Source organism: Cupressus sempervirens, chromosome 1, assembly GCF_028749045.1.
Source record: "Cupressus sempervirens isolate cs-2001-9-10 chromosome 1, ASM2874904v1, whole genome shotgun sequence".
Lineage (NCBI taxonomy): Eukaryota > Viridiplantae > Streptophyta > Pinopsida > Cupressales > Cupressaceae > Cupressus > Cupressus sempervirens.
Genome location: NC_143118.1, coordinates 103,331,724 through 103,403,812, shown reverse-complemented (window position 1 = coordinate 103,403,812; position 72,089 = coordinate 103,331,724). Strand labels below are relative to the sequence as shown.

General features: G+C 35.3%; 2 protein-coding genes and 1 long non-coding RNA gene across 4 annotated transcripts; 2 read left to right on the top strand and 1 right to left on the bottom strand.

Moving 5' to 3' along the window:
• The first annotated feature begins 396 nt into the window (after positions 1 to 396).
• Positions 397 to 2,663, top strand: LOC149576432 (uncharacterized). Of its 2 annotated transcripts, XM_089817277.1 has the most exons (3): positions 574 to 841; positions 990 to 1,177; positions 2,323 to 2,663. In XM_089817277.1, exons 2-3 carry the CDS (start codon positions 1,019 to 1,021, stop codon positions 2,431 to 2,433), a joined length of 270 nt encoding a protein of 89 aa, XP_089673403.1. In that variant the 5' UTR covers positions 574 to 841; positions 990 to 1,018; the 3' UTR covers positions 2,434 to 2,663. The 2 variants fall into 2 exon arrangements, with proteins under 2 accessions (XP_089673396.1, XP_089673403.1); XM_089817270.1 differs by having other exon boundaries at positions 397 to 1,177.
• Positions 2,664 to 25,446: 22,783 nt separating this feature from the next.
• Positions 25,447 to 58,944, top strand: LOC149576430 (serine carboxypeptidase-like 51). The gene is made up of 14 exons (XM_089817262.1): positions 25,447 to 26,003; positions 26,155 to 26,240; positions 26,365 to 26,472; positions 26,653 to 26,671; positions 26,789 to 27,010; positions 53,440 to 53,483; positions 53,594 to 53,655; positions 53,839 to 53,944; positions 54,519 to 54,721; positions 57,292 to 57,361; positions 57,896 to 57,946; positions 58,043 to 58,095; positions 58,317 to 58,446; positions 58,659 to 58,944. Exons 1-14 carry the CDS (start codon positions 25,865 to 25,867, stop codon positions 58,725 to 58,727), a joined length of 1,362 nt encoding a protein of 453 aa, XP_089673388.1. The 5' UTR covers positions 25,447 to 25,864; the 3' UTR covers positions 58,728 to 58,944.
• LOC149576431 (uncharacterized) lies at positions 43,232 to 58,799 on the bottom strand. Its single transcript, XR_016361515.1, has 2 exons — positions 58,663 to 58,799; positions 43,232 to 44,146 (listed from the first exon to the last, which is right to left on the bottom strand). It is a non-coding gene; the product is annotated as an uncharacterized LOC149576431 (long non-coding RNA).
• Positions 58,945 to 72,089: the final 13,145 nt, after the last annotated feature.

Sequence of the window (72,089 nt, the reverse complement as noted above, 5' to 3'; positions counted from 1 at the left end):
AGATTATTAATAATTTTTAATTTAAATAACATAACATTTACTCAAATCTTTTAAATAGATTATAAATATTATTTATTTAAATTCAATTTATCAAATATGAAAAATATAATCATTTTAAAAAATCCTATCAAAAAATCTATTATGAAAAATTAATAAGAAAAATATTAAAAAAAATAAAAAAAGAAAAAATAACATCTCTAACAAATATATATTATATTAACTAAATAAATTATAGAAACTGAAAAAATAATTAATGAAAAAGTTTAACTGAAGCATTTCTTTTAAAAATTTAAATTTTAAAAACAAATTTCCCACAAATAACCTATCAACTAAATAATTAACTTTATATCTATCACACATATATATACACACTAAAGTTTCTTCCCATAAATTGCCAAATCTCTACCTAAGCGTACATTGCACAATCGCTAACCCACCCTGCCCACAAGTTTCAAGAACTCTAATTTTTCTTTCTTATTATTGACAATGTAGGTTTGAACTAATGAACTTCCCAGAGGAAGTCATGCCAGGGTCAAAAAATAATAAATCCCATAAACCAACCATAAAACGAAAGTGGGATCTGATTAATTACATATCATCTAGATAGATTTCCAGTCTTGCAGGCTTGTGTGTATTCAGCAAGATATGGATTACCGAGTAATTTTCAAAGCCTGACAAGGAGAAAAATATTATCATTGTCATAAACTCCGCGTGGTATATAATCAGACTACAAAAATTAGAGAAAAGTTCAATGGATGAGGGCAACATTTGGGAATTTTCTGAACTGAATTTTTCAAATTTGCGCGTTGACTGTGAAAGGCAATCGCAAGCTATCTGATTGGTATATAATGCACCTGCATATCATCATCATCACACCCACTCCACTTGCTTGCCATCCACACTACTTTCTCTTTCACTTTCTGCCAAAAGAAACACACCAACCGCAACCCGAATTCGTAAACCTAATCCCAGATTTTTTTTTGGCTTAGGAGGAGGTTTTCTTGAGGGTATCGTGAAAATGTGCCCTCTGCGGATCATTCTGATATTTCTGTCGGCCAGTTTGGCCGGATTTCTGGCATGGAGGAGCTTCTCGTCAAAGGAGGAAGAGATTGATGATGTTGGCACTTACAATGACGAGAACGGTGATGCTTCACACAAATCAAGGCCTCTTGCACAGGTAGGTTCCTGGTCTCAAGTCTTTCCTAGGTTTTTATTTTTTGGGTCTTTTTGATTGCTGTATTCGATTAGAAACCAGCTTAACTAACGTAGTTAGACGGGGAGAAATTTGCATCCTTTTGAAGAATTGAATGAATTCCCAATTGATTGATTAGCTGAATGCAACATTGAGATATGAAATTGGGTGTCTGTGATTTATTCTGGCGGACATATTTTGGTTAAGGTTATTAGCGGCCTTCCCAAGATTTAACCACAGTTTTGATATTCGTTAACATGGGTATATATTCTAATGTTGTGAAATAATGAATTTGGGTTTTGGGGAATGGAGTGGATTTGTGGCCATGCTCAATTGTAATGGAAAATGAATTTGGTTTTTAGGGGAATGGAGTGGATGTTAGGAAAAAACTAATCATGGGTTCCGTTCAAATATAAATGGAGGAGTGGAGTTGGGTGTTTGGATTCTTTGGAACGGTAGTAGATCGTTTTCTTTTTAACCCGTAATGCATCATTGCGCAAATGAACCAACACAAATGGATTTGGGGGCTTGGGAAAGGAATTGGGTTGTATTGTTTAAACTTTATTTTAATTAGAATTTTGGATTGGATTACGCTTTGTTCATGACAGTATAAAGACGTGGCAACCACATTTTAAATATTTATATATATGCTTTGAGCAGGAATGTTCTCAACACAGGCCCCCGAACCTTAAAACTTACAATTAGTCTGTCAGATCAGTTTCAGATTAGACAGTAAACACCAATTCGGTTTTTTGTAACATCCAGAGCTTTAAAGAAATGGTTGTTTTCCCTTGTATATGTTGTATTGTTTAAACTTTAATGTAATGAATGCCGAGTTTGGATAGATCTGATTCGTTGCCAATCCACATACAGAAGGATTACACAATATGCCCCATAATTGATACTCCACAATATAAGTACTCTTTCATATTGTACACCATGTAGCCTGCATTATTTATGTCTAGTGGAGTTATTGGTTAGTTTATTGCCGAAGTGGGATTTGAACATCACGCCCTTACAAGTGTGTCCCTTGTTTTCACAACTTCATCTGTCAGGTTCAATTTAGTAGATTTGATTTCAATTGGATTTTTAATTTGTGTTGTGTTTTAATAAGGATATATATCTTGCAGGCTTGCAATAAAGTCTCATTTGGTTTCTGGACGCTTGTGGACATGGCTAATGGACAGTATCTTTGGCGCAATCTAGTGGGCAACAAAAATAAGGATGTCAAGGCCAGTTGAGGCATAGGATGTACTGCCACTGATTCTTTCATGATTGTATATGGGTACTTTAAAATAAGGTTAATATACAGTGATCCAGAGCTATCTACAGATGGGGTTTTAGGATCCCTTTTTCCAGCAGTGTGAGATAGTTGTTCAGGAATCAACAGAACGTTGGCTTTTATAATCAGATTGTAACTCGCTGTACTATTGTTATTTGTGCTTGAATAGAGTAGTCATTCTGTGTAAAATGCTTGCACACATTTCATCATATCAGAAACTTTGTTGCATCTTTATGCTGCCTTTGAAAAATTGCTAGTAGTAACATTGCATTTGCTGCCTTTATAGTGTAACCGTAGTAGCTTTCTATTTACAATGCATGGACCTGGTAAGACGGTAGTATAAATAATTTAATTACTTAGGTTTCTAAGGGAAAAAGTATGAGCAAAACCCAGTGAATAAAAGACCCTAAAAAGTTCATGAAAAATTGGGAGAAACTGCTATTGCTATTTTATGCCAAATGTCGTACATAGGAATAGAAACAAACATAAGATACAAACAAAAAATTTATTTATTGTTCATTATTGCTTTTAAATTCAAGGTAATGTCAATCTAGTAAGTTTTAAGAGTACAAAACAAAACCTGATTATAATTTGCCTCTATGGCTTCTCGATTATATAGGCCCCTGTATCCCTGTTCTCGTCCATACAACTGTAGTCACAATCATCAGAGTCCTCATTCAAGATGGCCAAATCCTCTAATTGACTGAGATCCTTTCTGAAAACCAGTGGAAAAGCCCGAATGGAATATAAAAAGGTTGGAGACCAGCGATGCCGGAGGCATACCCTAATTTGTGAATCACCTAGTCAGTGTTCATGTTTCACATTTGATCTGACTGAGTGCAAAAATTCGTTTCTGGAGAAAGAAGTTGAAAATTTTGAAAATGAGAAACAAGAATTTTTAAGGATGAAAACAGATATTTTTCAAAAACTGCTAAAAACTATGTTTTATTTGCAGCTTATTGAATAATCTGTCATTATTTTGGAAGTTTAACCCGGCCGATTGGGAACCCTGGCCAGCTAGGTCAAAGTTGAACAGTCCAAGCCTTGGATGTGGTTAACCGGGCAATTTTCCTGATTTTTGCTTCTACCTGGGTAGCTTTGAAGCAATTATTTGATCCAATCCTGTCTGAAGCAAAGTGAGCTCCAGCTTTTTAAAGTTACGGGTTTCAAATAGCAGCATAACATGTCATCTGAATGATATATTTGCAAATTTGAATTTCTTCAATTTAAAGATTACATTTCTTTGACAAAATGAGATGACCTCATAAAGATTATAAGGAATGCTAGATTTTATCAAAAGAGATAAACAGGGTGATGTATTTGCATAACTGTCATATTCTTTCAATCATATTTGGAGACAAACGTTGATGGGGCAGTGATCTTTTTCATGTGTGTGTTTACAAACAATATAGCTTTTGTTGCAAAGATTTGACCGGCTTGTTTTAGTTAATATGTAGTTAACCTTTTTGCTGTTATGGTAGCACAGCAGCAAGTCCTCAGTTCTTCAGGTGGGCCTCCATTAACTTATGTAGAAACAGAGCAACGAGGCAAGGGACTCTGTTTGCAATCTGAAATTTATGGAGTTGGGCTATAATGTGAAAGTTTTCTAGGATATAGCTAGTAACGAGGATATAAATCATATACAGAAGAACTTAGAAAGGCCAAAGTGAAACATTTAGTTGGCTACATGGAGAAGAAAGCTACATGGAGTTGGCAGGATAACAAATCCATGATGATGTTTAGGACTAGTTGAAATGTGTAGAGAACATATAAGCTTTTTCTTCAAGGGATTAAAACTTCATTAGTGGGCAGTTAAGATTTAAAAAAGTACTGTCATCTTTCTCCACTTTTATTTGGAGACAAAAATCTGATGCGCTAGTTTTCATGTGTCTGTTCAACCTTACAAAGGCTCGACAGACTTATTTAAGGTAATGTGCTGCTAACCTTTCTGCTGTCATGGTAGCATGCATTCATCAGAAAATCCTTGGTGAGCCTCCACTAACGTGTGTAGGAGCAGAGGAATGGAGTGAGAGCCTGATTTTTAGGGAATTGAGATTATAATGTGAATGATTTCCAGGATATAGTTAGCGATGAGCATGCAAATCATATACCGTACAACTTAGACAAGCCATACAGAAACGTTTAGTGAAGAAACTTGTTTAGGTTTTGCATGCTAACAAATCTATGATGATGTGTAGGGTTGGTTGCAATGAAGGAAGTAATCTTAAATAGATATAAATGTTATTAGTAATCCTGTTAACGCCAACAAATTGGTCTTTGTAAGCATAGGTTTACTTAGTTTATCACAAATGTAAGAGATTACAGAGAAATGATTCGATCGCTGGCATTGACATCATAACATGCATACAGCATCTTAAACTAGAATTGTCATTCATCTCAATGGAGAATCGGCACATAACCTACAGAAACAAATCAAAGAGGTTTAATATTTTTGGTGTATAAAGAGAACATTGTTTAGGCCAACTGCTATGGTCAAATCATCTCTGACTCTGTCCATAATGTTTGATAAGTAGAAAGAACTAAAAGCTAAAACTATCAAAAGGAAAATAAAGAGTCCACTGTAACAATAAAACTATGATCAGAATCAAATACAGGTAACGTTTTGAAAATCAAATTCGGTGAACAATGGTATAGAAATTTGTGGCTTTCGTAGAATATTTTTGTAACAAATAATTGACCATGTGAGCAAAAGTTTCCGAAAGGAGCCCAGATGCGGTGCAGCGAGGGTAAGGCAAAGCCAAGCAAAAAAGTAATATGCCAGCTTGATGAGAAGAGTTTATACGGTACTCATCTATTGTCAGACACTTGTTTGCCTGTAGTGTCCGCTATTTGTTTGTTCATTTATAAGCTACTTATCATCAGACCACCTCATAATTGTACTCAATCGTAAATGTTAGGAGTTGCAATGAAAATCAAAGATTTATTGTTGTTTTTAAAGCATAACATTTCAGGGAAAACTAAAAGAGAGAACACGTCCATACAACAGTGGCTACCACTTGAATTCTTTCATTTCTATTACCATGCAGAACGTATAGATAAGCCACAGTTAGCTGCAAAATGCTTGCAGATCCATGAAACTCATCTGATCTCAGAGATAACTAGGTGCTCTGCTTATACCCTTTGTTAAGCATTATAGCCTTGAATGTCTTGACGGCTTGGACTCGGCAAGGGTAACTCAACTCGTGACCTGGCTTGGACTCACCAGTGACTCGGCAATGACTCGGCAAGCTGACAAAACCCTTGGAATTTTCATATTTTTTAGGATTTAAAGAACATTCCATGCACCCATTATTGAATAGAGCTTAAAGACACAATGACAGCATGAAATAGAAGGTAATTTGATCACATATAAAAACATGCATCGATTACATTAGTACAAAGGTAAATTGCTAAATACTAAGTAGTAGCTGAAGGAAATAGAAATCATAGACATATAAAATCCATGAAACCCATCAAAATGTATATCAAATCCATGAAATCCATCACTTTTAAAAATATTTTTAAAAAACCATTTTTTAATTGTTCGTCTTAGCCAGAACTTGACTGCCGTGGCTGGGTCACAACAGTCATGACCCCACAAGGTGAGTCAGGCGAGTCACCTTACCTGACCCACCGAGCCCGAGCCACGGGTCATTTTGACTTGGCAAGCCTTGCTTGACTCACCGACTCGGGAGACTCATCCGACTCGTGGTGAGTATAGTTACTCTGCTCTTGAGTGATCTCTAATAGCATTATAACCAAATGATCTGTGGAATCGAAGCGAGCATCCAAATATTTCTGTAAGTGTTAGCAGATTTTCATATTCATATCAGTATTTCTGTTTTTCTGGTGACTCAACATTTGGGTTCACACTCCATATCCATCATCAGAATAAATGAGTTTTAAGGAGTTGTAAAATCATGGAGTGTGATTGGAAAGGCAGATTAAAACGAAATTCTTACATGGTCAGAATTAGTAATACAGAGCTCACACTTTTCTGTCAGGGAAGACCAGTTTAAACGGGTTACGTTTGTGCACATGCTTCCAATGGATATTTTCTCTCCTGAACCTTCCCTCCATGATGAATATCAAGTCAATTCTTAGGATTCTTCCTAGCTTCTATACTACCCACTTAAGAATCAGTTCTCTCCTTATTGCCTTAAATGGTAGAGTCAATTATGTAAGCAGCACACAATATACCCTTTGACCACATGAAATGCAAGAATCCTAGGAAAGTCATAAATATACACAATATACCCTTTGACCACATGAAATGCAAGAATCCTAGGAAAGTCATAAATATGATAATGCTGAGTTAAATTGTCTTAATATTCTTGATTTGTCTCATGTCTGCTAGCTCAGCGGGCAAGTAAAACTGTGAAACCAAGGAAAGGCAACAATCAATATCAAGTTGTGAATGTCGGAAGACCATAAATAGGCAAAGGCGGAGACACATTTTTCTTGACCATGCTGCCAACTATCAGTAGAATTGGCTCAAGCGCTATAAATTTTTTCTTTCCTTCCACCACTTGTTGAGCTGTTGAAGAGGACAGACCCTGCCTAAGAAATATGATGGATTATTAAATTTTGCTATTTCGTTCATTTTGTCTTTTTGAGCTATGGTCCATCTCACTCTGTAAAGGAGGTTTGATACATTCCGCTGACTTACTATTTCCTGCAATAGGTAGGTAACTATTGGATTCAATTTCCAACATCAAAGGCACCAAGCCCATTCAAGATACGTGCCACATTATTATTATTATTCATTCAATCAAATTTTAGAATTACATTACTTGTTTTTTATATTCTATATTCTGATTATTTTCATATATTAAAAATAATTGAAAAATACAATTTATTTAGAATTCTATTGGCCTTTACAGAAAATAGCGATGGGAAAAATATTTTTCTACAATTTTAATCAGGAAATAATTATGGTCACTTCAGAGCATTTAATTAGAATGTCAAATACATTTATTTCATTAAATGATAAAACAACTTTGTCCCCATAATATCATTATTATAAATATCTTTCAAACAGATTTACATGGCACCATTCACACTATTGTACTTCATGGAGGAACATAAATTGTTTAATTGTCAAATCAAATTGTAGTAATTTAAAAGGTTCTTCTAATTATTTAAATAAATTAAAAATATTTATTATTATTATTTTTTTTTTTAAATTTAAATTATTTTTCTTTATCTTATATTTATATTTTATATAATTTTACATTTTCAATTTTCAATTTTATTTTTTAAAACTATTTTAATGATAATGTATCATTATATTTCATATTTTATTTTCATAATTTCTAAGTGTAAATTTGATAATGATTAAACATTTTAACCTTAATATATCTTCATATTAATTTCTAATTAAAATAAAATATACATGTAAAATACTTATATACAAAAATATATATTTTTATTTTACACTTAATAATTAAAAGAAGGAAAAAATAACTCTCAAAAATAATTTTTTTTTACAATTAATTACTTTTGAAAAAAATAAAAATAAAATTAATAATACTCATATAACATACAATTTTTTTTTTTAAAGAAATTAATTCAAAATATGTAAATGCAATTTCAATTTATTAGTTTCTTAATTTGCCCTCGTAATATATTCTTTTCTAAGATTTGCATATCACTACTACAATGGCAAATTATTTTGAATGACAACTTGTTATTATTATTTATTTAGGGTTTAGGGTCAATAGGTATGGAAAATGGATTGCACTTCTGAAGGGCCTATATGTATTCTATCAATAGCGATTATTTTTTAAAACAAAATAAAAAATTTAACTTAGACATTTTTTGTTTAACTATATTCTTATTTTTCCCTTTTCAATTCATTTTATCTACTACTTTTGGAGATCAAGGTTTTTGTCAGTAAAGTAAACATCTATTTTGATTGACTCGGTTTCCATTTGATTTAATTCTCTTTTGTAACTTCATTCATGTTGTAGTTGTTGATCTGTTGTTTTGGAAGTTTCTAGTGTTTTAGGTTAGCATTGCCACTTGCAATTTAATAAGTTGGCATTGCCCCAGCCTTGGGGATGATGAGGAGATAACAAGAATAAATTCTAAAATAGCTTCCCTATGAGATGGAGAGAAGAAACTGGAGAATACTATAGGAAAAACAACAAATACGAACAACACCTTATAGATCACATCTATTCATTCACGACAAGCACATAGGGATGTTGCCTTACCAAACACATGTTTCTTCAAATTGTAGCCCCTTCTTGCAAATGACCATGGAGAAAGTACTGTACATTCCTCCTACTCGCTCTCCACCACACTTAGGCCACTTCACATGGTGTTCATGCGAGCAAGAGGCATTTTTGCCCAAATTAACTCCCAGAGATTCTTGTGTGAGTCTGGCTTCCTGCAGTAATAACTTCTACACAAAAAATAATGCCACTACTATTTTATTCAGAAACCAATAAATATGATATGCATCTCTAATCAATTTGTAGTGTGAACAAAATATAAACTAAGTAACAGGAAACCACCACAATGTTATTTATTTCATCTATTCAGGGCATAGTACAAATAATTTTCAGAATATCTCGGCCTTCTTCCCACAGAAAAAATAAAATCAAAATCCTCTCCCCAGAGATCGATTTTGGAGAAAATATATAAACAATGACAAACAGTTAAAAACTGTTTTTGGCAAGCACCAGACCCGTAAAGGTTTTGTTCAATCATTTACTAAGTGATAACAAAACATCAAAATATGCCCTCAAACATTAAAATATACCCTAAAACAACAATCATTTACTAAGTGATAACAAAATATTAAAATATGTCCTAAAACATCAAAGTAACCCCCATAAACAATACAAAAATATTATTCCTATAACTGCTCTTGCAACATACTCCTAGGGGTAAATTTTGTCTCGAGTCCTCTTGGAGACCAACTGTTGTAGATCCCCACCTTGCCTCAGAATTTCTGTTTCTAGTGACCAAGTGGCTTCAAAATTTGGAAGGCCCTTCCACTTGATCAAGTGCTCTATGTGCACTTTGTGTCTTGTCCTCATGGCCTCTTTGCTATTGATGATGTGCTCCATCCGCGGCTTCTCTTTAGAAGGCAATTCTTGAATCCATTCATTTGATTCATGTGTTGTTGCTTTTGTACCAACTTCTTCGTTTGAACCTTTATACAATGTGAGATCCGAGACATTAAATATAAGTGAAATAACTAATTCTAGAGGCAATGCCACTTTGTAAGCATTTTCTCCATACTTTTCTAGAATTTCACATGGTCCAATCTTCTTCATCATCAACTTTGTATGGCTGCCCCAAGGTAATCGATCTTTGTTCAGGTGTACCACAACCAAATTTCTGACTTGGAACTACACATTCCTTCTCTTCAAGTTTGCCTTAGCCTTTATCTAATGTAGAGCCCTCTATATTTACCTTCAAGGAACCCTAGTCTAGCTCAAAGGCTTCACAATAGGCTAGAGCACCCTCAAGAAACTAAGTACATCTCAAAGACTTCAATAGAGAACCCTTACATTTAGGTGAGTAAATCAATATCCCCATCCACACAATCTGATTTCTATATCCAAATAAATTACTCATAAATTTCAAATCTAAGATTTTATTTCAAAACTCTTTGGAGAAATTTTCTACAATTACTATTTCTCAAACATATCCCAAGATGAGTCAAATCCAATAAACAAATTAGAAGTTATGGTGTCTCTACCAAAACCCAAATTTTTTTGTCAAAAATCAGAAGTAAAACTAGTAACCCTACCTAGGGCATCAAATAACCTTTTCAAGACAAGTCCAAATTATACCAAACCAATTTCCACTCAATCTTGTATGAGTCTAGTTTCCTAAAATATAATCCATCATTTTTTTTTAATCCATAAATCATTCTATAATAATATATCTTTGATTGTAACTCCCACAGAGATCTGTAAAAACCAGTTTTCACTCAATTACGCATAACTTTTACAAATATAAATTAAAAAGACCCAAACCAATTGGAAATGAAACCTAATTCATATATCTTTCCAATGAATATAGATTTAGTTCCTAATTCATCATAATCTTCCCATACCAAACATTTCGATCTGACTATAGTCAAGCATCCTTAAATATGAAAATAACAAATTTTGCCAAAACTTGCATAACTTTTTCAGAACTTACTAAAATTAATTCAAACCAAAGGAATGAGAAAGAGGATTCATTAATCTATCTATTAACTACTAATTTATAGAGTTTTAAGGCTATACATGGCTGTACAGGGCCTAGAAATGGAGACTAAATGCAAGAAACCAATCAAAATAACAAGTTTTGAATACTCAAATTTTCCAAATTGATATTCTCTCTCTCTCTCTCTCTCTCTCTCTCTCTCTCTCTCTGCCTTTGAATGACCATTACAATGTTTTTATAATGGCTTTGGTAGTTCACAACTTCCCAACCACTTTTTAAACCAACTTATTACATTATTTTAGCCCTTTACAACATTATGCATTTGTTTTCACAACCTTTTGTGTACTTTATGCATTTTTTCTATTACAATTTTTGTATAAGCCCAAACTAGATCACACCTATGACTCAAATGACTTTATATGGATACATATAGTTCCATTCCCATATTAAATGGCCATTTTGACATTATTGATCATTATTGATCATATTATTGATCATATTGATTCCCATATTTATATGGATAAATCCTGATATTCATATCACAATTATTGATCATATTAAGACCTCCATGGACAACTTTGACACTTTATTACAAATGGCTTTTCTAGCCTTTACATCTTGACTCAAAGGACTCAAATGAATTCAAATACCTCATATTAGAAATATTAACCTCCTCATTTCTTGTGTAGTAGGTGCTTCTACACCATACTCCCCAACTTGAAAATTTTTCAAGTCCCTTGGAAATGTATTTTAGGTGATCTGCAACAAACTTTGATTCCATGCTTTTGTTGCACACTCTAATCTGAAAAAGAATCTCATTAATGAAGTTGATATGGCTGCTTCTAAGGTAATTGACAATCTCAAGTTCACTCCTTCATGCTGCTCCACAACCAACAACTTTTTGCCTCACTTGGGAGTCCCTTCACACCTCTTTCCCCAAGACTTTTGACAAATAACTCGACCTCCTTCTTAGGCTCTGGATCATCTCCTATGATCCTTAAGGTAGACCTTCATGTCCACCTCCTTGCAACGAGTGAACATACACCTGCAACCAAAAACTTACATAACAAGAATCAAAATAAACCCAACCACTACTTGGTGTAGATTTCCTTCAATCTACACACTCAGAATCTTCTGAGCTCTGATACCAATATGATGAGGAGATAACAAGAATAAATTCTAAAATAGCTTCCCTATGAGATGGAGAGAAGAAACTGGAGAAGACTACAGGAAAAACAAAAAATACAAACAACACCTTACATATCGCATCTATTCATTCATGGCAAGCACATAGGGATGCTACCTTACCAAACACATGTTTCTTCAAATTGTAGCTCGTTCCTGCAAATGACCATGGAGAAAGTACTGTACATTCCTCCTACTTGCTTTCCACCACACTTAGGCCACTTCACATGGTGTTCATGTGAGCAAGAGGCATTTCTGCCCAAATTAACTCCTAGAGATTCATGTGTGAGTTTGGCTTCCTGCAGTAATAACTTCTACACAAAAAATAATGCCACTACTATTTCATTCAGAAACCAATAAATATGATATGCATCTCTAATCAATTTGTAGTGTGAACAAAATATAAACTAAGTAATAGGAAACCACCACAATGTTATTTATTTCATCTATTCAAGGCAAAGTACAAATAATTTTTACAATATCTCAACCTTCTTCCCACAGAAAAGAAAAAATCAAAATCCTCTCCCCAACGATCAATTTTGGAGAGAATATATAAACAATGACAAACAGTTAAAAACTATTTTTGGCAACTACCAGACCTGTAAAGGTTTTGTTCAATCCTTTACTAAGTGATAAAAAAAATCAAAATATGCCCTAAAACATTAAAATATGCCCTAAAATATGAATCATTTACTAAGTGATAACAAAATATTAAAATATGCCCTAAAACATCAAAGTAGCCCTATAAACAATACGAAAATATTATTCCTATAACTCCTCATGCAACAATGGACAACACAAAGCTCATGACTGTTTGGTCTCTTAAATCAATAAAAGTTTTCGGGCATTTTGAAACTATCTTTAAGTGGACCAGGTTCAATTTTATACTTAATTATGATCTTAAACTTAATCACTAAGTAGTCAAAATAAGAATGAGATGAGTATTCTATTGTCACATAATTTTTCTTGTGGTTACATTCCATCGTTGGTTAGTTCAAATTATTGAACTATGAATAAATTAGCCATAAATTTTAAGTTATTATTGCTTTCTCATTATTGAGACTTCTTCACTAATGATAACACTAGATTCAAGAAATATTTAGTTATGAAGTAAAGTAGTTTATTGCCAACAAAGGATTTTTTTTGCATATCATATTTACCTCTCCCTATGCAATTTATCTCATATTGCTTCTCATTTGCAAATCATGTCAACTAATATGAACCAATATTAATTTGATGTCTGATTGTAAAGATAACCTTTTATGACACACTTATACATAATAATCATAAAAATTATATTTGATGCTTGTTTCCATGCTTTACTTTTTCTAGGCATAGTTACATCTTTACTGTAATGATAGCCTTTATGATACAATTATACATAATAATCATAAAAAATATATTTAATGCTTGTTTCCATGCTTTACTTTTAAATAATGTAATAATATATATTTATAAAATGTGCAATTAAAAAATTGGACTAAAACAATAATTTGGTTGATGTAACAGATCTTAGAAAGGGTTGATTGTGGGCTTTTTAAATTTTAAAAATATTTGAATTTGTAAAAATGTCAATAGATCTTTGGTGTATTGGTGAGTTTGAATGGATTCTAAATAAGTCTATTAAGGATTATGTCTTGCTTAATGTAAGGTCCTACACTATAATGGATGAGCTTAGGATGTGCCTTTATCAACTTTGATAGAATAGATGCCTCTTGATCCCTAGTCTAATCTAAAAGATTTTAGCAAAAGTTTTAAGGTCTTATATTAGGTAGCAAAACAATATTGTAGATAATCCAAATCCCCTATCAGAAAGGAAATATAGAAACCATATTACTTATTTCTTAGTATATTAATTGAAATTAGACTTTAACACATTATAAATCCAAAAATAACTATCTAATTTGTGTAAGATAAAAGAGGCATCCAAAATAAATAGTTTTATCATTTGTTTGTTTTCATGCTTTGATGTTGTGGGTTGTTCTCTCTTGTGAGTACTTGAAAAAATAGAAGGACGTTGAACACCTTTGTTTGATGTTCTAGGTTGTTCTATCTCCCAAGTACTTAATTAATTATGGAAGGGGGTATGAACACCTTTTGCTGGCTCTACAAATGGGCTGGTAGAGGTGGTTGGTTTTATAAACAATCTTGATTATTTGTGACATTTTGTAAAATAAAAAATAAAATTTCCCATCATTGCTAAATGTATTGTGCTCACCAATGACAAAAATGATGGAGTTAGAGGCAATGATAGAGGACAAAGTAAGTAGCAATTTGCACCCTAATAAGTGCCCATTTTTCCTAATGTGGCGAAGATATATCAATCTAAATCAAAGAAATAGATTGAAAAATATGTTGTCTTCTTAGTGGCCATGGATGCCATGAAACTCCTTATTAGAAAGTGTTTAGATTTATGGTTATTGAATATTTGGTCCAAAAACTTGGAATTCAAAATGTAGGAAAATATAGTGCAAAGGCATTATTAAAATATTTGAAATTATGATTCGGGGCCCTAGTGATATTCAAATGCTTAATATTCAAATCTTAGCTTATTATCTATGATTAACCTTACTTAATTTAGCTACATGTAGATAAAATAAATAACATGAAGACAAGTGACACCAAGATTTAACATGGAAAACCAATTTGGAAAAAACCCACCAATTGCAACTAGTTACCGATTTTCACTCTTCTGAAGTGAATCCTATTAGGAGGCAACCTTGTTAAAGGTTACAAAACACATTGTTAGGTGTGACCCTCTTAGAGCATTTAATCACCCCCTATTAGGAGTGGCCTTCTTAGAGGTCTTTAGACACTTAAATCTAGAAATGCCACCTTGTTAGAGGATTTACAAATAGTTGTTAAGAGAACTCTGTTAAGAGATTTAAATCATTACTACAATGGTTGGAGTAAAAATGAGATGACCTAATTTTAGATGCAACTAAATCACTAATTATAGATCCCAATTCTGGCTTCTATACTTGATCATTTCTGATTGAATGTATCTTTACAACTCCACAAGGATATTTTGCTTATTCTTCTAATTCACTTCCTCTTAGCATCTTTTATTTTTCCATTTACTTACACACATTAAATCCTCAACTTGACCTTAAATTTATACCTTATGAATTGTCAAGTTGGCTTGAATACAACTTAGAATAATTAATATTCATTTCTTCAGTCATCTAGAACCAACAAGCAAATTCATTGAACTTAATATGACAAAACAAGAAAATCCTTCGTTAGCTGACCTTTCTCGGTAGACACTAACTTAGAAATGATTTTCCTATGTTAAACAAGTAAGCTTGGTTAATATTGCATCTTCAAAAACTTCCTTTGGTAACTAAGTGAGCTCGGTTAACACTAGTTCCATCCAACTTTTCCTTCATTAACCGAGTGAGCTTGGTTAACACTTCATGAACTTCTCTTTGTCACCCAAGTGAACTTAGTAGACACTTTCTTCTAAACTTAGTAGACACAGGAATGCTTAGTAGACACAGGAAACTATCTTCATCACCTGAGTGAGCTCAACAAAAACTGACTAGCAAAGATATGACATTTTGTGTAACATCAAAGACAGTACATAATTAACCAACTATTTTCAACAATCTCCTTCTTTGGAATTGATGGAAAAACATGTCATAATACAATGAAATTTTTATTTAAAGAAAAATAATTAATTCTCATCTATTAGAACTCCCTCTGTCATCATGAACTCCCTCTACCTTTAGTTTCTCCCTTTGTCAACAAACTTTGCTTCTTTGATATTAGACCAAGTTCTTCTTCTATGAAATCTCTATAAATTCTCCCTCATCATAGAACTCTCCCTTTATTATTTTTTTGTGAATGTTATAGTAAACTCTCCCTCTCAAACATCTTAAGCCAAAGACATTATTCAATGAGTATCAATGTACCTCATGTACTAATACATATGCATTCTGATCTTTACAATACTGCATCAACTAATTGATCTTCAACATGCTCTGGTTGATGCATCACTAAAATTCATTTTAGTGAGCTTCAGAAAGGGGAATAACCCCTAACTTACCTCTTAGATACAAAAATGCATACTTAGGTAAAGGCTTATTGAGTATGTCTATAATTTGTTCTTTAGTATTCACACATTCCAATCTTATCTTTTAATCTTGTACCAATTGCCTCAACTAAATGATATATTATAGCAATGTGCTTAGTTTTGGTATGCATCATTGGATTCTTTGATATATTAATTTTACTAGTGTTATCACAGAAGATAACCACTCGATCCTTGATCTCTATCTCCGTATTTGCTAACAATTTGTTGAACTAGATAACATTGGAATAATTAACTGTTGCAACAATATATTTTGCCTCTAATGTAGACTAAGAAATACAATTTTTCTTCTTTCTTGTCCAAGATACTCATCTTTTACCAAGAAAGAATGCTCTGCCACTGGTGCTCTTCCTGTCATCAACACCTCCTACTTAATTAGCAACTATGAAGGCTTTCAAATCTATATTACCTCCTTTCTTGTACCTATTGGAAATATTATGACAAGCTAAGTTACTAAGAGGGGAGGGTTGAATCAGTAACCAATAAAACTTTTACCTTAATTAGCAATTAATCCTTTATGTGAATTATGATCTAACTATATGCATGAGAAACTGAAAACATGAAAGCATACACAACACTTTAACACAAGATTTAGTGACCTAGAGACCTTCCAAATAGAAAGTAAAACTAGGGTGTGAGTGATACCCACAAGCTTTAGTACTACATTATAAAGTTGGCTTGTTAAGGCTTATGATGATCACTTTTGATGATCTGCCCTGTTAGGAGCAATAAGGACTATTAGGTCCACCTTGCAAAAGGACTTACAAACATACAATGAAGTATGCACTTGGTAAAGAGATTTACATAAGACTATTAGGTCTAACTTATTAAAGGATTTGACCGATCCACCTATTAGGATGAAGTAGTAGCTGATCTCTGATCTGCAACTTGGTTTGCTAAATGAGATTCCTTTGAGTGTACAAAATCACCTTTCTGTGATAGATAAATCTTTGTTTCTCCTTATACTATTGTAGCCTTTGTAATTCACTTTTCTACTCTTTTCTTATAATTACATTAATTCTCTATGATGATTTGGATGTGATACAATATATTACATATATATCAATCCAATTACATAATTACAAAGTTGACAATAATACAAGTTTACACAAATATTACAAAGTTGGCCAAAGTGTAGAAACTTGGGTTCTAAAGACTAACTCGGTGAGGTTCTGATACTCAGCATCCACTGTCAATGCTTGGCATCATCATGCACTCAGTAGACATAGAAGCTCGGTCCATACTGATCACTTCCAAGTAGGCTTGAACTTGGTCTGCATTGGTCACTTGGCAAATACTATGAAGCCTGACATATAAACTGAATCACTTGATTAACACTGCATAGCTCAGTCAATGCTATCACCTTGAGCTCGATATAAACTAAGTCACTTGGTTAACATTGAGTAGCTCGGTTAATACTACACTTGCATCACATTAATTATGAACTTGGTAAGCACTGCACAACTCAAATTTCACTAGTAAACTCGGCATACACTGAGATGCTCGATTTACACTGTTGATCAACACCTTAGTGGTAACTGCTTGGTGCAAACTAAAATCTATCCATAGGAATCAGTAGCAACTGTAGAACTTGTTAACAACTGAAATGCTTGGTTAAGACTATTGACTATACAATATGCTTGGTATAAGCTTACAATCTGAATAAGTGTATGTCACTAATAACAAACATGACTAGAATCTCAATAATCTCCCCCTTTGACATTAGTCACAAAAACACTTATCAGTCAAAATTGAATTATCCAACACTTTATGTCTCCAACTCAATAGAGTATACTATTTTTGAGATTTTTCAAAATTGGTTTTGTAAAGGATACATTTCTATACATGAAAATGCTCCCCCATACATAATATACAGTTGGTAAAAGTACAACGATGTGTCACCTTTTAGGCTGACGTATCAAAATGACTAAATTTGAGTATTTCTATCTAAAAATCAATTTTGTTAAATTCATTCTAGCTAATTTATATATGGTCTTACACTTCTCCAATTGGAAATTGTCTATTGAATGCATGTCTTGGTTAACATTGAGTAGCTCAGTTAACATTGTACTTGCATCACATCAACTGTGAACTTAGTAAGCACTATACAACTCAAATTTCACTAGTAAACTCAACATACACTGAGATGCTCAAAACACCTTAGTGGTAACTTTTCGGTGCAAACTGAAATATATCCATAGGAATCAGTAGCAACTATAGAACTCGGTAGAAACTGAAATGCTTGGTTAAGACTGTTGACTATACAATATGCTTGGTATAAGCTTACAATCTGAATAAGTGTATGTCACTAATAACAAACATGACTAGAATCTCAATAATCTCCCCCTTTGGCATTAGTGACAAAAACACTTATCAGTCAAAACTGAATTATCCAACACTTTATGTCTCCAACTCGATAGAGTATACTATTTTTGAGATTTTTCAAAATTGGTTTTGTAAATGATACATTTTTGTACATGGAAATGCTCCCCCATACATAATATATAGTTGGTAAAAGTACAACGTTGTGTTACCTTTTAGGCTGACGTATCAGAATGACTAAATTTGAGTATTTCTATATAAAAATCAATTTTGTTCAAACATATGATCTAGATAAATTCATTCTAGCTAATTTATATATGGTCTTACACTTTTCCAATTGAAAATTGTCCATTGAATGCATGTTTTATACTAGTTTACATCCAATTACTAAAGAAATAAAATTATTTCAGAAAAGTGGTGTTTCAATAACTCTTACTATGTTTTAAGATAGTCTTTTAATAACATATAAACACCATTTTATAGAGCTTAGATTCAACAATATTCTCATGCAGATTTTACAGTGTTTTACTTAGATAAAGTATATTGTAATTAAAAAATTCTACAAGCACATATTTTAACACTCAAAAAATCAAGTTTGAGAAAGAAAAAAATATTAAATAATATTAAAAAAATTTTAAAAATTATATGATGTTCTAGAGGAGAGATTCCTCTTCTAGAATGTATAATTTTTCTCCAATTTACAATAGATTTGTTTCAAAATATGTGGTGGGAGATGAAAACTATCAATTTTAGGTGAATTGAAATTTGAATTATTATAAAAGAGAAAATATAGGTCTAAAGCTAATTTTTATTTTTTATTGTTCTATCTATATATGTTATCTATAATATAGTCTGAGATCAAAGGGAAATAAATTTATTTCCATATAGTTTTGTGGTGGGAAGTAGACCCCTAATTTTCATCATTTTTCAGCAGCTAAAAATTTATCTATTAAAATTAGGAACATATATCAATTATTATTCCAAATAATTATTAAAATTTGTAATCCTTAACTTCATCTATTTCTACACATTTAATTAGTTTACTTCATTTTGAAATTTAAAATAATAATACCAATTTTATGTCATTGAAGGTAAACAAATATACTTTTGTTAACCTTTTCCTTGACAAAAGGGTGACATGGGTTTGTGCTTTTACCCCAGTATACTATACATATAATATACATTTTGTCTACAATTTTCTTTGTTTTTACATCTTATCCAATCTTTTCACATTTTCTCCCCCATTTATCTCCTTATAACATCTCCCCTTTTTGACATTGATGCCAAAGATTTATGTTATATCTATTACATAGTAATGCCAAAATGAGACAAGAAATCTGAGTGTACCTTTATGATAAGCACCAAAGTCTTGTCCCAATTCTCTTGCAAGACCCTATATGTGTGCAATGCAACCTGCACTTCTGCTAACAATTCAATCATGTGGTCTACAATAGAGAAATTATTATCATGGATGAACATTTTTGAATGTGCAATATGCTTTTGCAATGCATCCATATTAAAGAAAATCATATTCTGAATATCTATCAAAGTTGATCTGATTCTTGCTTCTTTTCTAAGTAGTTCGCCTATATATCTGTCATAAATCTAAATTTATTGAAGTGAGCAGAGCTAGAACTCAGATCAAGTTGTAATTGTTGTGTACTTTCCTTCAGATCTTCATCAATTTTAGATATTTTGTCTCTTATTTCTTTTGTGAAAATTGATGTATCACATAATTTACCAAAAAGTAATGATACATTAATGCAAGAAGTTTCTAAAGAGCCCAAAATAGTAGATATCTCTACCTGATGAATGACAATCTATTGAGCAATACATTCTAAAACTTTATTCTAAAACTTTTTCTTGGCCTTCTACAGTAATTTATCCTATCCATCCAAATCTTCATTATATTTATGGACTACCTCTGCCAACTGATACAAAATTCCAGGTTGAGAAGTGTCAACCTCTATAATTAGGGCCTTTGCTAGAATGTTCTTAGCATCCTTATTGATCTTGAACTCCTTGTTTCTTTCTTCTCTTAGCTTTTGTTGCTTGGCTTTCTTTTGATGGAGTTCACCAAAAATTTGCATTTGATTTGGAGTTAGATTTGAGATTTCCCATTTTGGAATGACAATCTCCTCATCAAGATCTATATCCTCCTCCTTTTCTTTGCCTTTATGCAAAAATTTTGTGTTCGATTGAGGTTTGGTATCAACTTTCCTTGTACTTATTGCATGTGTACTAGGAATGGAAACAATTGTTGAAATAGTAGGACTTGCTGCAAAAATGGATACTACACTCATTGAAGTATTGGTGGTAGGAATACATATTGTAGCCAAAATTGATGTAGAGGGTAGAACTTGTAGCTCGGTAGATGAAGTGTTAGGCACTATTATTAGTGGAGTGTTGAGCTGGACTACTGCGAAGGTTGATTGAATGTTTGTGCTTGTAGTACTTGTCATAGTCAATCCTGTTGAGGCTATCTCTCGGCTTGATGTTATCAATGTTTTTCTTGGAGAATGAGGAAGTGAGGCTATCACTGCTACAACAATCTTAACTAGGTCAGTTTCCTCAACATCTTGTGTATCTTCCTCGGTAGCCTCTTGCTCCTGTTTCTCTTCATTATCAACATTAATAAAATGAGTTACTTCTTTATCATCTTTCTCTTCCTAATCACCATCATCTTTATCACTTACAAAAAAAATTCTTAGTTTGTGAAGAAGATAGACATTCTTCCATGTATTTGTGGCATTCTTCACAACATGCTCTATATCTTTCAACAAAATAGGACAAGTATTGAATCTTAAAGCTAAATTTTCTTCAATTTTCATTAAAGATTCTTTCACCTCCTTGTCATTCAAATTTGGCATAAGCTACCTCAAGGTTTGCTCATGTATATCTTTTTCAATTTGCATGGCATGCTCCTATCTTGGCTTGATTTTGTCCATTAAAGCATTGGGAGTCTACTAAGTAAGCTAATCAGGTGAGTACTTCCACTTACCCATCTTGGATATCAGTATATCTTAAATCTGCTTCTGCTCATCAGCAGTTTTGGTCTCATATTTTAGTGCTTTGAAGTTGGTAATTCTAGAACCTGATTCCAATTCTTTCATTCTTTCTTCAAATGTGGGTGGAGACCTCTTCAAAATTATGTCTGTCATGCCCAAACTTTCAAGGGAAAACACAACTAGCAATTTTTATTTATATATATATATTTATTTATTTATTTATATGGTAAGCTTAGGGAATTGCATATAGACATTTACATGATGCAAACTAAGCTATCAGTTAGATACATGTTCAAGATACATCTACTCATAGTCTAGAAGTAACAATTATGTTCATTAGAGTGTGGTTGGTGGAATATATATGCTCCTAGTTTCGTGATAGGGTCACATGGTTATTCAATGCTCTTGTCTCTCAACCAAAATTGGAGAAATGAAAAAAAACACCATTCTCGTATTACACTATACACTAAGATCGTAACTCTCACATGTATGTTTATGTTTTTATTATATGTCACCCTTATCGTAAGGTGCTTGGATGGATATCACACACACATTTGTCCCTTCTTTGCTTTGCATAACTTTTTTTTTACCTATGTAACTTTCCATCTAACGCTCATTATAATAGTTGAATTTACGTCTTTACTATCAATATATCATTGATGATAGAAGAGTATAACAATTGATCATCCAACCTTATTGTAACAATTAAATAAACCCTTAGTCTACAAAACTCTAACTAATTAATCTTAATTATATTTTTTTCTAATGTAGACATATCACTAACAACTTTGTTATAGTACGTCTAAGATCCACTCTTACTATTATACCCATCATACCAATCCACTAATTATCTTATCTTACTTTTACTTAGTGACCAATATTTTTATTTTATTTTTCAACTATTTATAACTTATTCCTTATACACTTATCCACATTTACCCAATGAGCTTACACCATGCAACTATATAAATATTATTCTATCTAACAACTAAATCATTCCATGTCACTTACTACCACTAACCATGTATTACTATTTATAATACTAAATAACTAAAAATCAACTAGTGACATACACCCTAACATTCACCATAATTTAATTCCAAAATACAATTAAACTTCCCATTCACTATACACTAACCATCTATATTAAGTGATAACTAAAACCAACTAACTACTAACTCAAATATAAACCAACCATTATACCATCTAGTGAGTATACAATATTTTACCACCTACATCTAAACTAATCCTAATACTAATTAACCTACAGACATCCACAAATTTTTAATCTAATATCTCACAGCCCACTCAAGTTGAGTTCTTGTAACTCACACCTCTTGCTCCTCACTCAACATGGCCTGAGAACCCCGTACTACCATGGAGGTGGCAATGTATTGGTCGTACAGCCCCTAGAGACATGTGTCTGGGTGTAGGAAGGCGCAGTTTGGAAGCCCGTGGCTATACAACCACGAAAATGCACTTCCTTTGCACTTCCTTTACATTGCTTTTTCTAATTTTTTAAAAAATTGACTAAGTCCTCTCCTTCGTATGAAAGTGCATTTTCGTGGCTATATAGACGTTGCCCAGTTTGGAATAGGCACTTGGGAGGGTGGGGTCTACTCGTCACTTGCAGGACATCTTTGGTATGGGTGCCCTCGTACTTTATTATGGCACTCGCTACGGTGCAACATATTTGCACCGGCCGGATGTCATTCCTCCTATACCCATAGTCATGCATCCCTATGTTCCATATCTATCCCATCACATTTGTACTGTGCATTTGATGAATTGTATGGCAAAATTAAATAGCGCATTTGATGAGTTGTGTCCATACTTTAACTTCTATTTATTTTAGATAGTTTTAAATTTAAAAGATTAAGATTTTTTATTATTATATTTGTCATATTAATTAAAGTGATTATAATTATTTTAAGTTTTTTATTGTTTTATTCATGTTGATCATTGAATTAGAGTTGGACTTAAGTATGATATAAGTTATTTTCAAAAGATAATTTGATAATAAATAATAATATGATCAACATAAATAAAATAAATGATTATAAAGGAAATACAATTTTAAAATTTTAAAATTATGTAAAATATAAATATAAAGTAAAAACAAAAACTTTAAATAAATTCATTTTAAAAAGTATAAGTTTATTTAAATAATTAAAAGAACATACTAAATTACTATATTTAGTTTTAATAATTTCATAAAAAAATTTGTATTGTTATACAAATTATTGAGTTTAATATTAATCTTGAAAAATTAAAATCTAAGTTTAAATGGCAAATTATCTTTAAAATGATTTAATTGTTAATGATCAACTCTAACAAAATAATAATTAATTAATTGTATTAATAGATTCAATGATTAATATGTTGCTTAAATGGTATATTATATTGTAAATCTCAATTAAATTAAATTTCTAAATTAAATAATTTATAAAATAAAATAAATATATGTAAGTTAGTTTTTACATGAGGATTTTTATACAATAATACATATTTATGTTTTCATTTAATGTGACTTTTTATTTTCTAGTTTTCTTTAAAGGTTGCCTCAATCTTTGTGATATCTTAATATCAACTTTTGTGATATATTAATATGTTCTTTTGTAATATTTGAGACCACTTGTTATTTAGTAATTATAAATTGTAGATTTATAAACATACTTTTAAATACTTATAAATATTTTTATTTAATTTTGAAATTAATAAAATAAGACATAAGTCTTTTATGTATTAAAAAACAAATCAATATAAAATATATCTATATCAATATTTGTTTTAATAATGATGTCAACATTATATGCATAAATAAAATTTAATTTAAACTTCTTTAAAAATATAATAAAAATTCTTTAAAAATTAATTAATTAAATATAGAAAAATAAAATATTACTACTAAATAAATAATATAAAATTAATTCAAATAACCTTTCACTTCAAACACACAAATAATATAAAATATCATTGAACAGAATTGTTTTGCAAGTTTTTTAAATAAATTTGATAGGTTAATCGTAAGTTTTTATGGGGAAGGGATAAGTGAATAAGTCCGCACATTTAATTGAGAGTAAAAACAGATAAAAAACAGAGCAGCATAACCGAATTCATGCCAGGTCGTACATTGAACCATGCATGAGATCGGCATGTAAATTGCCAATGAGCCCGGTGCAAATATGTTGCACCGTAGCCAGTGCCGTCACGAACTGGCTGTAGACTATCATTACTGGCTGTAGACTATCATTAGAAAAGCTCTAATCTGTTAGGTGCTAGCACACTGATTTGTATGTACAAATTAATCACACGTGTACAGAATTATGCATCCATTTTAGAGAGCGATCACCGTACATGTCACTCTATTTGTTTTGATCTGTGTAGAGAACGTGCAGGGCGCGGTAGGTACCCGACATGTGAATTGGGAATATAAATGGACTTTCTTTTCATAATTTTGAAAAGGATCTGCTACCAGTCAGAACATGTTGCTAATAAATCACGTTAAACCATTCAAGAACAGTTGGATTCTTGTAATGAGATACCAAGTACATCCAATGCTCTGTAACCCATATCAAACGTGAGATGTTGACTAGGACTCATTTGCCCAAATAGTAAAATGCTAAATTGACCATGTTCATGTGCATGCCCAAATTAAAATAGCAATAGCCCAACCGTGGCGCCAATTGCAAAGGCTTGAAAGCTTAACAAAAACCAAGAACACCCTACATTTACTCAGCAAGTGTACAGCTAGATCGAATCATTTCCTCTGCATTTCTTCATATCCGGCTTAGGTGGTTCTAACCATTGCTACGCAAGCGGCAGGGATACCATTCCATCTTTATAGTAGTAAAGTCCTACGGTCCACCCATTTGAGTATACTTAAGATTGATATCTCTCAGCTAACTTCACTAAGCAGTTTTCATGTCAAGGAGGAAGTTGGGTCTATCAATTTGACTGAAAATAGGGGAAGAGATTCAGTAGGCATTTAGGTAGTCATTTAAGTTAATTTCGTGTACCTAGATCTCTTAAACTGTAAGTCAAAATATACTAATTTTTTAGATGTACTTCCTTAGATGACTCAACTTTTAGGCATTTATGGATCTCTAGAGACCGTGGAGTGTGAAGTAGTTGAAAAGTGTCATTTTAAAACACTTATCCCATAAATGCTAATTTAAAACACTCAACTCACATCTGTTATGTTCACTCTCAATAGTAGCTCGCCAAAAAACACCAGTACTTGTGGTAAAATTTAGGTCCCTATAAAATATTTCAATAGTCCATATAAAATGTCCCAATAGTCGTCCACAAATAAGACAATCATCAACCAAAAAAGTTAAAAAATGATCATAGAATATTAGAATATATATGACATCCACTCTATCATAATCATAGTGGGTCTCTTCCCACAATGCTTGCCACATCATTAAGTCTGAATTTTGTTCCTCTCGTCATTTCAATCTCCGAAGGACAGGTGATTCTATGATGACAAGGGAGCATAATTAAATGCACACTGTGCACAGGTGGTCAGAAGTTTGGAAGATTCAGAGTGGCAGCACAGAGAAACAGGTTTTTTTTCCACGAAAGCTTAAGTGGGTGCTCTTGAAGACATGACTAGCTCACGTGGAAAGGGATATCTATTGATTTTAATATGGTATTTAGCAACCAGCTATTCGGCTTTTGCACATAATGTGGTTTCAGGAACACCGGATGGATCTGAAGCGTGGGGTTATATTGAAGTCAGGCCGAGTAAATAGCATTTTTTCGTCTTTTCTAATAATATTTATCTTTTTGTCTGGAGAATCCTGCTTTATGTTGCTAGAATCTTATTTTTAATTAGATAGTTTATGTGATTCTTCGTCACAAAACTGACATTTTCTTCCAAAAAGCAAAATTCCAGAGGCCCACATGTTCTGGTGGCTTTACCACAGTCCTGGAGGGACAAGGAATTCATGGCCACTTATTCTGTGGTTGCAAGGTGGACCGGTAAGGCCTTTAGTGTTGTTGAATCTAATTAAAAATTGTCTTAGACAAAACCATGTTGATTCAGAGGAATTTTTTTTTTGGATACTGCCTCGTCAATCATTAAGATTGAAATTTTAATTTGCAGGGATCTTCAGGTGTTGGAATAGGAAATTTTCAAGAAATTGGCCCATTGAACACTAAATTGAAGCATCGGGCATCAACTTGGTTGCAAAAAGCAGATCTTTTGTTCCTGGTAAATCTTTTTATCTAGGAGTGTAGGGGCCATGGTCTGGACATATAGCTGTACTCAAAATTGTCTCCATGAATTGAGAATCCAACGCATACAAAACTTAGATACGTGTTTGGAAGAGCTTTTATCAATTTAGAATTCAAACTAATTCCTTTATTTGTATGTTATGTACACGGAGCACAGGACAGTCCTGTTGGCACAGGTATTATAAGATTGGTATTTTATATGAATTATGATATCTTGAAAGACCGTTTGCTGAAAAAATAAATGCATTGAATATTTATGATTTCATTTATTTTTTGTCCTGTGTTTTCTGCAGGTTTTAGCTATGTGGAAAATGATGCATTGGTGGCTCACACAGATGCTGCGGCAGCAGAAGATCTGTTAAAATTTCTCAATGAATTTGTGAAAATAAACAGAACCTTGCAAAACAGACCCATTTTTATAGTTGCAGAATCATATGGAGGAAAGCATGCAAGTATGCTCAGTCTTGCCTTGAGCAAAGTTATTGCTGCTGGACAACTTATGCTTAATCTTGGAGGTACCCTCTTAACTTTGTTAGTTTATAGAGAAAATTTTAGATAGAACAGGGAAGGACGATGCCTTGACTTTTGCATATTCTACTTATACATGATAGCGTCCAATCGGTGTCCTTACCAAAATTTACAATGCTTCCTTGCACTACTAGCACAAACTTATGCTCTAGCTATGCTAGAAGAATAAACATACCGAGAAAAGATCTCTTTCTCTGCAGCTAGACAAATTACAAGGTACTTTATGTTTTCTCTTTTTTTTAGTTGTTCTCTTCTCTTCTTGATGATGGATCTAGGAGTTTGATCAGTCAGAAGTTTTCTTTTTTTTTATTGTTCTCTTCTTGATGATGAATCATGGAGTTTGATCATATATATTTCAAGGATCAAGCCTAGAAACTATGAAATAATTATAATACTTTTATTTTTTCTGTAATCATTAATCCACGTCTCCATGCTGTTGGTTAAATGAATTTTCCAATTTAAGCAGTAGAGTATTCTATGCAAAATAAAACTTGTGCAATAGGAAAATTTAGCATCTTTTTCTTTTTTTGTGGAATGTCTGTTATTTAGCAAATGAAAATAAGCTATGAAAAAAAGTGGAGGTTAGAAATAAACAGCTGTTTATTGAGAAAAGTGACACGTCTTCACCAATTTTTTTCCATCTCTTTTTAATTTGCCTAAAATTCTGTTGTCAGATTTATTTGCAACAAAGATAAGTAAAAAATTGATTTAAAAATAATATCTAAGACAATGCTTAAATTTAAGCACAAACATCACCATCCATGGGGCCACCCACTTCACTAATTGTGCCACAGAAAGTTGAATTAAAATCTTATGAAATATTTCTGAGCATATAACTTGACTTTCATTCTTCAAATCTCTACTTCCATTCGATGATGGATCATAGAGTGATATGAAATGTCAAGGCAAAAAATGTCCACAGTTTAATCCAGAAATAGCACATAAATAACTTATCTTTGCTTTCTCCTGGGATTTTTCCTTCAATTTTGTAATGATTCCCTTTGTATGAATATCCCTAATTTCTCATTTATGGGTGTTTGTTTAGTATTTTGATAGAAGAAAAGTGTTTTGGATCTTAAAATTTCTGTATAAACCTTGGAGGGGCTTCATCCTGTCTGACCATATGGTTTACTTGGAATACATCAAAATATTCCTTCCTTATATTGATTGTTTTTCCTTCTACATCTACCTTCCTTATATCGATTGCTTTTCCTTCTAGATCTGCATTCCTTGTATACCTTGTCTTGCTGACACGACCCTGCATATGCTTGTTGACCGTTCCTAACAGCTTGATCTTTATAAAATTCCAGTTTTGTGTAGCATTAATTATCTCCTTTTAGTGCTTCCTTAGAATTGTTATAGACCTTTTCAAAGGTGGCGGCTGAGGCAAAGAATTGAAAAGTCTTCAAAGAATGACTCGATTTTCTATTTACAGCTCACACCCACCACAATCTTGTGATTTCCTTTGAAGCATGGATGACAGACCAGGAATATTGAAAGAGTCCACCCAAGTCTTCCTCAGTGAAATGCACGGCTATCTTATGCAAAGGCTTTAGGAAAAGTGGCGACATATATTAACCCATAAGATCAAAAAGAATTATTACAAACATAAATCACGAAATGCCGCCTTTAAATATTCAAACAGCTCCAATGGTTGGTAGCAGATATAAAGACGGCTAGCAATAATATCTTTCATGGACCATTAAAAAATGAGTTGATTCCTTCTATTGCTAAATGGCACACTCGGAAAGATGAACACGGAAAATTACATTCTATGAAATACGGCCAAAAAATTTCTATAAATTATTTGATGTGGCCTTTATGCTATTCATTTTGATAGGTTTTTCAACTGGCAATAAAAATATATTTATGCTCAAAATATATGATGCTAGGCTGTAAAATTCTTCTGGACCTGACTCCATAGCTTGTGTAATCTATTCTTATCAACATAAATCACGAAATGTCCCCTTTAAATATTCAAAGAGCTCCAATGGTTGGTAGCAGATATAAAGACGGCTAGCAATAATATCTTTCCTGGACCATTAAAAAATGTGTTGATTCCTTCTATTGCTAAATGGCACACTCGGAATGATGAACACGGAACATTACATTCTATGAAATACGACCAGAAATTTTCTATAAATTATTTGATCTGGCCTTTATGCCATTCATTTTGATAGGTTTTTTCAACTGGCAATAAAAATATATTTATGCTCAAAATATATGATGCAAGGCTGTAAAATTCTTCTGGACCTGACTCCATAGCTTGTGTAATCTATTCTTATCAACTTAACAAGCTTGTTGAAATAAAATACAAATCAAAATATATGATGCTAGGCTATAAAATTCTTCTGGACCTGACTCCATAGCTTGTGTAAGCTATTTTTATCAACTTAACAAGCTTGTTGAAATAAAATACAAACTAAACAAGTACAGAGAGCAAGGGAGGAAGAAAAAGACTCTTTGACAACAAAGAAAACATCTTTTTTATTTAAATCAAAATGTCTATGATAGCAAATGTGTTACATAGTAATCACAAAAAAACTCTTCAGCTGCATTTTAAGAACCACCCTGTGCATGCCTGTAGCTATTGCTGCACACTTACTTATTCCCAAACATGTTCCTTTCCACACCTCTGCTGCTGCCTCTGCTAGAGTTTTCTATAGTTTTCTATAGTTTTCCTTACTTGTGATGCCATTTGGGAGTTTTCTATTCTTTCTATCCCCCACCGCTCTCCCATCTCTCACAAATCTAAGCGTCGGAATACTTGCCCTATTAACCAATGGTTCAATGCTGACTGCAAATCGTTCCATCACTCCATTCACTCCACTTTTGAGACTCATTCTCCTACTTTCACCCAATTGTTTTATTCTTACCTTTGTTTTCTTTGCTGTAAGAAACATTCTTTTGTCCCTTCTCAGTGCAGATCCCTTTGCTCCACACTTATTCGCAATCACCAAATCTTCTTGCACACCTTATTCCCTTGGTGTTCCCCCCGCCCTCCATCCTTGACTTTCAATCCCTGACCTCTCATACCAGTACACTTTATGACATTCCTGACCAACCATCTCTCCATCCCATTTTGCCTTCTTATTGCCGTCTGTTCACTCCCTCCGGTGTTTACAAGGCCATTAGATACATGAGATGCAATAGAGCGACTGACGAGGAAGGTTTCCAGGCCAAAATTTTCAAGCTTAGTGCCTTGGTCCTTTGCTCCTACCTCCCTACACTCTTTAATAGAGTGGTCTGTATTGGTTTTCCTGACTCTTGGTTGAGATGTGATTTATCCTATTCATAAGTCCGAGCTTATCTTTGACCTCGGCAACTACAAGATCATCATGATTGAGCATACATTTGCCAAACTTTACGCCACAGCTCTGAACACTATGTTATCCAGTGAGCTTGACAGGAGAGGTTGTACAGCAAGAGGCCAGGCCGATTTTCGTGCTGACTACCAAACTATGGATAACATCTTGACTCTATGGGCTATTATCAAAGAGGTTAGACACCATTCTGAAAAGGTCTACTGTTGTTTTGTAGACTTTCAGAAGGCTTTTGATTCTGTTTCTAGGATGGCCCTATTCCAGAGGCTTAGTGAGATTGGGATTTCAAATATGTTGCTAACTGTTATTATGAGACTTTACGAGACTATGGTTGGTAGATTCAGGACTTCTGAGAGCTTCTCCGTTCCAATCCAGAGCACCATCAGGGTCACACAGGGGTGCCCCCTCTTGCCCACTCTATTTGGTCTGCATATTAACGAGCTCAATGACTTCCTCATGAACTCTTTACACCTTGGCAATGGGTGTTATTTACATCAAATTTTAATCTCCATTCTCCTTTTGGCGGATGATGTGGTCTTGTTGGCCTCTTCCCCTAACAGTTTACAGTGACTCCTAGATGACTTGGCTTCTTTTTGCGATCAACATCAGCTCCTAGTCAATCTAAGACTCGGATTATGATCTTTAACTGCTTAAAGACCTTTCATCTTCATTTTTTTTAGGGAAAGAAGATTGAGATCACTTCTTCTTATATGTACATTGGGGTGAAGTTCTCGGGGCCCTACTTCAGTTTGAGACCAGCTATCCAATCTAGAGGCAATAAGGGCATGGGCTCCCTTGCCATGCTTGAGAGACAATGCTTCACACATCATTTCTAGAACATCTCGTCCAAGTTGTCGCTCTTGGACCCCTCGGTTTGGTTGACCGTTCTTTATGGCTCAGTGGTTTGAGGACCTTCTCTTCTTGTCCCGGATTGGGCATCTGTCAAGCACATTTAGACCTTGCTTCTATGGTGTATCATCAAATGTCATAGACTCACCCCCCATAGCATTATCTTAGCCGAGTTTGGTGCTCACCCCTTCAAATTTGCAGCCATATTTGATTTGATCTGGTTTCTCCATCGCCTTTGTGGTTTTGCAAATTTGACTTTTGATCGGCACAAATATTTGTACCTAGCCTACTGTTGCTCTTTTACAGTTATGAGATTTGACACTAGCACTAGATCTCGTTGTTGGTGCACCCAAGCCACCTCTCTTTTGAGTTCGATTGGTATTGAGATTGATTGCCTTCCTCCTTATTAGTTCTCATTGGATGCTCCCGCTCACCTCCTTCCCTTATGTTAGGAGTTGAATGAGCATGTCAAACTATATATTTACAGATAGTACATTACCAGTACCTAGCGTAATCCTCCCGGAGGATTACATCCAAGGATGGCCTTCTATGCTAAGCATTTTCTTGAGACCCATGGAGTTATCGTTTGCCTTGCCTATTTATCTCGGCATTGGAGTCATGCCCTTCATTTCTCTTTGCGCTCCTTCAGAGTTGGCTCCCACCGTCTTCGAGTCCAGATCGACCACCATATGGATAGAGATGACGGAATCTGTCAACTGTGTACTTTGGCAAAGGTTGAGACTGAGATTCACTTTATTTTCCATTGTCCCATCTACTATGAGGTCAGAGGAAGATTCCATTGCCTATTCAAAGATTGCTTCTCTCTTTTAGCATTCTTCAGTTACATTGACCAGCGATGCCTTGCACTTTACTTCCAGGAGGCTACCCAGCTTCGCGATCATACGTTGCAATCACTATTACCTTAGTGTCATACCTCCAATCAGCTCATCAACGCCTTTTTCGCCCCCCTATCTCCACCATGGGGCGTAAAAAGGTCATCTAGTATCACTCACTCCAAATAGGTGAGATATTGCACTAGTCTTTCCAAACAACAACACTCTTCCAATGGTTCTTAGCAACGATCTAGGACTATTGATCCTCCGCAGTTATACCCTTCTATGATCAATTTCATTTTGCCAAGGAAGGACCCCTAGTTCTTGCCTTGGCTATCTTGCTCTTGCTTATTGTATTGTTTCTTCTCGAACACCGTTTGGTGCTCCCGCTCTTTTCAACTCTCTTGTTTGTATGCTTAGTCCCATAGACCCATTGTGGTCTTTTGATGGACATTATTATTATTATTATATCTTATCTACTATAGTTGGTTTTCTCTAACTATATCCTTAGTACACTACTAAATCCAAAATAACTCAAATGGGCATGCCTTGGATCCAAAGTTTGGTGAAGTCTTTGATGATGATTTTAAAGATTGTTTATTATTGTATTACTCTGCACTTTTCATGCTTGGGAGGAGTAGCTATGCATTGTAGCTAAGGATGATAAAGCAATTTATAGTCATAGAAGAAACATATGATTTTTTATCCTTTGGATTATAGCTACCATGCTCTTGCTCCCATTCCTATCAAAAATGACAAATGCCCCTTTTCCCAATAGTACTTTGTAGTTTTTGTTGGACCAATTGTCCAACACTTTGTTTATGTCAGTTTTGTACCACTACATAACATATAGCGATTGAATACTTGATATGGAATATCAAACACTCAATCCCTCTCTTGAAAAGTAAATACTCATGCAGAACATGAGAAAAAACTCCAATGTTCCTTACATCTGTGGATACTAACTCAGTTATATTAATGTGATTTCTTAGTTAATCACATAGGCGGCCTTACGTTGTTCATTCAAGGATTGTCAAACTCTTGTTGTGATGGTGATGAATCTAGCTTTGCAATGTATATGAGTGTCAAATGATGTTTCTCCCTTTCTAACTTTTTAAGAATGAATTCCAACTACTCAACTACTCGCTGCTTTACTTCTACTCCTATGAATGAAAAGATTAGCAAATGGACAGGGATCAAATCTGATGAAAGTTTACTAGTGGCTCTACCTCCATAGATGCAATGATTCAAGGAAAAAAGACTAGATTACCACGCAAGGCTTCCTAACTGGCCACTAGGACGCTAGTGGCCTAGTTTATAGATCCCTATCAAACATCCACTAATATCACCATACAACTATCCATCTATTCTTATCTTAACAACTTTCTTGAAGTAAAAACTATTTTAACAACTTCAATGAAATTTAACTCTAACTATTGGAAGTAGAAATCATGCAATAACACCAAGTGTTCTTATCCCATGCAAGTCACAAAAATGATAAGAGAAGCAATTTTGGTATTATCTTACGCAACAATTTTCCTCAACCCTTTTTTAACTTTAACTATTGGAAGTAGAAACCATGCAATAACACCAAGTGTCCCTAATCACCATGCAAGTCACAACAATGATAAGAGAAGCAATTTTGGTATTATCTTAGCAACAATTTTCTTCAACCTTTTACAAATGAGAGCAAATGGCCTTATATAGAGGCCAAAATTATAACCAACGGTAAAGATTAAGAGGCAAAATCAATGATCCATATTGAATCCCAAAAACCCTAATTAGGTTTGCCACCCCATCAGCCAATGAGAAGACGCCACCTCATCAATGGACCAATGAAAAAAAGGAAAAGTGGCAGCCAATGAGAAGGCAACAAAATGGTAGCCAATCAAAATCAGGCACCTATCCTACCCAAGAAGAAAGGGGAATTTGTCACTTGGGCTTACATCAAATGATCCTCTAATATAATTCTACCCTTTTCTTTCATCTTTTTAGCCAAGGCAATGAACTTGACTAGCCTATCATTGACTTCCTTCATGGGAGGGCAAAGCATTTGGCTCATCTTGAGCTCAATCGAATTCATCATGTTGATTGTTGCTTGCAGTGTCTTCTCATGATCCTTCTCATACTCTTTTGCATATCCGATACAAGCACTGAGGGACGCAAGGGTGCCCAAATGTTTCTTCTTGATGGCAACCTTCCCCAACTCATCCAATCTTGATCCAAATTTTGTCTCATTGTCGTTCTCCTCTATGATATCTTCAAAATCAAGTGCAGCCCCAACATCGCTCATCATGGTTGAAATGGAAGTGTCAATGCCTGGGTTGTGTTGTGCAATCTCATTCCGTATTTCTTCAAGTATCCTCAATCTGATAGTCAAGCAACAAACCAAGACTCCACCGTACTCATTCCTCCTTCATCTACTAACTTGGTTCTCTCCAAATATCTCTCTGGGAGCTCGATAAATGCTTGTAGCTTGAGAATGGCTGAGTCTTTGACTGGAAGGAAATCCTTCCACTCACCTTCAAATGTTTTGAATCTGTCTCTAATAGCCAATAATGACCTGAATGTTGAGATAAAGGAAGGCAAGAAATTGTGCCCATCGTGAATTATATCATTGATCCAATCTTTGATTTCATGCAGTTGAGCTGATATCTCTTTTATGTTGCTCCTGCTATCTTGCGAAAGGGCTGCCTGATGCAACTGTTGGATAGGTTGGCAATCTCTTCAATACTTGTTTTTGGCCTCCAACTTTACAATCCTCTCGTTTGCATTCTTCAACATTTCTCTAATTGAAACCATGCCTTCCCGGATCTCCTTGCATTCCATGTCATCTGTGATTCTTCCTAAGTTATGTTCTACTATTTCATATTCCTAGGCTACAATCTCATCCACTACCTTGCTAACCTTTGGTATAGCAATCTGAACTTTTCGGTGACCCCCAACATCGCTCCTGATTACCTTTGCCACCGTTTTTGCAATTTGCCTTTGTTTCTTGCTATCTTCCTTTTCCACTAACCCCTGAATATCTTCAACTATTTGGACATTCACCACCTTGCCTCTTGGCATAAGCATTTGCCTTAACCTTAGTGGTGCAGTACATCTCCCCAAATCTGAATTCAGTTTGACTAGTAAAGCATCACTGATGGCCTCAGGTGCTTGGCTTACTTCCTCAATATCAATTGGCCTATCGTCTTCTTCGCTAGTGACTGCCACATCATCTCCATGTTGGTCCTCCGAGAGAGGAGAGTACTCGGTACTGTCATTGTAACCACTTGATTCTGAATTAGAGCTCACCTCTACTGCGACCCCTCATCCACTTGTATTATCTCCTTGGCTTCTAGCCTTAATTATGCTCTCCCTTGACGGTGTTGCATCTTGTCTCTTTGTTGGAGGCTCCTAATGTTCTTTACTTTTCTCAACCTCCAAATTTCTCTTCTTGCTCTTAACTGTTCTTTGTTGCTGGCTACTACCTTCACCTTTCTGTCTGACTAACTCTGTTGGACCTTCTTCCTCCAGTTTCATCTTCTCATAAGTAAGTTGTACCTTCCGACCTTATAATTACATTAACTTTTCATTGTAAAATGACTCAGTGTGCAGATCAACTATCCTTGTAACTGCCTCTAAGGAAGGATCCCAATGATCATCCCGATCCACTGGACCCAATTTTGTTCCATCCATTGTATCGTAATCTTCTCTTAGCACATTTTCATCATCTTCTAGTTGATCAGGAATTTCAAGGCCTCTCCATCTAATTGCCCTCGTCATGCTCATTGACAACCTTGAAAAAGCTAGCTTTCTCACATGAAAGTCATCCTGTGTATTGGCCCAAAAATCTTCTATAGTAGGAAAATGTTTGAAGGCGTTTTTGTGAGATGCCTTGATAAGACCATTAGGATTGAATCCTTGTCTTGCTCTATACCATCCTAGATGATATCGCTCAACTCTTTCTGCACAGCTGCAAAGGCGACAGGATTGGGGCAAGTATCATTGCCTATTCCAAATGAGAAGGTGATTCCTGTCTCATCCCTAAATTTCATCATTTTGTCATAATTCTCAAGTTGCCTAGCCAACTCCATCAAAACTACCTTGTCGAGTGGGTACCTTGAAAGTCTCTTGGGACAAACTGTACTTCCTGCTACTCTGGTATATGTGAATTGTGGAAATTGGATGAACCAACTCCCATACTTCTTAAGTTTTACTTCCGCTTACATTGAGAGCCCATATAGAATTGCCTTTGATTTTGCTCTGTCCTAAGTTGCAACTCTAAATTTTCACTTATAATTCTAGCGCAATCAAATTTTCACTTTCCATTTTCAATTTCATCTGTAAAGTAGTACATCTATTTCTTGAATTGCATACCTTGAGCCATGCCCATGATTCGGCTGTGAAGCACAATAAGATCGCCATACTCCGGTTTGAAATCTAACTTGGTGAGCTTTGATGACTTGGTAACTCCCTTCTTGCCTTTTTTAACCAATTCTATTTTAGATAAGTGAAGTAGGACTCTTGGTTAACCTGAAAAAACTTGGTTGTTTTATCCATCGTTACCACTATCATGCCTCTATGCTAGAGAATATTGAATAGTTCTTCGACCACTTGTCCGCTGATGTTAGCCAACACTCTCTTCCCTTCATCGAAAATGATGGACTTGGTCGCAATATCAAACCGGGATGTACATTCCATTACCAATTCCAGACAAGGCAAGGTAGGAGGGAAAGCTGACGCGTGTACAATTTTGCTCTTGTAGATCAAATTTGCCATGGGGAATTGTCCTTCCTTTAATCTATCATTCAATTGTACTATGTTCACCGTGCCGATATTGGTATCACTTATTCGTCTCACTTTCGAGAAGAAGGTGGTCTTAAGCATCATGTCTTCCTTGTCTTTTTTAGTATTCGTTCCCTTTGGGTTCTTGCTTGCATTAACATCCACCATCCTAAACACTTATTTCTGCCCTTTTGTTCTAAGTGATACGAACTACACAAATCAATCTCCAACCTTTTTTTTATCAATGGAATCTAGCTTATTTATGCTTCTCCAAGTCCTATCTCTACACTTATCAATCTCCAAACTTCTTTACTAGGGATGGGATGACCACTTATTTTTACCTCTTTGTTACCTTAGAATGGACTATACTTATCAATCTCCAAACTTCAATCTTAGGGTGGTCTAACTTATTTTTGCCTGTCCAAATGTCCTATCATGAAATCTACACTTATATCTCCCAACTTCAGCCTATCAATGAAAATGATGAAGTGGTGGATGAAAAGTGCAAGAAGAAGATAAGGGAAACGAACCAAGCAAGAACAAGGAATAAAATCTGCCTTTAAAACCAATCTTCGCCTCTAAAAATGAATAGAATTTTACCTTAAATCTGCCTTTACCAATAACCAAGCCCTTTCAAATTCTAATCAAATTTCAGAAATTGCAGTCCCTCCACAAAATATGAAAGCCCTAGCAAAAATCAGAATTCACCAACCTTGCAAAATATGCCCATGCCATTGAATTTTGACCTTAAATCACATTGCCTCTTCACCAAAAAAAATTGCCCAATTTTGGAAGGAGAAATCGCTGCCAAGGATGAAGAAATAAGATCTCAAAAAAATCACCCAAGTTGGAAAAAATTGGATTTGCCCCAAAAAATTGCCCTAGGGCAGAAATCGCCCAAGCAAGGAGGAGAAAAATACCACCAAGAAATGGAAAAATCTCTCCCACAAATCGCTCAAGTCTGAAATTTGCCTTGGAAGAAAATTGCACATCCAAGGAGGAGGAAAAAGGAATAAGAAAATAAGAGGAGGGGAAGCCCTCTCTTATACCAAACCTTTTGCCTCTCTAGGTTGGCCGACTTGCCTGGAGGGAAAACAAAATTTAGTCCCTTAATTAATGGCCCATATTTAAATGCAACATTAAAATTACTTAGCCCTATAGTGAAATTGGCCCATTTAATTGTCACTTTTGATCAGAAATTGCAAAATAGAAACAAGGAAAGCCTAGGAGATGCCAAAATTTTCATTTAACAACGTTTTGGTAATTAAAATATCTTTAAAATCAAATCTAGCAAGCCAAAATCGATTTTCAATTCCAAATTATCAAGTTGCTTTAACATTTCAAAAATCCTCTAGGCAAAATTTCAACCCAATTAATGCAATTTTGCAATTCAATACAATTTCAACCTTGCAATAACATTTCATTTTTTTTTTAACAAAATAAATCCTTATTTGGCAATTCAATTTCATTCAAAATTCAATTTCACCATAAAAAAAAAATTATTTTCACCATCAAAGTTTTTTTTAGATTTCCAAAACAACTAAGTCCACAAATTCATTTTGAAAATGCTCACGCTTATACAATTATATCAAATTTTCAAAAGTCCAAGTCCAAAATTTACAAATAGGTCCTACTAGATATTATTTTAACCGTTGAAAAAATGTTGTTGAATTTTGCTTGGCTTAAGGACAAAATTAAATGTTCTGGAAAATCAAGTTTAGCACCAAGTGAAAATAAATCAAATCCCTCCTAAAGACCAAGACGTCCAAAGTGTAAAATTACCAATTCGAAACGTCTGGACAACTCTGAAAATTCGCTAAGGCAAACAAAGACTTACAACACCCACAAAAATTGCCAAGGCCTAAGTTTTGGGGCGATGGGGTGAAAACCTCACAACACACTTGAGATTATTCTTTATTCCAAGTGCAAAATAATCTCTCTCTCTCTCTCTCTCTCATGCCTAGAGTGGATCATATAGATATCTCCTTTGCACACTATTAGAGTAGTTTCAGTGTTCCCCTTTTTCATTTTTTATTTGACATTCTTGTTAATAGATGCAAATAAATTTTCATTTTCACTCACATGTTTATTGCATCCATTGACAAAGTACCATACTTAAAGACTACCCTACTCCCCAATGTTTCACATGATGAATGCTTTTAATTTATCAGCTACAACCTCATTCTCATTTGTCACATTTGCACCTTTTTTTATATTAAATGACCATACTTGTGGCAATAATAATTCTGTATATTTCTTATGTCACACTTCTTGTTTGTGCTACTATTTTTTTTTGGTTCAGATCTGATGTGTGAGCTACTTGCTCCATCTTGATTATTTGTTCTTCCAAACTGTCTGCTCCAAAGCTGCACTTTCTGGAGCTGCTCCTACCTTTGCCTCTAGAGTACCTCCTAGAATCATTTCTTCCTCTCTCCCCAACTTTTGTTCTAGCTTGAGCTCTGAATGCTTGTTCTTGGGAATAATGTGCAAACCTATGTAGAAGTCATTCATGAGTTTGAAGAGAAAACATCAACTCATCTACTATCATCCTTGAAAGCCTTTTGACCTACTTTTATGGCAATGGTTGTGGGTCAAATTTTGAGGGGGCAAACTTCTAAGAATTTTTACAACAATTTATTAGAGTGGGGTTGTCATTGCACCAAAAGACCGATCTGTCAATGCCCGATACAACCACTCAACTTATAGTACACAGGAGGCAATTAAGCCCTTGTCATGAATCTTGAGGGGAGCACTAAACAAATTTCTAACAATCTCCCCCTTAGCATTACTCGAGGGTTTGAGGATTCGAACCTGTGACCAAGCTCTGATACCACTTGTTAGAGTGGGGTTGTCATTGCACCAAAAGATTGATCTGTCAATGCCCGATACAACCACTCAACTTAGAGTACACAGGAGGTGGTTAAGCCATTATCACGAATCCCGAGAGGAGTGCTGAACAAATTTCTAACACAATCCTTTCCTTTTTCATAGTTTCACTGTACTTACTCAACTGTTGTGTCAAATTGGAAACATCTATATAGAAGTCTGAAATAGACTCACCTTTTTTCAATTGAATAGTTCTAAAATCTCTAATAAGCATCTGGAGTTTAACTAGCCTCACCTTATTAGTTGCCTTGAAACTAATTTGGAGTATTTTCCAACTCTCTGCATAGCTAAGTACTACTATTCTAAGGAAAATGGCTTTTGCCTACACTTATAATTTTCATCTTCTTTGCCCACACATCATAGTTCTGTCCATCAAAAGATAGTGGCTGCTGCCAATTCTTGTTGTCTCCTCCAGCAATATACCCAAACCATAAACAAATTCTGAACCCAAAAATTTAATGCTTAACACACTCTCAAAACTGGCACTGATATATGTCTGTAACTAAACATCTACAAAGACTAAGGGAAAAATAGCAAGACTCGTATAAATAGAGAACATATATTTTTCTATTTCATCGATATGTCTTTTACAATAAAAATCTTACATGAAAATCACAATACTTTCTGCAAGCTGTTGTGTGCTCCACAGCTTCTCCATAGCTTCTGCTCAACAATGTCTTCCCCGTTCTGTTCTGTTCTTTTCCACACCCTTGCTGCAGATGCACTTTTCTGTAGATTTTTTCTCATTGCACCTGTCTTGTTTCTAACTATTCCCTTCTGATCTTCCTTTTTGTTTTTCTAACACTTTTTTTGATTCACAAACATTAAATTTCCCCCTGAAAATTGAACTACTATTCAAAATTCTCAAATCTGGGTGCTAGTAAAGCCTCCAAAATTTATTGTTCTATGGACATTGCAAGGGTAATGTAGGTCAGAAGATCCAAGGGGTCTTTGTTAGGTGAAAGGTACATGTCAGATATCAATAGAGACGTCTCAGAGTTATAAATTTCAACAAGGCTATGTGATCTGATCCAGAAGAGTTTTGTTTCCATTATCCAACTTATCTGAGAGCTATGTCCATTTTGAGTAGCTTGATGTCATTGTGACTTTGATAACTGAGCATGAGATTTCATTTCGATTAGCCATCCACAATCTTCTCCATTGAATTGCCTTGAGTTTTTCAAACATTTTCCTTTTTAAAATTTGACAAAGAAAACTAAGGAGACTGTCCATATCTACTTGTTTCTAACATGGCACCCTTTTATTTGATTGTCTCATTGGAACTCCTTTGATTTGGTTTTCTTGTTATGACTAACTTTTATATCTCCCTTTTAAAAGACCATTTGAAACTTTTCTTTTCTCCCTTTCCATCCCATTGATGTGAGTTTTGTTCCACTACAACATGCAAAATCAAATGCTGGATGTTTTTCAGAGTGAAACATCAAACACTCAATCCAAGCTTGCAAAGTAAGATCATGAAATGACTTCAAGGTTCCATTACCTATGCATATTCCCTCAGTGAAATGATGTGATTTGTTGGTAATCACTTAGGGGATTTAAGCTATTCATTCAATGGATATCAACAACTTACACTTCTAAAGGTTTGGCTTCAAAATATGCAATGAAACTATAACTTGATCTAAACTTCGAATTCACCTTAAACTTAAACTTGCTAGCATCACCTACTACTCCTAACTATGAATGCAAGGAATCATGGATGACTTGGAATCTACTAGAAGTAGCTTAATCAGTGACTCCATTCACCCAGTGCAAGCTTCCAAGGAATGTTCTAATGGTTTCCATATCAATATCTCCTCTTCAATATCATCAAATGGATGTACACTAAAGATTTAATATTAATTGAAGTTAAGCACTTCTACTCATCAACTTACTACACAAGGCACTCCTACCATTAGGAAGAGGCTAGTGGCCTAGATTTGTTCCAGTCAAGCAAGTAAACATCCACAACATCTTTCATTCAACTCAAAGTGACAAGAATCGGAATCGGCAAGGCCGAATCAAATCGTGAATCGGCCATGAATTGGAATCGAATCGGCCATGAATCGGTAAATTTAAAAAACTCTTGAAATTTAGATATTTTAACAATTTAAAACTTATTTCATGCACCCTTTATTGAATATAACTCAAACACACTATAACATCGTCAAATAGAAGCTAACATACATAAACATGATAAATGATAAATTATCACACATGTAACTATGTTACACTTAAAATGTAAATTGTAGCTGAAGTATATAGAAATCATAGGATCAATGGATTTTTTATCTCTTTGGTGCTCTTCCTTCTTGCTGGTTGCAAACCTGTGGTTTTTCTTTTCCCTACCCATACAACCGATTTTTCATGATTCACAAAGGTCATTCATGCGATTTTTTGCATAAATCTCATGAATCGGCGATTCATGTAATTCATTCCATGAAATCACTAGTCTAATTCACCAATTCAAAAAAAATTGGGAAGCATGAATCGAATCACCAAACCAGCGATTTCATGGCGATTCTCATTACTATGATTCAACTAAACTACTTCAACATGAAAAGAAATTTACTCCAGGTAAACGATTGAGGAAACCATGCAACACTTCAAAGAAACATTAAGTGATTTACCATGAGAACCATCAATTACTTCAATAGCATTATAGCAACAATATGATGAAGCCTCTCCCTTAGCTAGCCTACTCTAATCGTCTAATCTATTTTCAACCTTCTAGCTCAGCCACTACTAACTTTACAAATGAGAAGGCCTTGGCCTTTTATAGATGTTCAATTACAACGAAGGGCTAAGATCAATTGGAGATCAAGGGCCAAGATTTAACCCCACAAATCCTAATTAGGGTTTCTAAATTTAGAACCAATTACACTAGCACAACAATTCATGGGCCAATAAAAAAAAATCCCATTTTCTTATAATCAATGAGAAAATAGGACTCTTGGCATGTTGTGATTGCTTGTGCTTGAAATTGAAATTTTTTGATTGAAGAGGATAACCAATTGCCACCTCATCATCCTTGTAGATCTATTTAAGAACATGTTCATGGAGCTTTGGCTTGTAGAAAGCGTTTGTTAAAACTGCAAATATTTTTCATTTGATTGTTAGAAAGTGATTGTTCATGAAGAAAATCTTGATTATCAATCCTTCTAACTTTGATTAGCTCTTTTGAAGCTATGAACCCCTGGATGATGATTGAGATGGTTCACATTTTCAAATTGCTTCCTCTTCTCGAATTTTCTCATGGCTTGAATTGAATTCACCAATGTAACACCGGTGCGGGGGGGCATCAGGACTTGAGACAAGTTCTTAGAACAGGAAAAAAAGGATCTCAATTTGGCATCAACGAAGGGATGAAGACGGGGGGGGTGTATACTATACATATAAAACATTAAATGTTAGCTATGAAATGATGTTTCAGTATAACATACCAAATTGAAATACTCGCACATAGCAAAATTGCAACATGAACCAAAACCATTGAACATTCAATATAGTAACATAGTACATACCTAACAGTAACATTCATAAATCCAGATTCAAATAGAAATCCAAATTATCAGCAAATATGATTTATATTGGTTCTACCAAATATCAATTATATCATTATGATAAAGATGATTACAATGAGTAGCATCATGCATGATATGAATCATAATCAATATCAAAATCGTGTCAAAATAACAAGATGTAGTGATGGGAAGCCTCTAATCATTCCCCATGCCAAAGCCCTTGCCATTGGAACTACTGGACTCCTCATGCTCAAGTTCTGCAAAAGGAACACCAACCATCCCTACATCTGTTTCTGCTGCAATCTCATCTGCATCAATATGAGACAAATCCTCTAACTTTACATCTCATTGTGCTGCTAGGTTCTCTTTATACACGTGTCTTTCTCTTAGAGGTAAGTTTGTTCTTAACAGAGTCGATGTAGCACCCAAGCACACAAGCACCTGATTCGAGATAAGTTTGTTCCTCTTAACAAAGTGGATGAAGCACCCAAGCACACAAGTACCCAAGCACCCAAGTATCCTTGACGTCCCCAAGCGCCCAAATATCCTTGACGTCCCCAAGCACCCAAGCAGTGTGGCAACAGGTGCAGCTGTGATGTGGTGAAGCTTGGGCAGCGGTGGGGGTACTTGCCTGTCCAAGGGACATCCCCGCACCTGTTACTCCTGGGTTTTACGTCAGTGTGCATCCCTGGATTTCACTGAAACTCACCTTCCAATAGTTGGTCTTGAATCTTGCATCTTGAATTTGTAGACTTGATCTGAATTTGGTTGCACTCATAAACTTGTTAATGTTTCCTTCACATAGCTTGATCTCTCTTGGCCTTGAACTTTAATTTTCCTTCTAAGGATTGATTTGAGTCTGCCTTCTCACCTTGAATTCTTGAAGCTTGAGCTTGAAGTTTCTCAGCTTGGTCTCATCATCACGTCCTTGCCCTACTTTCCTTGAAAAACAAGAGAAATCTGTATAAAGTTCATGAAAAGATGAAATAATCCTGAATGCTTTCACAAAATAAAATTTCATCAAATCAAAATAAAAGTCCCTTGACCATGGATTCTCTTTAGTTTGGAATAAAAGCTAAACTTTCCTCTTGCAAATTTTTGAAATAATATCATGTGAAAATATGGAAGGATGCATGGGTTTTACAACACAATATAACCAGGTTTTAGTCTTTCTTAAAAAAGATGAAATAATCCTGAATGCTTTCACAAAATAAAATTTCATCAAATCAAAATAAAAGTTCCTTGACCATGGATTCTCTTTAGTTTGGAATAAAAGCAAAACTTTCTTCTTGCAAATTTTTGAAATAATATCATGCAAAAATATGGAAGGATGCATGGGTTTTACAACACAATATAACCAGGTTTTAGTCTTTCTTACCATCTTTTGTCTCAGATCTTGAAAGAAATCTGCCTTAATAATCTGAGAATTATTGCCTTCAAGAGACTTTTATTCTTCCCTTATGTTGATATGCTACTCCTCATGTCAATCCACCAACTGTATGCAGTAATTCACTGCCCTCTAAAGAATCTCACCTTGCAAACTAAGAAGAAAGCCGTTGACAATTCACTGGAATTCAGAGGTGATTTTCTGTCTAAAATCGCTGCTAAATGAAGGGCAGTTTGCTGCATGTAGCAGAGGTAAAACTGCTATGTTTTTGGTGTGAAAATGGAATTCTTTATCCTTCTTTTATATGCGATTTGGAGCTGAAAAGGAACATTACCCAAGAAGGCTGACTTTGGCCTTTCAGCCAAGAAAAATTCAATTAAATTTAATTCATTTCACTCATATTGGCCAACTTGTAGAAGGGAATTACATTTTTTTTTTTTGATGGCTGGGTGGAAATCTCATAAAGATGAGCAAAAATGCCCAAGAGAGGGTGGATTCCCTGAATTTTGGGCATTTTCACAAAAGAAGGTCTTTTAACTGAAAAAAAAAAAAAAAAAACTTCATCAATTGACCCAATTGATTGCTTTGTTTCGTTAAATTGGCATTGAATTGGATTTATCACAAAATTTCCATCAGATTGCACGGCAGAAATTTGTTAAGTTTGGGGACATTGCCAAAAGTGGGTCAGATTCCAACCCTTCTTGGATTTTTAATAAAACTCAACCATTTTTATTGAAACTCCAGCCCTTTCAGTCACTTTTTTTCCTCAAATTTGCTAAGTGATTGACATTGATTGCTTGGCATCAAAGCTCTTTCTGGCTAGGTAGGGGCATAAATCATCAAAGTTTGGGCCAAAATATGCTCAAAGAGGATCAAATTCCGACCCATCTTGGGAATTTCTCTATAAAACTCAATCACTTTTATTCAAGAATCTAGCTTGTTAAATGATTCTCTTTCTCATTTGACCAACTCTTTCATGATTTTTGATTGAGGCCAAGGAATTTGTTAAAAAGGTAGGGTGGAAATTTACTGAAGTTGGGCATTAATCCCCAAAGAGGCTCGGAATCCTACCCATCTTGGGGAATTCTCAGTCAAAAACTTTCTTTTCCCCCAAAAATGCCAGCATGCTGAGTTGTTTTTTTCAATATTTAACCAAGTTTAAAAACCAATTTGCTTGATACCCAAGGATTTTGATGAAAAGAGGGGGCAGAAATCTGCCTTTTTGGGCATTAATGCCCAAAGAGGGTCGGAATCTGACCCATTTGGGCAATTCTCAGCCACTTCATCAAAACCACTAACTCTGCCCTTATTCCACATTACCCCATCCAAATCTGCAAGTTTTCATCATGTTATGCTTTGAAGGCTTGATTGGAGGGGGCAGGATTTTGCCTATGTTGGGAAATAATGCCCAAGAGGGTAGGACTATAACCCATCTTGGGCATTTCAGCCATTTCATCCAAAAAATTCTTAGTCTCAAAAGCTATCAGATCTGCCTCCTTCATATTATCCCATCGAAAATTTGCAATATCTTCAACTCTGCTCTTTGTTGATGGTTTTCCCTGCCTGCTTGTTGTTGGTCAGCCGTGGTTGTTCATGGCTCTGTCTTTCATCTTTCCAGTGGTGGTGCTCGGTGAGCATGTTTGGTGTTGGCTTCTATTGTTTTTCAGACTGATTTTGGTTTCATTTCTAATCGCGACCTAATGTCTCCTACGAGCTGTGACCTGTTGTCTCCCATGACGCTTTCTCTTGCGTTGTTTGGTTGTCTTTGTTACTAGGTTTGGTGTAGTCACGAGTTTTTGCCATGATTTCTTCTTTCTTTTTGCACAACCTATGTGTCTATGTTCCACAAAGTTATGGTGACGGATTTCCAGTCAAAGCCAGAAGGGTTTGGTGTTGATATTTGAGAGCTGACTGCTACTTATTTTACTATTACCAATTAGGGTTTGAGCGTTGACTATGATCTGTATTCTTTCCATTCTTCTGCAATTAATGGTGTCTGTAACTGGGGATGCATCATAGCCTTTAACCTATCAAAGGCTCTTAGATCGAGTCTCGAAGCTAGAATTCGATAATCAGGAGCTTACAAAAAAAATTTAATTTCTAAATGAGGCCATCACTGAGCTTAAACATGCTGCAAGATCCAACACTTCTCAGATTAAGCATTTTTCTGATACCTTTACTTCTGAAACAGCAGGATTAAGAACGAATCTAGAATCCATTATAGAATAGTTTGAGGGGCTTGATACAATAAAAATACACCAAACTAAAATGGCAGCAAAGCACTCTTTTCTCAACTCGAAAACATAACAGAAAGTAAAATCTTGGGCTTCTATCTGCAATGTCTCAGTTGTTACTACACCTTTACCAAATTTTGATAAGATTGTTCAGGGGAAGATTGATAAGATTGTTCAGGGGAAGATTGAGGATAAATGTGTGAGGTGTGCTCGTGACCTAAATCTACGAGTACGTGGTCTCCCTCCCATTTCCGATCCTCTCTCTACTGGATGCTCTTTTCTTATTGATCAGCTTGGTATTTCTGACATTGTGCTGGAAAACTGCTGGATTGGTCACGGTGACACCCTTTTCATTCGGTTTCTTAATTTATCTAACAAACTTTGTGCCCTTAGGGCTAAGAGGAAGCTTTTTTCTCTCCCTTCTAAGATTTTTCTGGATGAAGATCTTACAAAGGCTCAAATGACAAAGTTGAAATATGCTTGCGGTATTGTTGCGGAAGCTAGACATGCGGGTAAATTGGTTGTCATATGGAATCTCAAGGTAGTTATTCGGGATTCCCCTCTCCTGGTTGGGAAGAGAGACAAGCTAAGACCAAATGACGGTCTCGTCAGAATCTAACAAGAGGGAGATTCTCACTTGCTCTCCTCTTGTTAACTATTGGAATGGTAATGGGTCTTTATGGTCATTACCTGGTCTCTTACATGATGCGGTGGGGTCCGCTGATATACTTGTCATCACTGAGACCCATGAAAGCCCTGTATGTCCTCTCCCAAGGTTTATAGGATATCAGTGGTTATCTCTTTGCAGAGAGGAAGTGTGTGCTTCTGGTGGGGTCCGTGGATTTGGTGGTGTTGCTTATTTGATCAAAGATTCCATTTTCAGTTGTACTTCTATTGTCCACTCAGATGCGTTTGCCAAGTTCATGTGGGTTCGTATTGACCGTGTCACTGACAGAAAGATTTCTTTATTGTTGTTTGTTATTTCCCGCCAGTTTCCTCCCATTATGCTATTCATGGTATTGAAGACGGAGACCCTTTTGTTGACCCCAGTGAGAGTATTTCTCAGTTTGCTACTTTGGGTGACTTCATCATTCTTGGTGATTTCAATGCAAAGACCAGAGAACTTTAGACTCCAATTTTTTACCATGGCTCTGATTCCATCTCTTCTATTGAGATTGATCTGACTACTATGGGACTTCTGCGTGTTTCTGAGGATGCTCTTGGACCAATCTCTTGCTATGGTCATCATCTTTTGCAGCTTTGTGAGTCATCTGGTCTAATGATCTTGAATGGTCTCTCCTGCTTTTCTGGTTCTGAGATCTTTACCTGCTGGCCTCATTGTGGGGGTGCTAGTGTTGTTGACTATGCTCTCACATCTCCCTCCTTCATCTCCTTCATTCACGGTTTCACCATCCTGTGCCTCCCTCTTGCTGACAATGCTCTTCTTAGTATTCGTATTCGTGTTTCTCAGCATTCCTCACCTACCCTTCTACCACCTCATCTCGTCTCTTCCACTACCCGACCCCCCGCTCGCTTGTGTTTTATTGACGGTGACAGCGAGTTGTTTTCCTTCCATCTTTCCAAAGTCCTTAGTCTAGATGACTTTACTGATTCTTGTGAGGCCTCCTCCATGTTTGAGATGCTTAATTCAGCTATTTGGAAGTCCACTATCCTTTCCATACCTCAACATCTGTCTTCCTCCCTTTGTGGCAAATGTCATAACACTTGCCCTATAAACCAATAGTTTGATGATGATTGTAAAGCCTTCCATCGCACTTTGCATGTCGCTTTTGAGACTCACTCCCCTTACCTCACTCACCTTCGGTTTTCAAATCTTCATCTTCTTCGCTGCAAGAAGCATTCCTTCACTTCCTCCCAGTGTAAATCCTTTTGCTCCTTGTCATTTCGTAATTCCCACTTGTTCTGGTGCACCCTTTTTCCTTGTTGTACTCCTTCTACCCTTGACTTTCGCTCCCTAACCTCTCACAACACATCTCTTTATGATATTCCTGGGCAGCCTTCTATTCATCCCTTTCTGCCTCCCTTCTCCCACCTATTCACCCCTTCTCATATTTACGAGGCCATTAGATCTATGAGATGTAGTAGAGCAGCGGATGAGGAGGGGTTCCAAGCTGAACTCTTCAAGTTTGGTGCTTCCATTCTACGCCCCTATCTATCTATTCTCTTTAATAAGGTGATCTGCATTGGGTTTCCGGTTCCTGGTCCAGGAACCTGATTTACCCAATTCATAAGACCAGCTCTGTTTCTAATCCTGGGAATTATAGGACCATTATGATAATTTGCCAAACTGTATGCCACAACCCTTAGTGCTATATTATCTAGAGAGTTGGACAGGAAATATTGCAAAGCCAGAGGTCAGGTTGGTTTCTGTGCTGATTATCAGACAATGGATCATGATTTTACTTTGTGTGCTATTATTGAGGAGGCTAGACACAGATTGGAGAAAGTGTACTCCTACTTTGTTGATTTTCGCAAGGCTTTTGATTATGTTCCTAGAATGGCTTTATTTCAGAGGCTTCGGGAGATTGGGATTTCTAAGCTACTACTTACTGCCATTATGAGATTATATGAGATTGTGGTGGGTAGATTTAGAACTCCTGATGGTTTCTTTGCTCCGATCCATAGCACCCTTGGTGTTAAGCACGGATGTCCTCTCTCCCCCACTTTATTCGGTTTGTACATTGATGAGCTTGAGGATTTCCTTTTGAAATCCTCTCGAGAGAGACGATTGCTACTTACATCAGGTCTTGATCTCCATTCTTTTTGCAGATGATGTGATTCTTCTTGCTTCTTCTCCAAAGAGTTTACAGAGATTCCTTGATGGTTTGGCTTCTTTTTGTGTTCAAAGACAGCTTACAATTAACCTAAGTAAGACTCGTGTTATGGTTTTTAATTGCCTCAAGGCATCTCATCTTCACTTCTATTTTCAAGGACATGAGATTGAGATTACTTCGACTTATATGTATCTTGGAGTGAAGTTTTCTAGGCCCCATTTCAGCTTGAAGCCTGCTATTCAGTGTAGAGTTAGTAAGGGTATGGGTTCTCTTGCTATGCTTGAGAAAAAGTGTTTCAGACACCATTATCAAGAGACCTCTTCCGAGCTATCCCTCTTAGATTCCCTTGTTCGGCCGACTCTTCTTTATGGTTCTGTGATTTGGGGACCTTCTCTTCTTGGTTCGGATTGGGCATCGATCGAGAGGGTTTAGACCTTGCTTCTTCGGCGCATCATCAAATGTCACAAGTTCACTCCTCATAGTATTATTTTTGCCGAGTTTGGGGTTCATCCTTTCAATCTTGTGGCCATTTTTTATTTGGTTTGGTTCCTTCATTGCCTTCATGGTTTTGCAGATTTTGCTGGTGAATGTGATAGATACTCCTATTTGGCTTATTGCTCTTCTGTTTCTATTGCGAGTTCTAATAGTAGTTCTTGGGCTCGTTGCTAGCATGCTCAAGCATCCTCTTTGCTCAGCTCGATTGGTATTGATATTGATCGTCTTCCTCCTTATTAGTTCTCTTTGAATGCTCCTACTCACCTCCTCCCATCTCGGCATGAGTTGAATGAGCATGTCAAACTTGATATTTATAGACAGTACATTACTACTACCTGGACCAACCCCCATGGTGGTTTATGCCCAAGGATGACCTTCTATGCGGAGCATTTTCTGGAGATTAGAGATGGGATCATTGTTCATTCTAGTTATCTTTCTCGGCAATGGTCTCATGCCCTGTGTATCTCTCTGGGGTCATTCAGAGTTGGTTCTCATCTTCTTCGAGCTTAGACTGATCATCATATTGACAGAGGAACGTATTTGTAAATTGTGTACTCTTGACGAGATTGAGACAGAGACTCACTTTATCTTCTGATGCCCTATATATTATGAGATCAGAGGGAGATATCATTGTTTGTTTCACGATTGTTGTTCTCTCTCAACCCTCTTCCATTATTGTGACCAGCGATGTCTTGCTCTTTATCTTCAAGAGGTCACTTTGCTCCGTGCTAGCACTTTGCAGTCTCTACTTCCTCACTAGCGTACTTCTGATCAGCTCATTACTGCCTTTTTCACACCCTTATCTCCTCTATGTGGTGTGAAAAGGTCGTCTAGTTCTTTCAGCTCTACTAGTCATTTTAGATCTATCAGGCCCCGTAGTGGTTTTCTACATCAGCGACATTCTTCTACGAGTTCATTGAAACAGTCTAAGGCTCCTACCTACTCACAGTCTTATCCTTTTGTGACTGCCTTATATTTGCCACGGAAAGACTCCTAGTCTTTGTTTGGGCCTCTCTCTCTTTCTCCTCTCTTGTTTCTTGTTTCGCTTTTCTCAGACACTGTTTGGTGCTCTTGTTGTTGTTAGCCTTTTAGTTGTAGCTCTCAGTCCCAGTAGACCCTTTGTGGTCTTTTGTTGGACATTAATATTATTATCTTATCTTATCAACACCCAAGGAAAAATGCAAGTCATGCGTAAGGGTCTGAAATTTGAGGGTTTGGGACTGATATTGTAGAAATTTCCATTAGAGACTCGAACCTTAAAACCTTTCAAAACCTTCCTTAGCCAAATCGTGACAGCTCCTCTTAACGCATTGCATCAATCCTCAATCAAGGGAAAGACCTGAAAATTGCTGCTACCTAGATTCCCTAAGACTGCCTAAACCTACTGAGAAAACAAAAAGAGGTGTCCCCATTTTCATTGGGGCAATGGTGTGAAAACCTCACAACACCTCCATCCTCCCCCTAACCCATCATGGAAACACTTGCTCCTTTTGAAATGTGAAAAAATAAATTAAATCCCCCTCCCCACTTTTTCTCAAAAAAAGCAACAGATCTACAACCATTTTGAACCTGCAATCCATCCTAATATTGCACGTGTCCTATGTACTTGTCCAAGTACTTATCGACTATTGAGTGAATGTCTCTGTCGTTGCAGTTGATTACCTTTTTATTGTGAGCAATGATATTGTAGATGATAGTAATTGTTTACCTTCAAAGAATTAAACTCATGTGAAACTAATCCCTATGACAACTAGATTTTAACACGAGTTGAGGCCTTAACAAAACCTATCTATTCCTTACATGAATCCTGTTTGATATGTACTATAGCTTATGATCTCAAGCATGAGTTTACAAACTCTGCAGAAGGGCTGAAATTAAGTGGCTATACTATTACAATAGTTTCAAATGGTTAAAAATTTGGAGACAGGAACTAAGAACCCAGTAGCTCCATTTAGAGCATATGTTAAGATGAGTGAGCATTTAAGATTATTTCAAGGTTCATAAATAGAAATCGTAGAATTCCTTGACACTCTTATTGGTTAATGCATATAAGCATATCTTTATCTTTGATCTTCACAATATCTGGAGAGCTGGTCTTCCAGGTTTGCAAGGTTAGCATGGTAAGGAATCAGACTGAGTCATGAAATTCACTCGAGAATGTTTGTTTTTAATTGATCAGTTTATGGATGTCCCTAATATATAATAACAAGAAAGAAGGAAAACATTTTCAGTTAAATGGAAATCTATACAATTTACCTTCAAACTATATTGATTTCCCTCACAAACTTCGTAATGCGAAATGACTGTGCTGTACATCTGTTGTGCAATGTGGCACTATTTCAACTCCATGTTGATTTTGCAATTAGTTAGATAGGTTGACGATGACAAATTGGATAAATTTCAGTGTTCTTTTGTCTTGTTTGGACACAACATAAGCACTACATTGCTTGAGATGTGTGTATTTTCTGGCTTTTCTTGTTTTGAAAAGAATTATTCATGACCTTTGTTTCATATTAAGACCAACGCTGAAGTACAAAATATATCTTTGGAGATACTTCCCTTTGTCGAACCAATTGTTGAAATTAAGTCCTCAATCCTAAGTGATAAGAAAGGGTAAACTACTGTTCTTCTCTTTATGTGAGTGGTGCATGCAAAGGGGAAAACATTTCTTGGCAAAGAGTTCTGAAGGACATGCACTGTGTAAAAATAATATCTCCCTGAAATATTTTAGCAATCATTAATTATTAAGGTGTAAGCTGCACTGTGGCATGAAAAACTTATAGCTCCTCAATGATTTCATAGAGAAAAATGGATGTTGGATATGAAGGCCAGCACTCAAAGAAATTGATGGTTCTTCCTGTGTGATACTCTACATTTGCAAGAGTATATCTATTCCTTAGATTTTGAGGTGCTTATATTCACTGGGTCTCCTTGAAGGAGATATATCTTGTTCATTTTTTATATATATACACATGGAGGCTAGAGGTCTGATTGGTTAGCACTGTGGAGATTGCTTTCCTTCATAATTGTGCAATCAGATCAGTCAGAATAGATAGTCTACCTCATAAGACACAAAATGTAAAAGAAACTAGTCAAAGTACGTGTTTCTTTGTTAGCACATGAAAATAAGGCCAACAAAAACTTATGTATAATTCAAAATATGCTTATGTGCACCTGTAGAAGTGCAAGTATTCACATAAAATCAGACTTCAAATCTATAATGAGTTTAGTCATTTAAGTACAAACTTTTAGTGTAATTTTCTAACAACTTCTATGGAAACTGTTTCCTTTTGGAACTCATTTATCTTTCATCTTGATTGCAGGAGTCGCTTTAGGTGATAGCTGGATTTCACCTGTAGATTATGTCGTAAGCTTGTGAAACTATTCTTTTCTCCCTGTACATTGGGAAATCCCAAATATTTAATCTACCTCTCATCAAAGAGACAAGTTTTCTAATTAGGTTTCTACAATTAATAGCTTTCATGGGGACCTCTACTTAAAGTTCTATCACGACTGGAAGATATTGATAAGGCCCAGAGGTACAGTTTCCAATCCATTTTTCATCTTTAATTTTCTTCTCTCAAATGTATTCAAGGTAAATACTTTTCCCTAGATCTACAACTCATTGGAAACGAATTTCATTATGCTGAAATTACAGACTTGACCCATTTTTGTTACCATACTTGGATTTAATTTATAAGTGGTGTCTTCCTTGCCTACAGTGTTGCTCTGGAAATTCAGGACCAGGTAGCAAAGGGAGAATATCTGCAAGCACTAGACTCTTGGTCCAGACTGCAGTATATAATTAGCTCTAATAGTAATAGTGTGGTATGTATGTTGTCAAGTCCCAGAAAATGTGAAGAGAAAAAATAAAATACTAACGCATGCTACAGGAAATGCTTAAATAGGGAATTCAATCTGGAGAGAGAGGCAAAATGGCCTCTGCTGACCTTGATCAAAAATACTTTTTCTAGTGTCTGAAAATACTGTCTAGGTTTCAAGCTGTGTGTGTTTTATATCACATTGATCGGCAGGAATTTTTGGTTGAATTTTGAATATGCTCATTCAAATTCGTGGCTACATGAATCACTTAGGATAAATATTGATAACATTTTAATTGTGTGATGATATATCAAGAAAATTCTGTCAAGATTTATATATCTTTGCTTACTCATATCAAGAAAATTCTGTCATGATATATATATATATATATATATATATATATATATATATTGATGGGTAATGGGCCAAAGCTGAGATTAATTATTAGTATTTGTTAACCTTGAGCAGACTCTGACCCAAGACCTCTCAGAGGAGAGGCTTACAACATACTGTTGTGTTGTAGATTGTTGCCTGAAATATATTTTTTATTTTGTAACAGTAAATTGTGTGTGTTTGACAGGATTTCTACAATTTTCTCCTTGATTCAAGGGATGATCCTGTTTCATCAGCAGTAGTCACCTTAGAGAGTGGGACTCCTAGACATTACCTGCAATATCTGAACTCCAAAATGAATAAAGAAAAAGATGAATCAAATTTCAACCTACAAGTGTTTATGAATGGAGTGATCCGTAAAAAACTGAAGATCATCCCAGCAAGTATAAAGTAAGAATGCTTTCATGGATATGAAAAAAAAATATGAGTTTAACTTCCACATAACAGAAAATATCATTGTCTCAGTATTTAAGAACATTGCTTGGTTCAATATCTGTTTTCTGAACTAGTACAAATAAAGTCCACGATACTCTCAATGGTACATGGTTTAACACATCATATAGCATTGATCTGTCTTTATAAGTCAATTTTATTTCTCAGACATGGATATTGTTGATTTCATTTAACTCTCAGGTAATCTCCAAATCATAGCTAATGTGATTCAGATTTTATTTTAAAATGTAGAACTACCTATATAACCTTTTACATCTCTGAAGCTCTGAACAATAAACATAAGATAAATGTCAAATATATAGAGGATAAAGTATTATCATATTTTAGTATACAATGGTTACAGCTTGAAATCCATGCATTTCCCTTCCCATTCATTCCAGCCTATTTGACATGTGCTACAACTTATTGGCATAAAATGTTACACTAATAAATGCAAGTAATTTACTTGGAACATTAAATTCCTAATTAATTAAATGTTTCCGAGTTGATTTTCTTGTCAACCTGCAATGTGATTCATTGATTTATTCCCAACAAAAAATAGATGTATTATCGTCTACACATTTAAGAAGTTTCATATGTATTGAATGCATATTTCAGTGTATTTGACTACAAACATTCTATAGAAACTCTGATATATGTCTTCAATCATAATGAGTTGCTTGTTCATATTATTTAGTTGGTTGTAGATGGATTTCATTTTTGTGGACCAAATTTGCTGGTCTGTGCCTCAACTAGAAAGAAAAATGATAATATACCATTCTTCTCTCTACAATGGAGGTGTTTGAACCTTCAGCTTTGGGAAACAACTGTTTCCATGTTTTTTTCCTGTTTCAGCCATTGGGGAGTCAAGTGCCTATAAGATGCACAATATCAAGCATCGGTGCTGCAACTGACAGTGTGCCTCACTGTGATTGGTTTGGACTTCAGATTTTACTCTCCCTCTTTATGTAGGAAATCAACTGCTCTTTGCCATTCACATCCCATTGTACAGAAACAACAACTTATTCTCATTCTTCTTCTTTATCTGGAGAATCATCGGCCATAGATTTTAGGAGGGGTGTAAGTTTTAGGATCCTGCTCCTTCCCAAGATTGCTAGGTTGAGCCCACATAGCCCAGATCAATCTTCTCACCAATCATTCGATTCTCTGTTGGCCCTTTTGTAGTAATCAACAAAATGCCATCCCTGTTCCAGAATTTGATGTGGGATAGATTATATCTTTCTTTCAATTGTCTTCTCTTGTTTCTACCTCTGGTTCTCTTTTTAGAGTAGTAGCCTCCTTTCACAGGATTATTTTGTTGTGCATGGTTTTGTATGCACTAGTTCATTTGGGGCCTGCTTATTTGAATTTGCTTCTGTTGTTAGTTTATTTTGCTTCCTAGTTGCACATCAAGATTAAGCTCTAGATTTCTATCTTTGGATGTTTAAGTCCTTTTAACACCATTGATTAGAAACCTTAACTTGCACTCTTGATTTTCATTGTCACATTAATATTGTTCTGTTCTTTCCACATTAGATCATCTTCAGATTACTAAAGGATAAGCTAGTCAAACACTACACACTTTCAAACCAAGGTAATAGATACATGAGCTAAGACTCTAGCTGAGAACACACAAGTTCTAATTGGATTCATGTTGAGGAAAATTGCTCCTATCCTCTTCCCCTAAAATTCAAATATCATGGTCTTTACAGAAATTATGTGCCAAGAACAAATGCTGACAACATATGAAATACCGTAGAGAAGCCCATTTTTGCATAAGAGGGTCTAGCGTAGGGGTTGTAAGGCATTAAATATTAAACATAGACCTCAGTGAAAAGGATATGCATAGAGGAGAAAAGCTGATTCAGATTATGTTCTAAACAATAATTTATAAATTCAGTTATATTCAGAAATTATAGATTATACTTATAGACAACCAAATACAAACAATTAGAAGCCTGCAAGTGTATACTGTGAGTATGCAATTATGAGTAGCTGTGCAAGAATCATCTACCAGGATAAATAACAATCAATCGTGTGGGCTCTGAACTTTGTTTCCAACTTACGAATGAATATTATTGAACTGGCTATAAAAGATAATATGTTTGGAACTTACCATACTACTTTAATAGATGATGAAAGGGATAAACAACATGCGTCAAAAAGACACAATTCTCCTTCACATACAACATGGAGAAAGAATTAGATAAGATGAAACTGAAAATGTGTTCAAGTACCTATCAATTACCATTCAACCTCATTTATTCTGTATGAATCTTTCAATTCTTCCTTTCCAAATGCTTCTCATACTTTCTCCTATTTTTCTGAATCTCCTTATACTAAATATACATATTGATTGCCTCGCAGTTCTGAACCCTCCATCAAAAAATATATATGTATACATATTGATTGTTTTAAAGGAAGTTGTAACTAGTTCCTGACTTCTATCTCAACTAAAGAATACAAAAATGTATTGAATTTTACATTCTAATAAAAGCTGACCTTGATCAAAATGTAATATTTGCCAGATGGGGTGCACAGGCAGGTGTTGTCTTCGAAGCACTCGGAAATGACTTCATGAAGAGTACAGTCAATGAGGTTATTTCACAACCCTCGAGCTCAAAACAAATTCAAACTAAAGCTGAGAATTTATAAGTCAGATACTTCAGCCAATTTGCAGGGAAAACCAACCAGAGCCAGCTATCCACAATAACTGTTGCTCTAACTTCATGAAACATATTTATGGTGATAGGTCCCTGGGGTGGTCTTGGGAAATCTTACCGTAAGGATTGTTTCTTGAAGTAGTATAAAACTACGAAATCCCAAACACAATTATATTGTTCTTATACTGTTTCTTCCGTATAGATTGAAGGGTATCACCCAGTAGCAGATTAAAATATCTTTTACTTGTATTATCCCCTAAGCAAAATAAAACTACGAAATCCCACAAACACAATTATATTGTCTTTAAACTGTTTCTTCCCTTTAGATTGAATGGTATTACCCGGTAGCAGATTAATTATTCCCTAATTATTAGAACAGCATTGAAAAGTATCTTTGAATTCTCAATTTACCATCTCTTTTTCTAAATGAAAATCTTTTAAATTGCATTACTTTATCTGAAATGTGCAGGTGGATGAATTGCTATCTCGAGGCGAGAAAGTAACAATTTACAATGGTCAGGTAAGGTCATTCTGTCTTAGAATGACTCTCTACGTTTATCTTACTTGATAAACATGCTAGAGAGTATTCTGATTTGGTAACGTTTGACACATACAGTTGGATTTGATCTGCGCAACTATGGGAACAGAAGCTTGGGTTCAAAGATTGAAGTATGTATAAAAGGCTCAAGTTAATTATTGATGTTATTTGATTTTTTACCAAATATATATGGTAAAATTCTGACCCCCGCCAAAATAAAATTAAAATTTGAGACCTTATAATAGAAGTTGTGCAAATTCAGATTGAATATTCATGGTATTTGATATTTTAGTAAAAAGCTGCACGAGAAGGGATTTAGAACCCCCAGAAAGTTAATTGTTATTGGTTTCAGGTGGAAGGGATTGGCAGAATTCAATACCATAAAACGCACTGCATTCTACTGCAATGGTTCACAAACATATGGGTTTGTCAAATCATACAAAAACCTACAGTTCTTCTGGATTCTCGGGGCAGGGCACTTTGTAAGTGACATCTGATATTGTTTGGATTACGTTAACATGGGCATGGAAGCTGTATAGTAAATAGATTAATTTTTTCTTGTTTTGTAATCATAATGGGATGGGCTAGAAACCAAATACTTGTAACCGGAGACATCAATCAAATCATCTCTGATGCAATTTCTATCCACAAATATTCCTAACAAAAGTAAACGTTTTTTGAATTTGTGGGTCAGGTACCTGTTGATCAGCCATGTTTATCGCTGAAAATGGTTGACATGATCATAAGCATGGGGAAACAGTGACGTCGTATCAACGCATCTGCTCTGCCCTTACGTGTTGGAAATATTAAACTTCACATTTATGAGAGACTAGGTCACTGAATTATATTGGCCTATGTTTTTTATATTAAAGCAGCCCATCCCATGTGGTTGTTAGGCTTATTTTGGTAGGAGCCCCTTCCATATTTGTTAAAAAATTTAAAGCAAAAATTTTATTTTGAAGCAACTTTTCTTAAATAAATATTTGTTGCAAATTAAGTTTTGAAGTGAAAACTTAGGTTCATAAAAATAAGAGGAAAAATTATGATGAAGACATTTGTCATTTTAAAAAAAATTATAATGAAAATATTTGTTATTTTTTTAATAAGTAGTTACTATTTATTTTTGGGGTGTCTTTTTGTCAAAGCTTATTTTGAGATTACTAGCAATTATTGCTCTATCATAATAGGAAAATATTTCATACTATCATTTCTTCTTAATTTAAAAGTTACATGGGAACACACTCCTTACTTAAATTTTAAAAAAAAAATTGTCCATAAAAAGCGGCATGGGTTAGTAATAAATAAATAAAAATTTGTAGCAAAGTTTTATAATTAGCTTGGAAAAATTATGCGATGTAATAATTTCTAATTATTTGCACAGGTGGTTGTCAAATCTTTTACATACCCATTGACACAAAAGTCTACACCCTTGCTTGAGGTATGACCCTCAAGTGTCCTTTTGTAACATGGAAACAACGTCGAAGTGTGGGACTTGCACTCTAAGGCTGAATCTCTAGAAAAGGTTGACTTCCTTACAATCAGGATGCACCTAACTAATCTTAATAGCAAAAAGGAGAAGGAGATGCAGGAAAACAAACTACCTAATCTAATCTAAAGGGGGTGATGCATCTAATTGAATGGTTACAACTTTGCCCTTGTGTGCACAACACATCAATGAAAAAGCCAAATACACTAGTATTGATTCTATTCTACTTTCAAAGAAGTCACATGTAGGTTTAGAACTGATCAAATGTTGAATGGAAAGACAACTTCACAATACAACGATCATTAACAAAATTAGACATAACATGTAAACCTTAGAAACTAGAAAGAAACATTTAGAATAAGTTAAGATACATGTGCGAATAATGAATGGTAGGAAGAGGTAAAAAGAGAACTATTTCATTAATAAAAAGCAAGGAATATAGTTGTGGAGCACAAGGCTACTGCAAGTAAACATAAAAGAATAGAGAAGAACCGAGAAAAAGTATTTGTAACTTGCCTTTATAGATCAGGCATAACTTAGATCTAAACTATGGAGCTCAAACCCCAACCAAGGCGGAGTCAAGTTGCAAAGAGCAACAATAAATGAATATCAAAACTAAATATTATCATGAAATACAATCTATTGTAGAAGTGGTAGGAAGAAACCAAAATCAACAGATCCAGCCATAAGAAATCCAATCCAAAAGATTTGATCATTACATGTAATAAATAGGCATGGAGATGCGTTAATGCCTTGGAACAAGGCCCAAAATGTCAGTTTGCATTGAAGAAACAATCCTTGTAACGTGTCATGGCCACAACAAATAAATTTGTGCCACTGTCAAAAAATACAGTATGAGATAACACACAATGCTAACCCGCTGCGAAAGTTACAGAGTTGACCCACGTGGAATAAATCTAATTTTCCCAGAAAAGGTGTGAACCATTGATATAGATCTTCATTTTGAAATAAATGGCCCAAATGCTGCAAAAATCTCTTCAACAAGTGAATAAAACCCAATCATAGATGCGTATTTGTAAGAATTTGCCTTAGGGAAAAATTACCTAAGACCAAGAACCTCAATAACTAGCACAAAATAAACCAATAGAGTATGATCGGAATAACAATATGATATATAATTGATGTTGTATTGATTGATGTATAGTACACTAGAGGTGCCTGTATATAAAGGCCTTTAAGATGCATCTAGAATGTCTAGAGGTTAGCAATATGATAAGCCTCACAACTAAGCACATGTCCACCAAGAGTGGATTATCCTTCATTAAGCACAAGAGTTAATGTGATGATGAGAGGATAAGCATACAAAGGTGTGTCACATAAAATTATGTTGTAGACACCATGTGCTTAATTAAGAGTGCGAACAACTATGTTGCCTACATGACAACTCAGTTGATTGTGCAAACTCCAGTGTTGTAGACACCATGTGCTAAAATAGAGTTGCTTACTTCTGTGTTGTCAACAAGACAACTCATATGAGTACACAAACTCCTAGGTGTCTAACTTAATAAATAATAAAATAATACATTTATCCTTAGTAAACTTAAGTGTAAATAATAATTATTTACACTAACACCCCCCCTTAAGTGCAACTTAGGGGAATGCACTTAAGCTTACAAAAGCTATGATGAAATGCATGATGTGTCCTAGTTACTAGGCCATGTTAGGTACCCAAGTACATATAATGCAATGCAATGAAATGCAATCTCTCTAAAAATGGAGAAAGAGGGAAAACCTCGCCAACAAACAACATTTCTCTCTTTAGAAAGAAGATACACCAAGTATAGGTGCAAATATGCTTCCCACTATGGATAGGAAGATGGAAGAGGAATCCATATGTAGTATGATGTGGATGTTGCCTCTGAAGTCTACTCAAATGTCAACAAGTCCTTGATGAATGTAGATGCCATGAACCAATCTAGTGGATGCCCAAAATAAGGTGGCAAACAAGGTAACATGTCCATGCATGGAGCTAAATCAAACTCCAAAGATGATGAAGCATCCTAATAGGAAGATAATGGAAGAGAAGCAATGTCGCTTCCCCTAAATGATGTACGTACACCCATGAATGAAGCTCCTTGATGACTAAAGAAGTTGCACTACGAAAGATGAATCATGTTCCTTCTTGTAGCAAGAAGTGGTGCCATAGGTGTAGTAGAGAAAGCTCCCCAACTTGTAGGAAGAATCCTCAAAAGAGATGATGTCTAAGGAATCTGGAATACAATCTCCAAAGATTGATATGATTCCTCATAAGTGAAAGAGTCCTTCTCCATCTTTTGTAAAGAAGCCACAATCAAGTTAGTCTCAAAAGACAACTCAAGTGGTTGAGGGTTAGAGTGTGCCCTCACAATGAGTGAAGAAATATCCTCAACAAAGAGAAGATTGATATCATCGATGATGTCTCCCACATCTTCAATGTGAGACTCCACAAACAACCCTACAATGTCTGGAAGGAAGTCATCCCATGAAGCTGAAGTAGGAAGACATGGTAGATCCTACTGCATTGAATCAAGAGCATCTATGGCTTGAACTGGATCAGTATAATCAACAAGGGTATCAGGATGTGTGATCTCATCTAGAGTTGGAGGTACCATAACTGGAGTGATTGGAGGTAGAATGTCCTCTAGAAATGGAGGAATTGTAGAATCTCCATATGCTTTCCAAAGACCCATCCAAATGTCATAAGAATACGTGTACTTGTCAATGACATCAAAGCAAGAATGAGTGGCATTGAAGTAAATGACATCTAAAATTATTTTATCAGGTGACACATGAATGGAAGAGAGCAGTTCATTGGAACATAGATAAGGAAATACTTCCTTATGTTCTCTTCTTAGATGATCAATTATCAAGGCATTCCATTTGTGATAGTTCATCTTTTTCAACATTGGTCTAATACCAACCTGACATGTGAAACAAAACTCCATGAGATTAATGAATGTATGCACCGTCCAAAATGCAAAAAAAAACCAATCAACCCCCACTAATGTATGATTTGGCACTTTATAGGTAGTGTGTTTACAATGGGCCACTTTGTCAAAATGGACTTAGTGGACTTCTGATTTTTGTTGTTTACAACCTGCTTTTGTAATTCAAATTTGGAACTTTACAATGTACAATAATTTTGAAGCAATACAATGCAAAGAAAGGACCTATTTCTGAAAGTGATATTTCTGTCCACACAAGCCTATAATATGATTGTAGATTTGGAAGGTAGACAAAAAATTATTCACTTTCAAAAAAAAAAAAAAACCTAATTTGGAGTCCATATGAGCCCGTACAGAGCATTTGAAGTTCCAAAATATAGGATTGGACAGGTATAGTCACCAAAAATTACAATTTCTGATAAATTCGTGCACCAAAACTAGAAAATAATAACACCACTAAAACGTTCAAGAAATTCTAGCCAAAAAAAATAAAAAATTACACTTGATTTGGAGCTCGGATGATTGAGATATGGCCTCCCAAAGTCAGGCTATCAAATCAAAACTAAATCTGGAGAGGGGACTGGTCAGCAAACTGTGATGTTAAATTTGATGTCCAAACGGTCATCACAATAGTGTATTTTGGCCTGTGTATGGCAGTCAAACAACTATCAAATTTAATGACGTGACTAGCTGATGTTAGCAAAAAATCCTCCTCAGCTAACATGGCAATGATGACATCAGTAGTATGGAAATGTATAGAAACAACTGACGTGTTAGGTAGTATTGTAGACGTGTCAGGCTTTGGTGGTCTAACATAGTGTTACCCCACTTTTCACCCTATAACCATTTTGCAAAAGTGAAAAATTCTGTCTTAGTTAAGCCTAGGTATGTCTGGGTCTAGTTTTAATTCCCCTTAAGTGAAAAGAGTCTCCATCAAATTTTTCATCTTTCCCTTCTCCCACATTTCATGGTCATGTGGTTTTCCTTGATGTTCTGAGTTTACGGGTAACTTAGTACCTAATTTGATGGGGATTCTTGCAACATGCAAAGGTTATTCACAAAGTCGGGCTTGTTCGTGGCTTATCATGTTTTCAATGAAAGAAGGAAGCTTACGAAAAATCGAGCATCACCTTCTCCTCAGTGATTTTTCATCCCATGAAGGTGATTTTCTGCAAAGAGCAATAAATGATGTTTACAGGCCTACGTAAGAAGATAATAAACTATTTTATGGAAAATCCCTATTTTCATTACAATATTTTACCTTGGGAAACATTTAGGATTCATCATAATGCTCAAAATCATCTTAAGTGGAAAACTCAAAAATGACTTCTCCTCGGCGGGCTTTTGACCCATAAGCTTTGTTTTCTACCAAAGGCAATTGTAAAGGAAATAAATAAGGAAGTGGGCCCCTCTTTGACTTTTGCAGTCCTTTCAAGATTTTTTGAACCCAAAGGAAATATTAACACAAAGGATAAAGTTTAAAGGAAAGTGTGGGTGGAAAAATGAGAATTGTCTTCTCCTCGGCGGGTTTTCAACCCATGAGGACAATTTTCCACATTCATGAGAAAATCAACTTTGTAAATGGATTGAGCCCACAAATTACACACAAAACATCTTGAGATGATAATGGAAACAATCTAACCATTGCGGGAAAGGTATACTAAGAAGAATTCAATTAGGTGGATATTTCCTTACATGGTACTCTATTCATAATTCTCTAAAACTTGACGGGAAATGGAAAAGTAAGTATGAAAGAAAGGAAAGTTACCATTGGGCCAACCGAAACAATGAAAAGACACCGAAATATCCGTTAGAGCACCTGCATTTACTGTTTCAATGGATTTATCCTTTAATTCATTCGTGTGGCATGAATCCTGAAGATCAATGGATGAATTGAGACTCCTATATAGATGGAAACATAATAGTTATTCAACTACCACTTTTTCTTGAACTATTATTCTATTAAATTGCACAACGCTTTCAAATAATTTGTATTTACAAATTTGATATCATGTTCTTCATCTAGATTCAAAATTTCAATTTACTTCATTCTTAGATAGAATGACAACTAGATTTGTGGGTTTTGATGGGCTAAATGGTATTAAGTCCACATTGTATAATTTCACGGATACTTCACTCTGTTTCTATGATATGCAAGATTTCCAAAGGAGGCTGAAGTCAGAGCCGATTCATCCCATAACTGAGAAGATTTGAGGAAGTGGACTAGTAGAGGTAGTTGGTTTCCTGATGGCAGTCCAAGCTCCATAATTGATTTATGAATGCATAAATAACTACAATCTGGATACCAGATAGACTGTGTTACCTGATCATACAATATTAATCTCCATTGATAGGAAAACTATGGTGAATTGCCTACAAGTTCCCAAAAGGGAGGAGTTATTGGACTTGACATTAAGAGGAGCAGTCTCTGAGTTCTCCACAAAGAAGACGGTATGGAGGAAGGAAATTATGCAGTCTTGGTTTCAAAAGCCGCAGAGCACAAAGAGTAAGGCCCCCAAAACTTTATTTGGTACTAATCTCAAACCTAAGATTGTAGACATTTTGGTTCTCCTACACAAACTAAAACGTGAGGCAGAAGCTCTAAATTTTGTTGAACAATATTTCTTTCTAGTACAAGTTATTTGTTCGGATACACAATATATTGATTGGGCTCATGAAGTAAGTGAAAATCTTTCCAATGCTCTCAGCACCACGAAGTTCTATAACACTTTCTATATGTCTTCCTTTCTTATTTACATGCTAGCAACTCTACAATTATGGCTAAGCCTTCCAAGAATAGAAATTTTCCTGATGATGTGAAGTGTTATGAGTTCTATCCATGTTTGCAATTGCAAAATAGTTATGCAGAGTATGTCAAAATTAATGACGCATTCACAATGAAAATTTGTAGGGAACTCCAAGGATGCCTGAAGAGGAGATTTAGTCTAGAGGAAATGGTGGCTATTAGTCAGTTCGGAAGCTATTTTATCCGATTCTCATCTTTCTCATATTTATATCTTGCATCTTTCAACGGATTCCCCTTGAAGCTGCGTAGGTATCTGAGCGACATGATCATGCTAATAGAGATCATGAGGTAGGTGATCCAGGTGAATGTGCTAAGCAAAGGCTTGAAGAAGAAGGGATATGAGTTCCCTATAAAAGTAGGAGCTTTCAGTTGCGAGTCCTAATAGGATGCAAATAATATGCTCAAAGTGTTTGAGATGAAATCCAAATTGGAGATGTATGAAGTCTTGAGACCCATGTTTGATCTGAATGGATATGCTAGGGAGGTGTTGTAGATTGGGAGTGTGATCAAACACATTACCATGGTTGAAGATTATTGGGTGGATTGTAAAGATAAATTTGAAAGTTGAGGTCATGATTTTGCCAAGCTTATAGTAGAGAAAATAAAAACATATAATATCAATCTTAATGTTGAAGGATTGGAGGATGAAAGGCAATATATGTATAGTAATGCATATCTGACTAAGTTAAGAAACACTCCTATCAGTTTCGAGCCTTATGAAGATGTTGAGGAAGATTTAGACACTATGATGGCCCGAATCATCAAAAGAATTGGGAAATAGGTCGAATGGACAACCAAAAGGAGCTGGAGTAAAGGCACAACCACTCAAGCTTCTCCAGTAACAACAACTCCCTCTTCTTCCCAGAGTGCTACACCAAGTGTAACACTAGCTACCACTCAAGGACCAACTCAACCTTTGGGAGGAGGTGACCAACCTCCAGACAGGAGCATCCCCATAGCTAAGACTTGTCATGATGGCTCCCTCCCAATAATTGGAACCCAAACTAATGTTGAGGAGAAGAAGACAAAAGAGCAGAAGGATAGTGTTGTTACCTCAATTCCCTCTCCTCATGTTACACCAGTCCCTTTTCCTCATGTCACCCCAAATCCCTCACCTCATCATAGCCCAGTTTTTCTAGTAAGTGCTACACTTCTGCAACCAATTGGCTACCCAATGCAGATAGTAGATTTGGGAGATGGAAAGAGTAGTAGCAATGAATCTATTGAATCAGATGAGGCAATGAAGAAAACCTCAAAGGTTGAGAAAGGCTAGAGCTCTTCCAAGCTCATTTCTCAGGCCCTAAAGAATACCTTCTCTTCAACTGCGATGACAATCACTCCAGTCAAGAAGAAGATGTTTAGCATAGACTCACTTGGGACGGCCTCCAAGGTGATAGGCATTGATTCTTGATTAGAGGATACTTTGGAGAGAAAGAGAAAAAGGAAAGATGAAAGCATCCCTGCCAAGGATACCATATCCCTTGTAGTTCATTCTAGATCTGCATTAACCAAGGTGAAGAAGCAAAAATCCTTGTCTATAATTGGGCAAGATCCAAAAACAGGGCACCTAACAATGGAGATAGCTAAGCCCAAAAAAGAAGGAAGAATTGAAGATATGACTACTCATGATTTTACTCTACACTCGGTGGACCTTAGAGAGGCTAGATATGACACCAAGGTTGGCTTTTGGAAGTCAACCAATGAAGTAATTAAGGGACAATTGGAAAGCATGAAGTTATCAAAAGTTAGAATGAAGGTTAAGATAGAAGAGTTGAACAGGTTCATCAGACAATTCGTCACTCCATTGGAAACTATCTATGAAGTACCAGTAACAAGAAATCCTACTGCTACCAAAGTTCAAGCCCTTATCTATCAACTTCAAGAAGATAGGCACTTTGGCCAAATCGGTAAAGACTAGACTGGGAAGCTCAAATTAGAGGGAGTCTCTATTATAGAAAAAATTAGCAATTTTATCTTAAGATTAGAAATAGAGAAGGATAAGATCTTAGCAAATAGTAATACTTTGGCCAGAGAAAGAGTGAAGAGTGACGATTGTATCTCTCTTCTGAAAATGATCATTCAAATGAAGGCAAAGGAAGCCATTGAAGCAAAAATCTTGCCAAAAGGAGATGAACCTTTGTTCTAATGGCTTCAGAGCATGCAGTTCAAGTTAGAAATAATTTTATTAGTAGAAAAAGGACTTAAGGAAACAGAGGATAAAGTGAAGAAGACCCAAGATAGAGGATTTGAACTCATGAGGGGACTACACACAAATTCATAGACTAGTGGTCAAGGGAAAGCACTCATTGGAATAAATGTCATGAAGGAGAATTTCTCCAAATTCTTAGATAGTTTGATTAATGTATCTTCCAGTAGTCAAAAAAGAGTTGTGGAACTCCAGAAACTCAATGGATGCATACATGTGGGCATGGAGGAATTACCAAATCAATTGAATGTTGTGAAGGAGTTTGCTAGAGAGCATTCTAAGTGGCTCTTGAGATACACCAACATACCCCTACCTAGGCATGAAGAGCTAATCCTAATCATAGTTGTTGCTAAGGCCTATAGAACAAAAGTAGAAAAGGGGAAGAAGATGAAGTGATTCACATTCCACCCTGTTTTTACTTTCTTATGTAATTATTACAATACAAAAAATTGATTTCTTTCCATTTATCATTCTTTGAGGAGATGAACCAACTGAACTTCTATTGTAATGGTCATCTTAGAATCCTATATGTATGAAATTGAAAGATTAATAAAAGTTTAGTGAATTTTTGGTGTGAAGTACTTGATGTTGCAGAGTCAATTGAATGGTATTTTGTATCAATTATTTTCTGTTCCATTTCTTTTAGTTGTTAGTTATATGTTTTCTCTTTTATCTGTATTCAAGCAAGGAAAGAATGGAGTTTCATTCCCTTGTTTCAAGGCAGCGAACGGATGTTATAAATAGTGTCATTGCATGTTCAAAGAGGAATCTCTTAAAAATTTTCCCCTTTCTATTAACTTCTTCTTCTCTATAGTTTAGATCCTAGTTAATTTAGTTCAGTAACTGTTGTTATGTTGTTTTAAGCCATTAAGGTTTGTGAGTTCATAAGATGTGTGGGTTCACAAACTTAATCAATTCTTTAGAAACCTTTTTCTGCCTGAGTTAAACCCTATTTAGGTCTGGCTCGATTTTACCTCTTTTGTTCTTGGGTCAAGAACACACCCCCATATTAGTTTTAGGAATAAAACATAATTTGTTGCAAATCCACCTATTAATTTAGAGAAAAGCCAATCCATCCAGAAGTGGCTTTTCAACTACTTGTAATTAGATATTGTTCATAATTTGGGCATTCAAGAGTCATAATAACAAAAAAAGAACAAATCTGTTTACCAACAGATTTTTGGTGACTCTGCTAGGGATACAAATAGTCGCTTGACTAATAAGCCTATATCATGAGGAAAAATGGCACTACCTCATGAGAACATTCTTCCAGTGCTCCAACCTAACCTTGGTTTTCAAGATGACCATGAAGACATAATTCCATCCCTTAATACATTTGTTTGGAGACATAGGAGGAACACTGAACATTACAGGAACACTAGCCAAGTATTGGAAGAGGAAGAAAGAAGAGTCAAAACTTTAGAAAGAGTTGTTCAAAGGAGGGACATCCAAAGAGAAAAAAGACAATTGAGACGAGAAGCTCAAAGACAAAACTAACCTAGCACCCTAGAACAAACAAGGTTCCTTAGAAGTACCAAGGAACAAGGTGGGCACGACCCTATTTTTAATAAACTTACAGAGCTTGGTTTTCCCATCGTAGACATTCTAAAATAGAAAGGTGAAAAGAAAATCCAAAGTAGACCACCTTCCCCTGTTAGGAATCAAAGCACTTTGTATAATACTTTCTAGGTATTTTCCCTGTACGAAATCACTGCTCCCTTAGTTGTCAATTTTCTGCCATACCTTGTCAAAACAATTATGGCTGCTTAATAGGCTGTAGTGACAAGACCATTAGCATTAACATCTTATCATCCACTCCTGGCAAGTTCAAGGAAGAATTCCCCTAAATTTTTAGGTGATGGGAAGGTTACCATAGATGAACACATTAAAGCCTTCTTCGTAGCTACTCACATCTTAGGAGTTGCACATGAGGATGTTTCCATAAGATTATTTGTGGAAACCTTGACCAAAAATGTAGCAAATTGGTTCTATCATTTGGATGATGGCTTGATCACTAATTGGGATACAATGAGAACAACCTTTGAGACAAGATTTAAGATTGCGGAAGATAAACATGTCTTGTTAACATAATTGACATCTATTAAAAAGCAACCTACCATGAGTATGAGGGATTGTGTTGCTAATTTCAATAAGATTACCAGTAGAATTCCAACTACTGATAGGCCCACTATTGGTAATATGAAAACCTTATTCATAGGTGCGATGCCCCCAAATATCAATTATGACTTGAGAAGGGCACATCCCACGGATTTAGCAGATGCAAAAAAGAAGGTAATTGAATTTGAAGATGACTTGATTTCCATAGGAAAATAGAAGTGAGAACTTCAAACTAAAGGATGTTCCAATAACACCACATCATCTGATGTAATGATTCAGAAACTATCAAATGAGTTGGTAGTAGTAAAAAGGCAATTACCTAGATTCAATAATTCCTATTAGTATAATTATCAAAATTTTCCAAGAAGGAACATTGATGGAAAATTTCCTCAACTCATAGGCTCACAATCTAGGTTACTAATTGTAGCAGCACCGAAGAAAGGAAATATGTGTGTCTTTCATTTCACAATGGATCATGATAGTGAGAGTTGTCTAGAAACTACTCATATGATGTAGTTATTATCCACCAATGAGTTGAACACTGCAACTCCTTGTTCAGAGTCATATTCATAGTCAAATGGTGACTTTGAAAATTTATTTTTGGAATATGAGTTAGATTCTGAACCAAAAGGCAAATGTTATGCGACTATTGATGGAAGTTCATATAAAATGCTTACTTTAGGTCAAAGGCCAAAGAATCAATCCTCCAGTCATCCTAATAGGAATGATCCCAGTCCCTCAACGAATAATAGTCATGCTGATCAAGGAGCATCAACTTCTCAAATAGGTAAGGACAAAATGCCTTTTGATTTCATTCAATTCTATGAAGAATCAAAAATCCAAATTTCCCCTATAGATTATTTGAAGTCTCACCCCTTTGAGTTGAAAAGACTGGTAGATCAATGTAAAGGGAATACTTCAGATTTAAATCACAATGTGATTGTTGAAGAAGGGGATGAAACCTTAACATCTAACCTATTTAATCAAGAGGATTCTACTATTTTAGCAACCTCTCTTGGGAAAAAACCCGACCCATTTTATATTTCACTGTATATCAATGGATGCAAACTAAGCAATTGCATAATAGATTCAGGTGCATCAGACAACGTTATGCCTTATTTTGTAGCTAAGGCCTTGAGTCTCAACCTCACTAAGGTGCATGGAAGATGTTCATTTGCTCAGATAGATTAAAGATGCTCAAGTAGCCTTAGCTTCACATCTAGAAAAGAAACTCTTATTGACCATTCTAGTGGCAAATATTCCTGCAAGCTATGGGCTTCTCTTAAGTAGGAGTTTTTGCCAAGACTTAGGATGAGAAATAAAATTAGACTGGTCTCAAGCAATAATACCTATAGGGAATAAGAAATCAAATTAGAATCTAAAGAAAAGGAAAAATTCACTATCTTAAAATTAGATGATCCTAAAGCTCAGATCCTCTACCAAGAGCTAGGGTTCGACAATTACATGTTATTTACTGAAGAGGCTCTGGATGAACAAAGAAATGAAAACCTAAGTGAAGGAATTCCCAATGAGGAAAAATATTTAATAAGCATATGGACACTAGAATTTGATGGAATTTGTTCCTCTTTAGGATCTGGGGTAGGTGTAGTGTTAATACCACCTGAGGGAGAACCTGAACCCATGGCCTTCAAATTGGAGTTTGGGAATATGAATAACATTGCAGAGTATGAGGAATAAAGATCCTAAAAGCTTGAAGTGATGCAAAGCTCATTGTAAGATAAATTAAGGGGCAATACTTTCTGAAGAATCACAAGTTGAAGAATTATAGAAACAAAGTTTGGGATGAAATAGAAGACCTAGATGCTTTTTCTATTGAAGCAGTACCAAGGGAGATGAACACCAAAGTTGATTCCTTAGCAGTTTCTGCTTCTCTACTATTACCTCATTCAGAGTTCAAAGATAAGAAGTACTAGATTGAGGTTGTATAGCGAGCCTTTGTTCCAGATAATATAGAATCTTGGCAAGTTTTTGAAGATGACAAGAGCTTGCAATTGTTCTTAGAAAATGACAAGGCTACTTCCAAACATCAGTCTAATGAAGGTAATAATGAAGACTCTAATCATGAGCTAAGAGAAAATCAAACAAGTGAAATCCAATTACGAGGTAATATCATTCCCCCATACTTTGTGTCTTTGGAAAAATTGTTTAATAGACATGATGCCTAGATAAAGAAAAATAGGGAAGAAAAGGGACCTACAACTAATGAGTATGAAGGAGTAAATATTGGTGATGTCTATAATCCTAAAATGATCAATATAGGTAAGTGTTGTTCACTAGAAGAGAAAGAAGCTGCTAAGCTATTTTTTATAGAATACCAGGATGTATTCACCTAGAGTTATGAAGATTTGAAAAGCTATAGAGGCGAGGAGATAAAACATCAGATTCTCCTCAAACCTGATGCAGTCCCTTTCTGATAGAAACAAAGGAATTATAATCCTAAGGTAGCAAACACTATATTTCGGGAAGTAGATAAAATGTTGAAAGCAAGAATCATCTATCCCATCCATCCCACCTAGGTAGCTAATATAGTACCAACCAAAGAA

Coding starts and splice junctions, on each gene's coding strand:
- LOC149576432 (XM_089817270.1), top strand. CDS start 1,019: ATGTGCCCTCTGCGGATCATTCTGATATTTCTGTCGGCCAGTTTGGCC. Junction 1,178..2,322: donor AATCAAGGCCTCTTGCACAG/GTAGGTTCCTGG, acceptor TATATCTTGCAG/GCTTGCAATAAAGTCTCATT.
- LOC149576430 (XM_089817262.1), top strand. CDS start 25,865: ATGACTAGCTCACGTGGAAAGGGATATCTATTGATTTTAATATGGTAT. Junction 58,096..58,316: donor GCTTGGGTTCAAAGATTGAA/GTATGTATAAAA, acceptor TATTGGTTTCAG/GTGGAAGGGATTGGCAGAAT. Junction 58,447..58,658: donor TTCTCGGGGCAGGGCACTTT/GTAAGTGACATC, acceptor TTTGTGGGTCAG/GTACCTGTTGATCAGCCATG.